Source organism: Diospyros lotus, chromosome 3, assembly GCF_014633365.1.
Source record: "Diospyros lotus cultivar Yz01 chromosome 3, ASM1463336v1, whole genome shotgun sequence".
Classification (NCBI taxonomy): domain Eukaryota; kingdom Viridiplantae; phylum Streptophyta; class Magnoliopsida; order Ericales; family Ebenaceae; genus Diospyros; species Diospyros lotus.
The window spans coordinates 22,518,696-22,590,784 of record NC_068340.1 but is presented as its reverse complement, the minus strand read 5'-3'; the positions used below and the strand labels follow the sequence as shown (position 1 = coordinate 22,590,784).

The 72,089-nt window shown below is 38.9% G+C and overlaps 5 protein-coding genes across 11 annotated transcripts in view; 2 read left to right on the top strand and 3 right to left on the bottom strand.

The window, feature by feature from the left end:
- LOC127797320 (putative phospholipid-transporting ATPase 9) overlaps positions 1-7,309 on the top strand; it is a 9,095-nt gene extending 1,786 nt beyond the window's left edge. For all 4 annotated transcript variants that reach the window (XM_052330126.1, XM_052330125.1, XM_052330123.1 and 1 more), the window contains 10 exons: positions 48-1,399; positions 2,007-2,117; positions 2,237-2,513; positions 2,618-2,706; positions 2,798-2,906; positions 4,856-5,065; positions 5,173-5,298; positions 5,409-5,507; positions 5,603-5,794; positions 6,314-7,309. In XM_052330126.1, the coding sequence (XP_052186086.1) occupies positions 48-1,399; positions 2,007-2,117; positions 2,237-2,513; positions 2,618-2,706; positions 2,798-2,906; positions 4,856-5,065; positions 5,173-5,298; positions 5,409-5,507; positions 5,603-5,794; positions 6,314-6,919 (3,171 nt within the window). In that variant the 3' untranslated portion in view covers positions 6,920-7,309. The remainder of the gene's footprint in view (positions 1-47; positions 1,400-2,006; positions 2,118-2,236; positions 2,514-2,617; positions 2,707-2,797; positions 2,907-4,855; positions 5,066-5,172; positions 5,299-5,408; positions 5,508-5,602; positions 5,795-6,313) is intronic.
- Positions 7,310-7,572: 263 nt separating this feature from the next.
- LOC127797322 (uncharacterized) lies at positions 7,573-8,219 on the bottom strand. The gene has a single exon (XM_052330127.1). The coding sequence runs from the start codon at positions 8,044-8,046 to the stop codon at positions 7,636-7,638; it is 411 nt and encodes a 136-aa protein (XP_052186087.1). The 5' UTR covers positions 8,047-8,219; the 3' UTR covers positions 7,573-7,635.
- A 9,371-nt stretch (positions 8,220-17,590) lies between these two features.
- LOC127797038 (uncharacterized) lies at positions 17,591-35,980 on the bottom strand. 3 transcript variants are annotated; one of them, XM_052329513.1, is made up of 8 exons: positions 35,560-35,972; positions 33,336-33,460; positions 30,574-30,611; positions 29,694-29,804; positions 29,519-29,598; positions 28,251-28,287; positions 18,619-18,660; positions 17,591-18,493 (listed from the first exon to the last, which is right to left on the bottom strand). In XM_052329513.1, exons 1-8 carry the CDS (start codon positions 35,866-35,868, stop codon positions 18,408-18,410), a joined length of 828 nt encoding a protein of 275 aa, XP_052185473.1. In that variant the 5' UTR covers positions 35,869-35,972; the 3' UTR covers positions 17,591-18,407. The 3 variants fall into 3 exon arrangements, with proteins under 3 accessions (XP_052185473.1, XP_052185474.1, XP_052185472.1); XM_052329514.1 differs by lacking the exons at positions 17,591-18,493; positions 18,619-18,660 and adding an exon at positions 18,677-18,876 and having other exon boundaries at positions 35,560-35,977; XM_052329512.1 differs by lacking the exons at positions 17,591-18,493; positions 18,619-18,660 and adding an exon at positions 19,469-20,011 and having other exon boundaries at positions 35,560-35,980.
- A 6,283-nt stretch (positions 35,981-42,263) lies between these two features.
- On the bottom strand, positions 42,264-49,297 carry LOC127797414 (uncharacterized). 2 transcript variants are annotated; one of them, XM_052330290.1, is made up of 3 exons: positions 47,292-49,297; positions 44,586-46,178; positions 42,264-44,409 (listed from the first exon to the last, which is right to left on the bottom strand). In XM_052330290.1, the coding sequence occupies exon 1, from the start codon at positions 49,055-49,057 to the stop codon at positions 47,582-47,584; it is 1,476 nt and encodes a 491-aa protein (XP_052186250.1). In that variant the 5' UTR covers positions 49,058-49,297; the 3' UTR covers positions 42,264-44,409; positions 44,586-46,178; positions 47,292-47,581. The 2 variants fall into 2 exon arrangements, with proteins under 2 accessions (XP_052186250.1, XP_052186249.1); XM_052330289.1 differs by having other exon boundaries at positions 44,586-49,297.
- On the top strand, positions 44,786-46,045 carry LOC127797415 (uncharacterized). Its single transcript, XM_052330291.1, has one exon. The coding sequence runs from the start codon at positions 44,786-44,788 to the stop codon at positions 46,043-46,045; it is 1,260 nt and encodes a 419-aa protein (XP_052186251.1).
- Positions 49,298-72,089: the final 22,792 nt, after the last annotated feature.

Genomic DNA, 72,089 nt, shown 5'->3' with positions numbered 1-72,089 from the left:
TATTTTTTTGTTCTTCACATAATTTAGTCTAGCAAACATTTTTTCAGGATAATGAGGTGAACAATAGAAAAGTTAAAGTACATTGCGGTGATGGAGTTTTTAAGCATACTGAGTGGAGGAATCTCAGAGTTGGAGATATCGTGAAGGTTGAGAAGGATGAGTTCTTCCCCGCAGATCTTCTGTTGCTTTCATCCAGCTATGAAGATGCAATCTCTTATGTTGAAACCATGAACCTTGATGGGGAGACAAACTTGAAACTAAAACAAGCATTAGAGGTAACTTCCTTCTTACAAGAGGACTCTAACTTTCAGGATTTCAAGGCACTTGTTAAATGTGAAGATCCAAATGCAAATTTATACTCTTTTGTTGGAAGTATGGACTTTGAGGAGCAACAGTATCCTCTTAATCCTCAACAACTTCTCCTTAGAGATTCTAAACTCCGCAATACTGACTATGTATATGGAGCTGTTATTTTCACTGGTCATGATACAAAGGTTATCCAAAACTCTACTGATCCACCTTCAAAGAGAAGCAAAATTGAGAGGAAAATGGATAAAATTATCTACTTCTTGTTCTGTGTGTTATTTACAATAGGTTTTGTTGGATCAGTTTATTTTGGTGTCACAACTCATGATGACCTAGAAAATGGAACTATGAAAAGGTGGTATCTAAGGCCGGATGATTCTACAATTTTCTTTGATCCTAAAAGAGCTCCAGCTGCTGCAATTTATCATTTTCTGACTGCTGTGATGTTGTATAGTTACTTGATTCCAATCTCCTTGTATGTGTCGATAGAGATTGTCAAAGTTCTTCAGAGCATGTTTATCAATCAAGATATAAATATGTATTATGAAGATGCTGACAAACCAGCACATGCCCGTACCTCAAATTTAAACGAGGAGCTTGGCCAAGTTGACACAATACTTTCTGATAAGACTGGAACATTGACTTGCAATTCTATGGAATTTGTGAAATGCTCTGTGGCTGGGACAGCTTATGGCCATGGTGTTACTGAAGTTGAGAAGGCTATGGCTAGAAGAAAAGGATTTTTATTGGCTAATGAAATGGTAAATGGCAAGGACTATGCTAAGGTTTCTTCTGGTAAAAAATCACCCGTTAAAGGCTTCAATTTTGAAGAGAGGAGAATCATGAATGGGAATTGGGTTAATGAAGAGCGTGCAGACGTCATTCAGAAATTTCTTCAGTTACTGGCAATTTGTCATACAGCCATACCCGAAGAGGATGAAAATATGGGGAAGATCTCATATGAAGCTGAGTCACCAGATGAGGCAGCTTTTGTGATTGCAGCTAGAGAGCTTGGCTTTGAATTCTATAAAAGGACACAAACAAGTGTCTCGTTGCGCGAGTTGGATCCCTTCTCTGGCCAAAAAGTTGAGAGGTTGGTTTCTCTAAAAACACATTTACAAGTTAATTTTGATCATGCTATTTATGTTGCTGAAATGATCTATCCTAAAATCTATTGGCTGCTCCCTGATTCATATTGAGTTGTCTTAACACTTCTATAAGATACAAATTATATAATTATATCCCCCTGTTGTGGCAAAGACAGAATTTTACTCTTTTTTTTGGGGGGGGGGGGGGGGGGGGGGGGTTGTGTGGGGTGATCAAAGTGTTAGCATGAACTGCTAAAGGCTCCACATAAACTTGTCAATTACATATGAAGAGGAATACAATTTTTATCTTTAACCTGCTTCCAACGAACTACAAGTGGTGTTACAACATGCTATCACTTTCATTTCAAAATATGAGTTTTCTGAGAAGTTCCAACGTGGTGTAAGTAGAGTACAATTCTATGCCTGACTGGGGATGTCCCAATTCCTGATTATATCTGGTGGTATGGATGGTCATCATCTCATGAATTAAATTAATAGATTCATTGTTACATACTAAAAATACTGCCTTTGTGGTTTAATGTGCTGCATTTGTTTGGTTTCCTTCAGCCAATGACTTGAATTACACATGACATGAGTGCTCCCTTCTTGCAGGTTGTATAAACTTTTAAATGTTCTAGAATTTAACAGCTCAAGAAAACGGATGGCTGTGATAGTAAAAGATGAAGAAGGAAAGCTGTTTTTATTTTGTAAAGGTGCTGACAGGTTCGTAAATTTATAATCATTTTAGTATCAAATTCATGATAATTTTACTATTTTGGAAACTGTTCTAAACCACTGTGACTTTCTTTTCTTTTTTTTGGTTTATGTTATTTTCCATGCAGTGTCATGTTTGAAAGGCTTGCCAAAAATGGAAGAGAGTTTGAAGAGCAAACCAGGAACCATGTGAATGAATATGCTGAGGCAGGTTTGAGGACCTTAATACTTGCTTATCGTGAACTTGGTGAAGAAGAGTACATAGATTTCAATAAAAAGCATGCAGAGGCCAAGAATTCAGTCAGTGCAGATCGAGAGGAACTGCTTGATCTAGCGGCAGAGATGATTGAGAAAGATTTGATTCTTCTTGGTGCAACAGCCGTTGAAGACAAACTCCAAAATGGGGTAGGGTGAAATTTTTTTGTCCTAAAGAGTCAGAATAAGAATGACATTAAATGTAGGTATTCAAGTTATAACTGAATAATCGTTTGTTCTTATTATCATGCTAGGTTCCTGAGTGCATTAATAAGCTTTCCCAAGCAGGAATAAAAATATGGGTTTTGACTGGAGATAAGATGGAGACTGCCATCAACATTGGGTATGATTATTTGTTATGAATTCAAAATATTACTTCTGTCAAGTGGGGGTAGTTGTACAGACATTTCTGACCAACACATTTAAATCTACAGTTTCGCTTGTAGTTTGCTTAGACAAGGAATGAAGCAGATAATAATAAACTTGGATATGCCAGAAATCAAAACACTAGAGAAAATGGGAGAAAAGGATGCCATTGCCAAGGTACTTGTCTTTCTCTTTGGATTTTGATTTTGATTTTGAATTTGAATTTGTTCAAAAATATTAAACTTTAAGCCATGATTACTTTAATTAGAAAATCAAGTCTAGAAAACCTATGAGAGCCATATAATATGCTTGAAAAATAAAATGATGGTGTAGCCAAGGCTGATGCTGGCCGGCCCTGGCCTTGGCCTGGGCTATACTGGCACGACCCATGGTGGTCAGGCTGTGCCTACGTATAAAGACAAAACAGATGTTCAAAATTATTAATCACAGAGGGATAAGTTAACGAGTCATGTTATGAAACTTTAAGAGGGTGATTGAACAAAAATGTACAAGAGAAACCAATGTATCTGAAAAATTGAGAATCAATTTGCTTTTGCATCTGGTAGATTAGCAATGGAAGTTATTCTAAGATAAACAAAAAGATATCATATATATATATATATATATATATATGATGCATGTTATAGTGAGACTTGAAGGAGAGAATGAGAGAGGTTATTAAGGATGTTACTCAGAATTAAGAAGAATGGTTAAGATGGAGAAGTGTTTTTATTGTTTTATGCAATTGTAAAATCCCTTCAAAATTAAAAGGGAAGTGTTATTAGACAAATATAAGACCTTTCTATGTACGGCATGGAATGTTCAAAATATAAGCAAAATTAGGATTAGTGTTATAATAGATGTACAACCATTGAAGAATAGACAAAATTAAGAGTAAGGTTATTCGTAATAAAGTTAAAATAGCTCCTATTGAGGGTAATTGCATAAAACATGAAAAGAAGACCAAAAGATTCTTTTGAGAAGGGTAGATAAAATGGGAGAAGTTAATAGCAAAGGGGTTGAGAAAGATAATGAAAACCTTGGGGGAAAATTGTTAGGCATGGCTTGATTTATTCTGTTTATTGTTGGGTTTGGTACTTGAAAATGATTTCCTTTGGAATTTTTCAATTTACTACTGTCAGACATTATTTAACAAAATCTTAAAATGGGAGAGTATAAATTACTATTTATTCCTTGTTTTGAGAAATCATTAGTCCTCTTTTGGGTGTTACTGATTATTTTCAATTTTTTTCTCTTTAATAAAATAAGATCTACATTTAGGGTACATTTTCAACAATGTTGTTAGAATCCTAACTTTATTGATTTTCCTTACGCTATGTTTACAATATTTGATCAAATTTGCTTTCCTGGAACTATCAATTAGAATATAATTTTATGCATCATCCTTTTTAAATTGTCCCAGCTGAACAAAATTCTGAATCTGTCCTTTGGTACTATATGACATACAATTTTCATGCTTGATAGTTGAACAGCAACTCTCTCTCTCCGTCCCCTGATGTTTCTTGGATTGGTCTCAGAGACATTTTAAGCCATTTCTAATTCAGTAACATTTGTTTAGGCACATGTTTGGGAATGTTTTCAGCCTTTATATGCCTATGTTGGTCAAGGATTATTAGGAACTAAGTTTGTCCTGTTAGGTGATCGTGCCTCCTCTGAGATTTCATCTTCTCCTAGTTACTCTAAGCTGAGCTGTCTTGCTCCTTCTTGATATAATCAGTAGACTATTTTGAATAGGAAAGAAACCATCTAGCTGTCTCTGCTTGCATCATTTTGGGCATTATATAGGTCGTAGTGGAGATGCCTACTGCTTTTGTGTGCTTTGCCCAGGAGCTGAAGGATTGCCGAATGTGATGGTGCATAGACACTAGCATTTTTTTTCACTATACGAACATTGTCTAACTTGAGTAGAAGTTTGATTGGAAGCTTTTTGACTCATTAACATTCCAAAAAATATGGCTGGGTGCTGTGGGAAAAAGTTGAATGAGCATTGACAGTGTGCTCTATTCTTAGACTTGGATTAACTTATTCTCTTTCAATTACTGACACGTAACCATCAATATATGATTATCCTTATTATGTATTGATGGAATGAGTTTGTGTTCCAGGCTTCAAGGGAGAGTGTTCTACACCAGATAAGTGAAGGGAAGGCTCAGCTTTCTGCATCAAGCGAAAACTCTGAAGCCTTTGCTTTGATTATTGATGGAAAGTCACTTGCATATGCTCTTGAGGATGGCATGAAGAAAATATTTTTAGAACTTGCCATTGGCTGTGCATCTGTTATTTGCTGCCGTTCTTCACCAAAACAGAAGGCACTGGTGAGTTCTTCAGTTCCCTGCCCCTTTTCTCATAGTTTATCCTTCTTGATTTCTATGATTGAAGAGGAATAGTTTATCCTAAAAAAGTGTCTACCTGAATAACACAGGTCACTAAGCTTGTTAAAATTGGAACTGGAAAGACGACATTAGCAATCGGTGATGGAGCTAATGATGTAGGAATGCTTCAAGAAGCTGATATCGGTGTTGGAATCAGTGGTGTTGAGGGAATGCAGGTGCCTAGCTGAATATGTTTATATTTATTTTCTGACTATAAAAATTCTTACTGTTCTCGTTTCATTTGGTCTTCTTTCTTCTGAATGTTTATCTGTTTCAAAAATGTCAGGCGGTCATGTCCAGTGATATTGCAATTGCTCAGTTCAGATTTTTGGAGCGCTTGCTACTAGTGCATGGACATTGGTGCTATAGAAGGATCTCCACAATGGTAATAAGTTCATTTATACTTGAATTCAAATATTTCGATTTTTCTTCTTGCGATTGATGTCAATGGTCACAACTGACTGTGTTTCCTTCTGGCAGATATGCTACTTCTTCTATAAGAATCTTGCTTTTGGTATCACTGTTTTCCTATACGAGGCACATGCATCTTTCTCGGGAAAACCTGTATACAATGATTGGTTTTTGTCGCTATACAATATGTTCTTCACATCACTTCCTGTTGTTGCTTTGGGTGTTTTTGACCAGGACGCACCAGCACAGTTTTGTCTCAAGGTATGGCTATTTTTCCATTGTAGTATATTTTCTACAAGTATGTTGCTATCATTGTGGTTCTTGATGGAGATATCTCTGAATTGGCCTCCCACAATGGAAAAGAAGAAAAATGAAAGATCCAGTAACGGTAAATGCAATGTCTTGATTTTATAGATGTTTAATGACTACACAAGAAACAGCTGTGAAAGATGAAGTTGCTCTAAAATAAGAAATATTTTGACACAATGTTTCTCTGCCTGAGTAGTATGTAATTGATAACAAATACTGCTACTGCTGGGATTGGATCCAAGATGTTCTTGCCCCCTTTGTGGAGCAGGATTTGGCTATAATCTTTGTGAGTGAGTTGTTTTACATGAGTAGCCTACTGCAAAGACTTAAAAAAGGAATTCAAAACATTGCCTCGAGCCTTTTTCTTTTCTTAGTAGTGATAACAGTTAAAAGTTTCTTCTAGTTATATGATGGTATTGGATGCTAGTGTACAAGTCCTTTTCGTTTATTCCTCGCTTGTTCATTTGGCAGTTCCCGCTATTATACCAAGAAGGTGTGCAAAATGTCCTCTTCAGCTGGCGCCGTATACTAGGCTGGATGTTCAATGGGGTTTGCAGCGCCGTCATTATCTTCTTCTTCTGCACACAAGCATTAGATCTCCAGGCCTTTAACAGTGATGGAAAAGCTGCAGGGCTCGAAATCGTTGGGACAACCATGTATACGTGTGTTGTCTGGGTTGTGAACTGCCAGATGGCCCTAGCTGTTAGGTACTTGACCTTGATACAACATCTTGTCATCTGGGGTGGAATTACATTTTGGTATCTCTTTGCTTTGGTCTATGGATCCATGCCCCCCTCAATTTCCACCACTGCTTACAAAGTCTTCATCGAGTGCCTGGCCCCCGCTCCCTTGTTCTGGTTTGTCACATTCTTCGTTGTGGTCTCAGCCCTGATACCCTACTTCTCATACTCGGCAATTCAGATGCGGTTTTTCCCATCGTACCATGAAATCCTTCAGTGGATAAGGCTGGAGGACCAAGCCAATGACCCTGAATACCGGGCTTCTCATACTCTGGGTTACCCAGCAAGTCTGGCTCTGGTAGAAAGAAGCAATGGCATCAGAGATGGGTTTTCTTAATCATAAATCTACATTATGGTTTTCTCGGATTGTTGGTTCTTCATTATGTTTATGTTTAGTCAGAAATCTGCATCGGATTGTTGGTTCTTCGTTGTGGAGTTGGCATATCTCGGATCGGCGGTTGCTTCAGTCTCATGAGAAAAATACACATCCATCATGTACAGAGCCATACTTTCAGCTGTACCATATTTTGGATAGGATGAAGATACCCCAGAAGCTTTGTAAATTTTGATTATTCATAAACTCATAATTCTATCCTTTAGTGTTTTTTACAATTCTGGGGACTTACCCCGTGTAACATGAGAAATTCTTTATAGTTATAAAACCACTGCTGCTTCTTTTCACGATAAAGATAATAGAATCGAATCCAGATCCTCCCAGATTCTATTACTTTCTCTCTCTCTCTCTCTCCCTCCCTCTAAAAATCATGATCAAGAATCACTGCATTGAACCTAATGAATCAAGTATCACTGGCTATGTATGTGTAAATTACAACCAGGTAAGCAAAGAATTATATAAAAGGATGGATTATTATTGATTCATTGAGAAGAAAAGACTGCCCAAAGAGACTACTAACTATAAAAAATAACAATACCACATGATTCTGATAATATTTATTTTGAATGAAAATTTTGTTCGAGTATTATTCTCAATACCATAAACAACAGATAACATTAGATTAAGGGAAAAACTTTTGTAATCCAATATCATTAGGACTAACAGAGCTGAACCATTTCAATCAAATGGTAATTAATAGCACTTTGTGGTGAACTCTCCAATTCTTCTCCACACCAAAAGCTTCCAAATGCAAACCGACCCTTCTGAGACAACTCCTCCAACACCTTCTCAACTTCCTCCATACAACAGCACCCACCACAACCCTGCCATTCATTTACATCAAATCCCTCTTCTTCTTGATACTCGTCTCCATATTCATCCATCTTTTTTTCTATGGTCACCTTTCTTCTCCTCCTGCAAAGTTTCTTCTTAGCATACCGGCTCGTCTTCCGGGCCAGCTTGGAAGGAAGCTTGAGCAAGATGATAATGATCTGCAGGACCAGGCATTGGCAGCAACAGGAGATGACAATACAGTCCGCAGCAAGCATGTTGGGGTCCTCCATGACCATGGATTTTGAGAGACGGAAGAGTTAGGGAGGAGGAGGAGGAGAAGGAGATTGGAAGAAGTCATTTCTTGTGAAGGAATCAGTTCCTTCTCCTCCTCAGAGGGTATTATGAGATTCGAAGCAATGGGAAGAAGAAGTTAAGAGGCTTGACTTCAAGATAATGCACAGCCTCACATCCATATTTATTTGGCTTCTAAAAGGATATTTGACGTGGGAGAATGTTGGGTTGGGTTCCAAGCAATCAAAAAGCTATCATCATTGGATTTTGATAACTTGCACTCCACATTTCAGCAAATACATGGTAGACTTCATGGTAACTTGAGAGTTGGTTCTTTGCTGGCATGGAGCTTGTCTTTTAAAAAAAGATATTCACTATCGTCAAACTCTATTATTTTTTATGGGGGGATGGATAATAAAATGCATGAGATAGAAGCAAGAAAAAAATATATCTTTGCACGAGACTCTTTAGTCCATGATGATTAAGATTTTTCTTTTTTTATGCAATCTTACTTTTTTTAAATAATTTGGTATCTAATCTATAAGATTGATCACTTAGGTCTTTGTCTTTCTTCTGGACAGCAGATCAAGCCTTTTCTTAGCTTCTCTTTGCATTGGAGCACCTACCAAGTAGGCCCCATTGCTTGCCAACCCCTACCGATTGCTTGCTAAGTTTCTCCACAACAAACAAATTTTAATTATTGTATTTCAACAATAACAATTTGATATCGTCTGTAAGAATATAATAAGAAGTTTCAAAGATGGTAACGACGAAATCCACTCATGCTGGGATAGTTGCATAGCAAGCCACTCTTCTCGAAGAAAATCTCTCGATTATTTCTCTAGCATAGCTTGCCATGGCACGACCTCAAGGGTCTCATAGGCAAGGAGTCAGAGGCCAACCTACAACACCAACACTCTCCTAAGGGCCCCCAAAAGGTGTTACTCCTGAGCAAACCCCAATGCCCAACCTCCATTGAATGTAGTCCTCTAGTTGTTCCATTGTTCCCAGGAGAAATGTTAGAACGCAAATAGGAGCTCCGGGACCTTCAGGGGAAAAAGATCCTTAGATTGTCTATCTTGTGAAACATCAGTAGCTTGAGAGAAAGTATGAAGAGTTAAGGAAAAGCCATGAGGAAAATGTTAAAACCTTGAGATGTCTCAAGGATCCATTACACATCATTCTGCCCACTGTTGAACAGCCTACCTTAGCAAGGCACTTGGCCTCAATAAGGGTTCAAATTGATCCACCTCCCAAGCAAGACCATGCATTATCCATGCCCTCACAAGGATAACCCCCCAACAATACTACACTTGAGGAATTGTACATTAAGAGGTGCAGATATACCGGTAAGGGAATATCTCGAGAAGGGATCTCTGAAAGGACCACTCCTGCTAAAGGTGCTTGGAACCCCCCATGGGATCCTTGCAGGAGCTTGCCGGGGCTACACCCTAAGTTCCTTTGGGGTATGAGGTCAAGAGGTTTGTGGAGGAAATGTTTGAACAAAAGAAGGCTATGAAGACCTATAGTGAAATGCATTGCTAAAGAATCCCCCTTTTTGCCGAGATACTGAAGTGACCTGTTCCTTCAGGGTTTAAGCTTTTGAAGTTACCCAATTATTCTGGAAAGGGGAACCCGTATTACCATGTGCAACAATACGAGTCCTTTGCTCTGCTCCACGAATAGGATGACACTACCATGTGCCAAGCCTTCCCCCTAACTTTGGCTGAGCATGCCCACACTTGGTATAATGAACCCTTGCACGGGCCCATTTCCTTGTACAAACAATTACAATAAGAGTTTCTTACTGCCTTTGCAGTTAATGATCCCGAAAAAAAGATTCAACATATTTGCTCAACATTTATCAGAAATTGGGAGAATTGCTCAAGCAATACATTGATTGCTTTAAGAACGCCACCTTAAAGGTTCATGACTTACAAGTTGGGATGACAGTTGTAGCATTCCTCCAAGGCACAACCTTTGCACCACTTAGGGAATTCCTTGCCTTTGACCAGCCAACATCACTAGTTGAGTTGCTTGCTCGGCTAATAAGTTTGTTGTTCAAATGGAAATCCTCAATACTTTGACATACAACAGGACAGGGATAAAAGAGAGATATAGAAATCGGTCGATGAAAAGTCCAAAAAGAGCGAGATAAAAATCCCTAGGCTTGATGATTTATTCAAAACCAAATTTCATAAACAATCGCCTTTCCCGGACTCCTAATCCATTGTTCCCTCTCTAGAAGGACACACTGGCATGATTAATTTTCCTTTTCCCCCTAACAAGTGGTAGGATAAAGACTTGAAGCTTTTCTATAAATTTCAACAATTTTTGGGTCACTCAACAGAGCAATGCTATGAGTTGGACAAGTACCTCTAGCTTCTTAATTAGGGAAGGAAATTTGGACCAACTCATGTCAAATATCCCTCAACAGCAGAGATGAGGTCCATGCCAAAATAACCAATAGTAAGGATCGCCCCTTAAGGTCAACCGCATATATCAGGGGAGGAAAAATCTTGGTAATAACAATGGAAACAATGGAAATCAACAACAAGAAGGCCAATTGCAATAACATGGTGGATAAACATTGGGAGGTCCCATTGACAACAAGCCCATGCAGGAGCATATTCGTGTAATTTCTGGAGGTGAGACCCTAGCTGACGATTCTCTGTCAACAAGGAAAGTATACACTTGCTAGGCCATTCATGTGAACTCAGGGGCTCATGTCACACCTTATGAGGAGTCTATTACCTTCACTCATGCCAATAAAGGGAATGTCTTAATGCCTCACGACGACCTATTGGTCACTCATTTGTGATTATCAAACACCCTATAGACCATATCCTTGTGGATAGCGGCAGTTCCATCAACTTGATTTATTAGAATTGCTGTGAGAAAATGCATATTGCTAACAAATGACTGAGAACGATTTTCTCTCCTATATACAGCTTTATAAGCGAGCAGGTACCTATTCGAAGCTCCATACAACTCCTTATAATTTTGGGCACTCATCCCTAGAGTGTTAAGGGACAGGTTAATTTTATGATAATAAGGACATTGTTCGCGGCATATAGCGTCATCCTCGGGAGATCACTTATCAATAACATGAGGGTGGTCATCCACCCTAGCTACTTCTTGATGAAGTGTCCAATCCCTGGTAGTGTGGGTTAAGTTCGAGAAACTAGAAAAAGGCTTATGTCTGCTATATATCATCTACCAAGAGCCGAAAAGGTAAAGAAATGGCTACAACTACCGAAACCCTTTCCATATCTGAGCAAGCCATGGCTAAACCACAACCAATTGAAGTCCTTGAAACAATCAAGCTGCACAAAGATAACGAGGATAAGTTTGTTTACATGGGAAGCCAATTGTTGCCTCAGGAAAAGTAGGAAATCGTGCAGTGCTTGCATTCCAACATTGATATCTTCACATGGATGCCTGCTGACATGCCTAACATTGACCCTTAAGTAATCTCCTATCTGTTAGTAATGTGCCCTAATTCTAAATTTAGATGACGTTTAGTGTGTGTGTATTGAAATACTATGATGTATCTTTGTATATCTTTATAAAAGATAACTTTTTCATCATTCATTACTCTCCAGTTTGTTGTATGGATGAATCCTTGGATTTTCTATTTGAGAGTTGGATTCTTAAGGTGCTAAGAATATTGTGAGATTCTCTGATGACAATATTTCTTAATATTCTTGGTCCTTAGATTAATTGAATGAAAACTCAGATTAATCAATTATGAACTGGCACGAATTACTATCTTGATTAATATGAGATACTAATGGTTAAGGGAGGCGGGTCACATACCATATAACATGTGATGTTACTAGTAAACTCATGGGTGATTGTTAGAGAACAACACATTGAATGTGATACTGATGACTGATCATATGGCATTATGGATAATGATCGTGTCATCGAGTTGCGATTGTGTAACTGATTCTTAGACTTAAACTGACACGATTTTCTTGTGTATTGGTGTGCGGGATTTGCTAATGCGCCGAACCATCCAATTGCGAGATGGGGACATTCATCTATGTGATTCTGTATTGCTGGTGCATGGAGGAAGGTGCTCAGGGATTAAATCTATCACCCTCATTTCTGTGAAATGAACATCCTATGTGGTCCATTGTTAGTGGGACGAAAAAGTCCTTGGTCAAGGCAATATAATTTGTTGAGCCAAGTTGCTCGTATTAATTAAGTTTTTGATGATTAACAAAAATATTTTTATGATATAAATGTATTTCTTTCTCATATAAAAAATAAATTTATTTTGAATTAAAAGTGGGTACAAAGAGTAAATTTATTTTGAATTAAAGGTGGATTGTCTTTAGACATGTTTTCTACTTTTAATCATTTATGTCTCAAAAGTTTATGTTTGAATTTTTATTTATTAATAAAAACTTTCATTATTTATGCAAAAAATATATTTATTTTGAATTAAAGGAGAATTACTTTTAGACATGTTTTCTTTTTCTCATACAAAAAGTAAATTTATATTGAATTAAAAGAGAATTAGTTTTAAATATGTTTTCTCTTACTCGTGCAAAAAGTAAATTTATTTTGAATTAAAGGAGATTATTTTTAGACATGTTTTCTTGTTTTAATCATTTATGTCTCAAAAACTTATATTTGAATTTTTAAATCTTGATTTCTTATGCAAAAAGTAAATTTATTTTGAATTAAAGGTGAAACATGTTTTCTTAATGTTTGATAAAGTTTAAACATTATTTGAATTTCAAATTTCATATTAATCATTTCTTTAGTGGCTAAAATGCTTATAAATACCCCCCAAACTTATTTTTTGAATATCCATTACACATATTGCACATCCAAAACTCCCATAAGCTCTCAAGCTAATTTTCAAGCATTCCAAGACTCTTAAAGATTTATTGTTCATCCACCGAAGAGCCACAAGGTAAGAGGAGAAAAGTTTTTCAAATCTTCTACGATAAATTCAAATTTCTCCATTTGAGGTCACAAATTTATTTATTTATTTAAATATTATTGCCTTGTATAATTTTTTTAATTGTTTATTTGTGTTCAAGTGTGAACAAATTATTTGTAAATATTTAAATTATTATTAAGAATTGTATAAGTTTCCTAGATCCGTTAAAATCTAGGTGAATCTAGTTTCCAAGGTAAGTTAGGGAGAAAACCTTGGTGTAGTGATTGTCTACAACTCATTGTAATATAAGCATGTATATAGTTTCCAATGTGAGCTAGTGTGGAAACCTTGGTAATTTTGATTTAGTGGAACTCCAAGAGTGGTTAGACCTTGAGATAATGGACTAGGTGTATGTGAAGACACCGAACCACTATAAATTGTCTTGTGCCTCATTGTATTTATTTTTGTTATATCTTGTGACTTACATTTATTATTAATCTCAAATATAATTTATTATATTTATCAAATATATATTTTGTAATAAAATCATTAATCAAGAATATTTATTAAAATTGAGAAAAATAGTAATAACTCAATTCACCCCCCTCTTGAGTGGTCATACCCTAAGGGACCAACATAATTAATTAGGAAAGTGTTTCTTAAGGTGTTATCTAATCACGCTGATAAGATTTGACACATAGTTACTGAATTTGTGAGTTTATCGTACTATGACTTTCACTCGGCCAGAACGTTGAGTGATGAAAGAATTGTATTACACGATAATCGTCAACTATAATAGACTCACTTAAAGTTTGACTTCAATGCCTTCTATATTGTGCTGGGTCATTGCTAGGCGCTTCCCAGGACCTTTTAGAATGTCACAAGAATATGGAGAGATTCTTGTGATGGGTTGAGGTGATTCATCCAGCATCAAAAAGGGTTTTGGCGTTATCTAATATCTATTAGGTAGTGAACTTAGAAAGTCACACACCATATAGCGTGGCATTTGGTATTGACACTATGCACCCGTTATGTCTCGAATATCATTAATAGTTAATGATGTGTTTTGATATGTCATTAAATGTTAATGACATGATTCGTTAAAAGTTAATGAATCGATTGTGGTTTCTTTGGAAACAACAGTGAAAGTCGACTGTTTCATGTTCAGACAGTTGACTGTCATGACGCCTCAGCCCAAATGGGTTTCCTGCCAAGAGGTAGATCCTTGAGATTCCACGTTTAGTTGGATTCAAAGGCTACAATTTTAGCTGCCATAGCATCTCACTAGCTTGTGAATATGTTAAAGGTTTAGTATGTGTAGACAAGGATACAAACTAAGCTTGGTAAGGAGGAATAAAGTTAGAGGAATGAACATAAGATGCTATTGGATAGGGCTTACCTAAAGATACCATGGGGGAACGAGGCGGTGATGAATCTCGTACTCCTAGAAGCTTGTACTCATAATCGTGGAGATGTAAGGGTGGTTTCTAGGTTTTTTGTGGTTGGTAAGGTGCCTTGGATTGGGAAGACATGGTAGGGAAATTCAAAGTGGCCTTGAGTTCAAGAAAAGATGATGCAAAGGTTTGCTCTGGGTTGGGTGTAGGTGAACAAGGAGCAATTGCGATTGTTTGAGGACCTTGTGTGGATGAATCTAGTTTAAGTGGCGGATTAGCAAGCTGAGAAGAACATGGAGACAAGCTAGGTTCATCTATTACATGATCATTTAAGAAAGGCAATGGGATGACAACGAAAGGCTTGGAGGAATGACTAATGTGTCCTAAAGGAAAAACGGATAAGTGAAAGAAGACATCTCTAGAAATGAATTTTTTTTACGTTTTAAGTTCATGAACTTTATATCCCTTTTGACTTAGCGAATATCCAACAAAGACACAAGCTTTAGACCAAGGACTAGACTTATGATCAGTACATAATGGATTACGAGCATAACACAAACAACCAAAGACTCAAAGATGTGTTGGGTGTTTTAGAAAACAACTTTTCATAGGGACATTATTCGAATAGGTTTGGTGTAGGCATTAAATTGATCAAATAGTCAACCATTAAGATCCATTCACCCCATAATTTTATGGGTAAGTAGGCTTGAAATCGTAAAGGCTATTGCAACTTTTAGTAGATGACAACATTTGCATTCTACAATGTCATTTTGTTGGAGTGTATAAGGATAAGTGGTTTAGTGGAGAATCTCATGTCTGTGAAGAAATGTTCTCATCGTGTCATTTGTTAACTTGGTTCCATTGTCGGTGCAAATGCGTTTAATGGTGCAACGAATTGAGTTTGAATCATGGCATGAAAAGCAATGAAGTGATTGTAAACATTGGATTTATGTTGTAAAAGGTAAATCCACGTGCAATGACTAAAATCATCGACAATGGTAAGGAAGAAATGTACTGCAAAGTGAGATGGTGTATGATAAGGCCCCTAAATATCCATATGAACTAACTCAAATGGTGAATTCATTTTATTACTAGAAATAAAAAATAAAAAAACATCACATGTTTGTTTGGCTCGATGACAAGAATCATACAAAAAATCTAGCAAACAAAAAAAAAAATCTAATAATTTCAAAAATAAAAACAAACAACTAATTAGATAATGACCTAAGCGTTGGTGTCAAATAACATGATATCCGAGTGGTTAAAGTGGCTACAAAAAGAGACTTCAAACTTCAAGAAGTAATATAACACGTCATGAAGTTCATCCTTCCTAATTAGTTTCTTTGAGACTAGATCTTGTAAAACACAATAATTATGAAAGAATTTTACGAAGCAATTAAGTTAATTGATAATAAATTGCACTTGAAGAGGGAACATAAAAGAAATTAGGCAAGTTTAGGCTGTCAGCCAAGGTAATTGATGGGTCCATGTGTTTGTATGGTTAAAACTATTCCATCAAGTAATCAAATAGAAGGCATATCACGGCTAGTTTTCAATCATTAAGAAACGATTCGTTACAAGCAAAATGTTTTGCAAAACCACTACCCAAAATCCAATCATAAGAATCTTTAAAAGCGGATACGTTACCTACGAAGTTCATATTTTATTTACTCAAATTGTTGGTCATTAATTGGATGAATTTTTCGTATTGTTCATCAGTCAATATACAATTACCATTGGCACTTGAACTTCCCAATCACAATATTATTTGCCCAGCTTAGAGATGAGTTTGACCCGCGAACTTCGATGCCTCCTCCTCTGCCTTTGCCCTTGCCTCGGTCACAAGAGGAATTCCATCCGGGTGGATACCCAACAGGCTCACAGCACACCGATCCTGAGTGTGCTTGGCCTTTGAGCAATGATCACATATTGGTCGAGTGGACTGCTTGGTCTCCAACATTTTCTGGGCTTGATTAAGAGGGTGTTTCGACGGCATATGTCGTCGCTTCTTAACCCAATGACTTGTTGGCAGTGATGTTCTGTTGCTTTCTTCTTTGGAAATGACAGCAACCACTTTGTTCACCAAGGGAAAAGGATCCATGTTGAGGATTTGCATCTAGATGACGGAGTAATGATCATTCAAACCCATGAGAAACCTATGTGTTTTGTCACATTCTCACGTAGCAAGATATTCCTTAGCTGCCCCACAGGAACAAGCGGGTGGTGGATCGGATCGATCATACACAAATAACTCATCCCACAACCCCCTTTAACCTAGGATAATAAGCCCCAACTGTGAGCTCCCTTTGATTATTGATCCACATCAAACTTATAAACCATCAAATTAAACCCTAATTTCAAAATTGAAACCCTAATTAGAAACCCCAAATCTAAAACAATGAAGAAGAGGAACCGCAAGAGAAAGAAATCACAAAAAGAAGAAACAATCAGCAAAGGTGAGGTGAGATTGTGGTACAAACAACAGTAATGACTGGAGGCGAATGATAATGGTCGTTCGATGGTAGATCTGAGTTGTCAATCACGATGCTCAACCGTTCGACAATTGAAAGACCGAGGGCAATCAATGGTGGTGATGGTTGTGGCAAGCCTTGAAGAAAAGGGAAGAGAGAAGGAAAAGAAGAGAGAAAGAAGAGAAAAAGTCAAACATGGATGTAAGGAGGATGGAGTGCATTTTTTGCATTTTAAACTCAAAGAGAGTGTTTTGATTAAAAATAGTCAAACATAATTTTGGCGTTTTGAGTTTTGTATATAAATTTTTTATATTTCAACAAATATATTTTTAAAAATAAATAAATAAACACGTTTTTAGTATCTTAAATAATTAAAAATTAAAAATAAATAAAAAATAGAGAACAGGAGCTAAGTATTTGATGAGACAATTCCTCAATTTAGGAAACTAAATATGTGATATGTCAATACTTTTACATAATCTATCTTTGCAGGCTATTTCCAAGATGAGATAAATCTTATTTTCAACACTTGGATCAAATTCATTGTGAGGAATAAGATCACCAGTAAGAACAAGGAGAGACCCCCCCCCCAAAGGGATTATTATGTCACAAAAGCACGAAGTTACCGAAGTAAACATTGATAAACAGTGGGTTCTAAGTAGGAAGCAAAGAGGCAATAGAAAGAGAATTAGCAGACTTTGGGCAGTTCAATCAACTCCAATTTTGTTTGGGGTTTTAAATTTCTTTTAACAGTAAAAAGGTTTAAGTAAAAAAAAAAAAAAGAGGAAACAAAATGTATGTATACCTTCCTTTCCTTAAAGCATTCAATTTACAAGTTCATTTTCCATCATCTCTACTTTTCCTTCACAAATCACGGTGCCAAACACAGCATAAGGGCAGATTTCTAGATTTGGGGTTGGTTATTCCTAAAACCATTGCGGAATCAGAAGATTCTCTTAGAACTCATTCCTTTTTATCTTTACCCCTATGATTGCCACGCAATCTCTCTCTTCCTCCTCTTCCAAACATATTACTGGAATATCAACTGCAAAATCAAGAACTCAAAAAGTGAATATTCAAATTACTAATGGCAGAAAAAGCCCTTGAAGCAGTGGCACTGGCTGGCCTTGACAGTGCTTTCATCAAGAACCCAGCCAATAGCACCATTGAAATATAATTTTTCATGATCCCCATTTGCCATTTTACCTCCAAAAACTTCATGAACCATGCTACTATAAGCCATCAAGGGGGGGTAATAGATTACTCTTATCATATCATACGCCAAGGCTACGGTGACATTACAGCGTCTGCCAAGTTTTAAACATTGGAAAATCATTGGATAACATGTTAGCACCAAGGGATATATTAATATTTCTGCTGGAGGTGGAAGGGCTCAAGAGATGAATTCTAGTCATGACTGCTACCAAAAACAAATTTCCTTATACTTCCATAATTATGGACTGCAACCCGGTGACCAAGGAAAGACGTGACCGGGGTAAGAGAGCTTATGAACAATTTCTGATTCAAAAAGAATTGGCTACGACCAACCAAGAAATGCGCGAGTACTGAAAGCCCAAGTACTTTTAACTGGAACTATAGTATCAATTAAGCCTGTTTGCCAACCTTGAATTTCTCCTAGCAATGACCTCAGCCGCCCATCTCTTCCCTATTTCAGTTTGAAATTTCCCTGCACAACATGGGAAAACAGCATGAATTAAGTAGGAGGTAAATATGCTAGCTCAGAACACATCAGCAGTTTTTGGTTATTCACTGGTTGTACAAGAAAAAGAAATAGAAAAATAATAAGTTTACCGGCTGTCGAGAGGTAGAACTCATCCAGCACTTTCTCGTGCTCTGTTATCTCATCACAACATAAAACAAAGGCAATTAGACAATCTACAAGTGTAAATTCTGATAGTCAACAGAAAAAACGTAACATCCACTAACCAGCAACTTTTGCTCAGAAGAATGGTGTTAATAAAGTAATAGAAAATACCGCTGTGGCAGTTTTTAAACTAAAGAAGCCGCCTTGGTTTCAGCTTTATAGCAACAACCCCTAAGGCAGTTTCTCTGTAAAAGAAACCAAGTTTCAGCCAAGGCAATTTTTCCTTTAATAGGAAAAGCAGTTTCTCCTTTAAAAAAAAAAAACTGCTTTTGTGGTTTGCCCTTTCATGGGAATTTTCCCATGAAAACGAGAATGAGAAACTGCTTCTGGCAGTTTACCATTTAATGAGAAACCACTGAAAGCGATATTCCATTAAAAGGAAAAACCAATTTTGCAGTTCCTCCTTTGAAGAAACTTGTTGGTTTCTAAGTATTGCAACCATGATTCTTGGAGAGATAGTAGAGGTAATGTAACAGGGAGTTTTAGTGTGAGAATTAATTATGTGAGGATTTTAGTTTGTGAAATTTTTTTGTAAATGGTTTCAAATTTAGAAAAAAAAAAAAAAAAAAACTCCCTATGGTAGTTCATTTTTTGCAACATCCACTCCATTATAGTTTTTGGCATAAATATTGTCAATTAAAACTCGGGTTAGATTAACCAGACCAGTGGTTCTTCTTCTTCTTTTGGCCTAGCTTTAACCCAAGCATAGTTCTGAAAGGCGCGAGGCACAAAAGGTCCTAGAGCCTGAGGCGCGAGGCGCACCTTTTAAGAAAAAAACTCAAAATCTTGTAAAATCATAAACAACTATCAAATTATCATTAATAACACATTCATATCATTCATGATTCATTATCTTCAAATTCTATAAACTAACAACATCAAAGTTAATTCATTCATCATGCAAATTCTAAACTAGAAACATCATCAAAGTTCAAACTTAAAGTCTCAAACTCAAACAAGTACCAATTATAATGCAAAGTTCTGAACAAACACATAAACACTACAAGTCCACAATCAATATAAAGAAGTTTTTTAATCAATCATCATCAAGGAGATCATCAACATCAAGGTTAATATCTTCATCATCCCCTTCAATCACCCCTTCATCTTCTTCTTCATCTCTCAAGTCTTCATCATCTTCGGTCCCTGCCTCACTTTCCTCCTCCTCTTCAATCTCTTAAGTTACTCGCCGCTTTGAAGTCGAAGCCGAAGTTGATCCCGATTGTGATCGAGTTTGTTTAGTTCTAAATTGATAATTAGGCTCTCCAACTCCTGCAGCCGCAACAACATTACTCCATGTCAACCCATCCCCAACGTCATCTGGAAAAACAGTTTCATCATCTTTATCATTCTCCTCATCAAGTTTTCCAATCAACCATTCATTGCTTTCATCAATGTGGGTCAATATGATAGGGTCAACGGTATCACGCATTTGATACCGACGCCTCAATGCTCTATTATATTTCACAAACACCAAGTCGTTTAAACGAAATTGATCAAGCATGTTTCTCCGTTTAGTATGAAGCTGCAACAATTTATGCAAAAACATACTAAGAATAAGCTACATGAAATAAACCAACTACTAATAAAAATTGTAAGCGTTATATGTACAATGCACTTACATTTTCAAACACACTCCAATTACGTTCACACCCAGATGAACTACAAGTCAAGCTAAGAATTTTAATTGCAAATTTTTGCAACGTGAGTGTTAACATTCCATATGAAGCCCACCATTCAGCTGTCCAATAAAATTCATGGGTTAGTTATTATCTATTATCTAGAATGATTATATATATAATGTAATATATATATATGTGTGTACCTAGTGATTTCTCAGCTCTCTTTCTAATGGTCATATAATTTCCAAAGAACCCATCTGCATTATTATACATCGAAAGCTCAGCATCAATTTGGTCTTGAACCTTTACATCTGGATTTAACTTTCTAATGCATTTATATAAGCCAATCATGATCTTTGGATCTATACGTTCAGCCTTGTAGAAATATTCTGGGTTCAAGTACCAACTAGCTGCGTGCAAGGGGCGATGAAGCTGAACATCCCATCGATCAATGATTTGAAAAATGGGTGCATACTTCTTTTCACCCCCCCATTAAAAGAGTTAGCAATCGCTTCTTTGGCCCTATCCATGGCCTCATATATGTATCCCATAGCAGGCTTCTTCTCACCATCCACTAAGCGCAATACACGCACCAATGGACCAGCCACCTTTAAAGCATATATAACATTGTTCCAAAATGAAGGCATCAAAATCACTTCTACAACCTTTTTAACCCCCGCTTCTTTTACCCACTTGCTTGTCATCCACTCCTCGAAGGTAAACATTCTTCTAAGGTTGCTTTTTAGACTATGCATCCTGCCCAAAGTGATAAAGGCAGTTGCAAACCGTGTTTTTGCAGGCCTCAACAACTCTTTCTTATCAGTAAACCTTCTAAGCATGTTTACTAGACCCGAACGAGTATAGATATAGCTATTCACCATAAAAGCTCTCTCAAATGTCTTCTTCATATTAGGCAACTTGAAAATATCTTCCAACATTAAATCCAAGCAGTGCGCTGCACATGGTGTCCAAAACAACGTAAGATATTTTGCCTCTAAAAATCTTCCTGTTATTATTTGGAGTGAAATTAACAAGATATTAGTAAATAATAAATATCTAATGAATATTCAAATTGTTCTATTTATAAACATAATACAAATTACAAAAATGAATTTCATACCTGCTAAAACATTGTTTGAAGCACTATCGGTGACCACTTGCACCAATTTCTTACTCCAATCTTTTCCACACATTTACTTAATAATTGAAACATCTTTTCCCCAGTCTTTGAATAGCTAGAACCATCAACAGACTCCAAAAATATGCTTCCTTTAGGAGAATTGACTAAAAAGTTAATCAATGTCATTTCCCTCTTGTCTTTCCAGTCATCTGACAAAATGGAACATCCATATTTGGCCCACACCTCTTCATGATCTTTCATCATTTCACGAGTGGCTTCCACCTCTTGTTTGAGAAGGGGAACCCTGACTTCATGGTAACTAGGCGGCTTCACACCCGAACCATATTGACCAACTGCTTCTATAAATACTTTAAAACTATCATATGTCACTGCATTGAATGGAATGCCTGCATCATACATCCATCGTGCAAAGCTTCTACAAACTTGAGCTCTTAACTCTTTTTATGCAAAATCATGCTCACCCAACCTTGTTTGCTTTCCTTTACCCTTACTTTTCAACACATTAACTTCTGGGTCTTTAAGAAAAACATCAAGTGGACCCTTTTGTGTTGGCCCTTTAACACTACCAGTACCGCTTCCACTTCCGACAGATACATTGGGTCTTTTTCTACTTTGAGGCAGCGGCTCATCATCATCATCGTCATCATCATACCCTTCACCAAATTGAAGATCATCATCTAACGATGCTATATTTCGCTCATCCCTGTTATTTTTCTTCTTTTGCATGTACTCTCCAATCTTTTCTTTTACTAATGGAGACATTTTGGACAAGCTTTAGTATTCCTAAAACCGCCCACAAGATGTTTCGCCCGAAATATATCACATTTTGTTACTTTACGACAAAATTTACATGTGGTGGTATTTCTATCATTAGGATCAGCTTCAAAATAATTTCATGCCGGGTCCGTTTTGGAAGTGGTTGACGACATTTATTGGGTTGTTGCAACATAGTTCCAACTTCCACAAAATTCTCCTAATGATAGAAATAAACTATAAAGACTTAAACAGAGATCAGCAACCTAGCTGCCAGTAAGAGAAATTAGGCAAGAATGCAAGAAATAAACAAATAAAAAACAAGTAAAGAACTTACAAGATAAGAGAAGACCGTGGGCAGCCTTAACAGCTTGAACTTGAAGAGCAGATGAGAAGAGAGGCGAGGAAGAGAGGAGAAGACCGTGGGCAGAGGAGAATAGAGGAAGAGGGCGCGGCTGGAGAGGAAATTAACAAGATAGGAGGTGGGCGTGGCTGGATAGGAGAGGAAGAGAGGAGGCAAGCGCGGCTGGAGAGAAAGGAAGAGGAAGATCAAGCCGAACTGGCGAGGAGAGAAAGAAAGGAGGGGGTCGTCGCTGGAAAGGAAGAGAGGAGGGGGTCACGACTGAAGAGGAGAGGAAGAAGAAGATCGGGCCGAGCTGGAGAGGAAGAGAGGAGGGGGTCGCGGCTGGAGAGGAGAGGAAGAAGAAGATCGGGCGAGTTGGAGAGGAAGAGATGAGGGGGTCGCAGTTGGAGAGGAGAGGAAGAAGAAGATCGGGAGAGTTGGAGAGGAGAGGAAGAGAGGAGGCAGGCGCGGTTGGGGCTAGAGAGGAAGAAGAAGATCGGGTGAGTAGTGAGCTGGAGAGGAGAGGCTAGAGAGGAGGCAAGGGCGGTTGGATGCTAGAGTCGGGAGGAGTGAAGAGCGATTGGGCTGCAAGTTCTAATTAAAAGACCTAAGTTTCATTAATGCCCTAGCGCCTAGGTGCGCAAGGCGAGGGCCTCGCCTTGGCCCAGGCGAGGCGCCAAACTGGCGCCTTAAGGTGCCTTGAGCCTAGGTGCCTTGCACCTAGGCGCGCCTTTGATAACTATGAACCCAAGTAGGTTTTGTTGAGCCAATTTACTCCATTTAACCTCTAATTAAGTTTTGATGATTAACAAAAACGATATTTTAAATAATATATAAATATAAATTGTAACCCCTAATTATTTTTTATTAAATTATAAAATATTTTTCCATAATATATTTGTTATCAAAAGTGTTGTTCTCCATTGAAATTATTTTTCTAGTAAATATAAAATTTATGAAGTTAGATTTTTCAAAACCTGGACCAAGAGTCAACTCCCAATTTTGGAAAGTCCACTGTGGCAACACCAGAGTTAACCTAGTCGACAGCATGTTATGCAGAGTCAATCTGGCCGAGAGCTATTCTTGGACAGTGGACTCCAATTCAAATGACAGTCGACTCCTACTTTAGGACAATCAAGTGCCCGAGCCTGAGCCCAACAGTCAAATTTTTTAACGTTAGGCAAGTCATCCAGCCATGCCTTTATATGTGTGGTGCTCGAATTGAAGAAGAACTGTTGCTTTCCTAAATATCTTAAGCAACTTCTAGCTCTCTCAAAGTTCTCAAAGCTTCATTAATTATCCAACAAAGAGCCTCAAGGCAAGTGAAGAAAAGCTTCTCAAGTCTACTCCAAATTTATCCATCACTAAGGTTATTGTTTTTTTAAGTATTTCATTCAGTGTTCTAAAACGTGCTAGGCACTAATCGAGCGTCAGACTAGAGCCTAGTGCCTAGGCAGGGCCTAAGCAGACTGCTATTTTTTTTTTTAATGTAATTTCATGTTATTTTTAGATAAATCAAAGTTAAAAAGACAAATAAAACTTATATATATATATATAAATAGATATGTTATATAAACAAAAACTTATATATATAAATTGGGTGATCACTAGGACGAAGGAAGAGCAGCGAGAGAGACGATTGGCGACGGCGACCAAGGGAAATCGAGGCCAAGGGAGACAATTGGAGCGATGGCAAAGGGAAATCAAGAAATCAAGGGCCAAGAAAGACGACTGGTGGCGACAAGAGAGAGCTTTTGAAGAGGTGATTGGCGGTGGCAACGAGAGAGAGAGAGAGAGAGAGAGAGAAATTGGCCTAGGCATCGCCTGGGCCACCTAGGCGCCAGTCGCCGACTGGTTAATTGGATCAGCGTCTAGGGAGGCTGATTAGCCTATATTTGCGGCGGCTAGGGGTCCGCCTAATGCCTTGCCAGCACCTAGGCCGATTTTTAGAACATTGATTTCATTGCCTTATATTATTGGTTTGATTTGTAGATTTATTGATGTCCAAGTGTGGACAAGTGTTGTATCTATTTAAACTTGCTGTGGATTGTGTTGATTGCCTAGAACCCTTAAAACCTAGGTGTGTGTATCTGGTTTCCAATGTGAGCTAATGTGGAAACCTTGGTGTAGTTCTTGGATTTAGTGGAACTCCAAGGGTGGTTAGACCTTGGAAGAGCAAAATAGGTGTGTGGGATACACCGAACCACTATATATTGTGCATTGTCTATTGTTTGTTTTGTGTGGATATGGTAGGATAAAAGCAAAACTATGTCATTTAAACCACATTGCACTAACGTTGCCTGTGTTAAAAACTAATGGAGGGGTGTCCAAGCAAAATAGGTAAACCAAGTAGACCTCAGGAATAAAAATAAATCACGAGGAGTCTTCATACAAATGGCTCAAAAAATAGGGGTCTTGGGGGCAATTTACCCATTTTCAAAAGATGAACTTCATAATTTTGATTTTTTGGCATGGTGATGTCAAAATCAATGCATGTAACTAGGTTGGTTGCATGGCTTGTGATATACTAATCTCTCATATCCATAGTACCATTGGACTTTTTTTTTTTTTTGGGGGGGGGGGGGGGAAGTATTTTAGAACTTCAAAGGTCAAAGTTGATGAACAAAGTACTGGAGGTGTCCATGTGTTTCAAAGATTGGTTGGATGCAGAACACAACAATGAATACATTGATCAAGCAGATGAATCATGTACTTCATAGAGCAAAAATACTAGGTCCACAACCATGGGATACACAGACCCACGAGAAGAGGCATGTACATAGCAAGTGTGAGAATCTAGTCTACAATTCTATAATTCAGGCTTCAAATTATATAAAAAAGGGCCTAGCAGGTGACCTGCAAACTGGCCCTTGGGCTGTGCTGGGCTGAGCCCCCCCAAGGGGTCAACAAAGCTTGGCTTGGCCCACACATTGCAGGGGGGCAGTTGGAGGTGTGGATCTAATTCAATTTATGACACCTATGCAGAACTAGTATGGGGGTCTAGCAAAGAAAATATTTGGGATGAGAATCACAAGAAACAGACAAGAAGGAACACTAAAGTTATCTCAAGAAAAGTACATAGAGAAGGTGTTGAGCAGGTTCAGTCTTCAAGATACAAAGATCAGAAGCACTCCCTTAGGAAGTCACTTCAATCTCTCTAAGCAGTCATCAAAGACAGATGAGTAGTGGGAATACATGTCCAGAGTACCATATGCATTGGAAGCTTAATGTACGTGTTGGATCTCGTGAGGATTATCAAAAGAAGATTGGAAGATTTGCTGCTTATTATTTTAGAAGTCTCTATAACCGGATTAGGATACCTTCCTAATCCGGTCTTAGGAAAGTTTCCTAAATATTGTACATATGTATCTTTCCTTTCCTAGGTACTATTTGTTTCCTTTGTTGTATGATTTCTCCTCTATAAGAGGACTGCCGTGTACATATGTTCATTAATCAAGAAAGTATTCAGTTTTCACAGTATGCTATGGTGTGTACCAGGCCCGACATAGCACATACAGGGAGAGTTGTAAGCAGATACATGTCAACCCAAGAAGGGAGCATTGGGAAGCTATAAAGTGGCTCTTACAATATCTGAAAGGCACTTCAGGTATGGCACTTTTTTTCAAGAAGAGCAGGTGTTACCTTACAAGGATTTTTTGATGCAGATTTGGCTGGTGATTTGGATAGTTGGAAAAGTACTACTAGCTATGTCTTTACCTTGGGTGGTACTGCTATTAGTTGGATGTCTTGACTTCAGAAAAGTGTTGCCCTCTCAACCACCAAAGCAAAAATATATGGCAATCTTAGAAGCTAGCAAAGAGATGATTTGGTTGAAGAATTTTCTAAAAGAATTGCACAAGAAACAGGACAACAGTGCACTTTTCGGTGACAGTCAAAGTGCTATTCATCTTGCCAAAAATTCAGCATTTCATGCAAGAACAAAGCATATTCAACTGAGATATCATCATATTTGTGGGCGGATAGATGATGGGATATTGTCATTGAAGAAGATTCTCGGATCAAAGAACCTAGTAGACATGTTGACCAAGGTTGTTGCCACTGATAAGCTGAGCCTATGCATTACCTCAATTGTGCTCCATGGTTAGTGATGAGGAGGTGCCACACTAGGAGCATTTGAGTTACAAGGAAGAAGCAAAGTTACAAGAGCTTGCTGCTGTTTAAAGATCAATCTCCAAGTGAGAGATTGTTGGAGATGTGGAGCCTGATTCAGCTTGTGACACCTAGTGCAGCCATGGACGTAAACATTCTTTGTCGAATCACGTAAATTTTGTCTTTGGGGTGTGTGCAATTTTGTTCCAGTTTTTTCCCTGCTTGATTCATTCCCTAACAGGGGCTCATTTGACGCCTCTAGCAAAGAGTGCAAGAGAATTTGAGCTAATTTGTTCTACTAGGGGAATAACCCACATGTTGTAGCAATCAACAGCATTATCTTAGTGAACTATTTTGTTAGCTAAAATTAGTAACATCGCACAAACATGTGGGAAACAGTCAAAGGTTGAAAATATCAGGAAAATTAAATTGAAGTCTTCATAAATGTTTATCCAAGATTAATAATTAATTAAGTGAATATTTTCTGAGATCTATGCATTTTCTTACTTAAATTTAATAAAAAGCAATTTGGAAGCAGATTCAACAAGCATTAGATTCAAATAAAATATATTTAATTATATGAAGCAAAATTAATATAGTTTTAAATATGTATGATGTTCTAACCAAACGATATCAAAATTACATAGATCACATTAGCTGCCATATCAATTATGAAGGCATGCTGAAGTGTCCAAATGTGTGGGAGGTCCTTATTGCACACATCATATTGCTGTGCTGACAGCACCAGGCAACAAGATGGTCAAAAGCAGCACACATGTGCTAAACTGCTCACATAAGCCTCAAAACAATTTCTACAGTTCAGTGGCCAATTTAAATCCAAGCAGTTGGTGATAGGATGCTTGCAAAGGCCTTGTGCACGGACTTAGTGCAGAAAGACCTTGCCAGAATAAATTAATGGGAAGGACTATGAATATTGAGCGGGTACACAATTTGACACATGTAATGGGGCTTCAGAATTTATCCAGTTCCACAAATTTAGAAACAGTTTATGAAGACATTCTTGGTACTCCATTGTAATAAAAACAGTTGAAAGGGAAAAAACAAAGAGAAACTTTAGCTGGGAAAGTCATATTCAAAGAATACTTACAAAAAAATCAAATTCAAATAAATCAACTATCCCCAATGAGCAACTTAATAATTATGACAGATATTTCTATAGAAAAATTAAGTGAGAACAGAGCTGATGAAACAAGAAATGCATTATTACTCAAACCACAACAACAAAACAATTACACATCAAGTCACATATCATTACTACATTACTGTTGAGAATATTATAATTATCTTTTAACATGTTATGAGGTCTTAGTATTTCTATTACAGTTTGTATTGATCTTTATCCACTCCTCAATATTGATTTTATTTTGGAGATTGACCTAAAAAAAGTTCCTATCTCTAGTCAAATATCATTAAACCAAATGAATTAAAATATTGGATGACGTTTAAATAATAAAGTGCTTAATTATTATGATAGGAACCATGAAAAAGAACATATTTGAACACAGATATCACAGGAACTACTTCTATACTAGTCCATTTACACAATCATATCCCAGACCAAAAACATACCCACTTCATATTCCAGTGCTTGCAGAATCATTTCGACCTGGAGAAGTATGAAAATAGGTTAGACAGCTTGTGGTACCTTCATCAAGAGAGAAGAGAGCTTACAAATTTTGTAACCTGTAGACATAAAACCATCCTATACTGACAAGGCACATGTAAACAGAAGTATATTACGGGTAATGAGGCTATACTAGCTTAAATAAAAAGGCTATAATGTCTGATAGTTAAGTTAATACATAAATAAAATGTGAGTTTATGGGACAATTGAAAGAATTGTCAGAAAAATCCAGAATAAATATTAAAAATAGTATTCCTAAAAATTATGAATTTAACGCAAACCGTTTGAGGTGGAAATTACCAAAAATATGAATACTTGGATATTTATAGAAATTAGGGAAAATGCCCAAAAATATGGAAAATGAGGTTTAAAATTTGGAAAAATGCTAGAAAATTCCCCCCCCCCCCCCCCAAAAAAAAAAAAGAGAGAGAGAGAGAATAAAAATCACTTCAGACCTACTCAATTTTCCACATTCATGATTTTTATTCAACTTACAATCCACATACTCAATTCTCAACCGACTCAATTTTTTACCTTTAGATTCTACAGTGTTCCTCCATAATTCAAGTTTATCATTCACATTTTTTGTTTTTTTTTTTATTTATCAAGACAATATCATCTGTAAATAACATACACCAATGCACTTCTCCCTAGATGTGTTTTGTGAGTTCATCCATAACAAGAGCAAAGAGGTAAGGGCTTAATGCACATCTGGGATATAATCCTATTGTAATTAAAAAGGCCTCAATATCTCAACAAGTCCTAAAACATGTTCCTATTTAATAATACATGTCCTTAATAACTTGTATATAAGCAATTTGAACTCTTTTTTTCTCCAACCCTTTCCACAAGACTTCTCTAGGTACTCTGTCATAGGAATACAGAAAACTCCTTATAGAGCACATCAATCGTCACAGCAGGAACTTATTTTCAACAAGATTTTTTCCAAAAAAAAAAAAAATGCTTGAAGCTAGAAACATAATACCTCCATAGACTTTCATTTAATCTTAGCAAAAAAAGCAACAAAGGGGTTAAATCCAACAGAGACTCGATTGGGATTTCAGTGCATAATCAGATGTAATATGTGCATAAAATCATTACAAAAATTAGAGAGAATAATATGAGGTATTATTTAATGAATGTCCAGAAATATAAAGCCTAATTTAATATACAAAAATATTCGTAATATGAAATGGAGTAAGCATTTACATACTTTGTCAAAATCTTTCACAATATTAGCCTCGATGGAGGAATTATTTTCATACTCTTCCCATAGTTCTTTAATTTCTTCAGCTGAGAAAAAGAAGGAAAAAAGTTGTTAAACTATAATCACATTAATGCAAGAAATAGAATTATTCAGACACTCCAAGAACAAAGGTAGAATGTACCCCTCGGCCCTCCACCTAGAACTTTGCACATTTCATTTAAAGCTGTCTTCTCCCGTCTGCTCTTTTCTTCTTTGGGAATACCGTCTGACGGTGTTATATCTCCAACAAGTGCTACAAAAATTCAACATCGTTCTTGAACTTTAAACTCCAATCAAGATAAAATTTAAGCACTTGTTTTTCAGAATAACATAGTGCAAGCCCTCAACAACTCGAAAGATACATAAAAGCTGAACTAGATAATGATATGAACCAATATGCAGCAAAATATTCAATAAACCAAATAATCTTAAGTGTTTCATTTAAATTTTTGTGCAGAGGATTGAAAGAAAAAGTGAAAGATAATCAAGCACATATCAGGAGTTTTCTTATCACACTTGCCAGATTTATAGTAAAAATATATAGAAATAAAATGAATGAGAAAAAGAAATTACAAGCACTGCTTGGCAGGTTGTTATGGTATTCACTCTTAAGACAGAAGAAGCATCAAATTTTTTAAGTTTAACAAGAATTTATATCCTTCCACTCAAAACAGTTCAAACAATTCATTAGTTCCAAAATATCCAGCAGCTTAACACTACTACAAGATACACTAGGATCATCCCAACTGAAACTTTTGTGTAAAACGATGCAGAACCTAAATCCATTAAAATTTTAACACATGATATGAAACTAATGCTATTGTATATTTAACATGTAATATGCTATGGTACAACTGTCAGAAACTTGAGCTTAATTCACCAGTTTAAAAATGGCACTTGGATATTATATTCAAATTTAATGAAGTAATAAGATATAACAAGTAATTTAATGAATTTTGCCTTGCATAACAAACTTCAACTAATGATTTCTTGAGCATCAAGTAGTAGATTCAAAGATATACCTTCTGCAATGTCATGCACAATTGCTATCTTGATACACCTGTTCAAAGTAGAAAAGAAACCAAAAGTTTCTGTCGGTGTAACTTGAAAAGCACTTGAATTACCAAAAAAAAAAAAAAAATTACAAATATCATATAAGGCAAAAGAAATTAGTGAACGATTTATTTGTTTATTTTTCTTTTCGACGAGTATTATAGAGAAGAATCGCAATAAGAGGCTGAACCATGTAAAAGCAAAAGCAAAGCAACAAAAAGCCAAGATATATCCCCAGGAATGTATAAATCATCAAAAAACTGCACAAAAATAAAGGATAAACAAGGTATCTTTTTTCAATCACAAAAATAGAAACATGAGAATGGCTCTGCTCAAACAAACAAAAAGAAACAAATAATATAGAAAGCTCAACACCTTTGAAAGCCCGCCTATTCCTCTAATGCTGTAAGCACACACATGCAGAAAATGGAATCACTAGCCAAGTGTGTCCTGTCCTCTTGCTAGAACATGAGGTAAGCATAAAACAAAGAATTAAAGCGGCATCACTGCTCAAGAACAAAATATAGAAAAGCAGGTTTTGTAATCCATCACATTGAAAATGCAAGTGATTCAGATGCAGTAATCTCCTTCCACACACAACATAATCTATCACAATGTGCCCTCTGCTATGCTCATTACCACAAGTAGGACCCAACCTTCTTTGCAATATATCTTTACCTAAAACACTAGTTACAATATATCTTCTCCTACACAAGTTATCACAAGCTATAATAGAACTGAGCTAAGAAGCACCAATACAGATAAGATATGGGAACATATAGAGACATGGACATGGGGTACAATGAATTGAAAAAGAATTAGGATAAAAATATAGCAGGGATATGAGACAAAAGATAATAGTTGACATATTTGCTCAGTCATATTTATGAACGTAATAACCAACATACTTGAAATATTGAAAGATCATTCCAATATGAAGAAATAATTCATTTTATATCATGATAGCATACAAAACCATTAAAAAAACACAAATTCAACATGAAGATACTGTTAAATCCATAATAATGATAACAAGATAATTGTTTAACATACAAGAATGAGTCTATTAGAGTTACTTTGTCAAAGTTGAAATTAAGCTTAATAGTGTATTTTGATCTTTAGCAAAAAATTATTCTATTTATTGATCTACCCCCCCAAAAGGTTCTAAAAGCTCAACCAAAAGCTCCTTCATGTCCTTAGGCTAAAAGTTGTGTGTTCAATTCAAGGACATAGGTGTTCAACACATGTCCTAGACATGTCCAACGACGAAAGTGACAAAAAAAAAAAAAAATGCAACAAATGCCATTTGGCATGTCTGACATCCATGTCTAATAGCGCTGGACATGGGGTATGGCACCCAAAATGAAGTGTCCGCTTCACAAGACATAAGAGGAACAGTAGAAGACCACTCAAAGAGTTGCGCTCCACATCTGCATTATCCAACCTGCAATATAATAAAACCTGGAAACACATCCCAAACCTACATAACCCCCCCCCCCCCTCCCAACACAAAAGACTAGCCAACAAACTACCACATACATAAAAGTGCGTTGATGAAAAGCTGAAGTTTCTTAATCCCCAACCCACCCCAGAAAAGGGAAAACAGGCTGTAGCCCAGCCCACTAGATGATACTCAACTCATCTTCAGTGGCCTTCCCAGAAAATCTCTTTGGAGGTGCTCATGCCTAATAGCCACTAGCTAGAGCTCTTTGATAAGAGCACTGTTAACAAGATGTGAGCCAGTGACCCTTAGAGAGTATTATTTGCTCTTCCAATAGGACAACTTCTTGTCAAACCTCTCTACTACAACATTCCAAAGCACCTTGTTTTTGAAAGTGGATGGTTAGAATAACCCAAGTAGGAAGCAAGCCCCACTGAAGTAGCTAAAAACTCAATATTGACTACCACTCCTGAAATCATATTGCTTTTGGACAAAATCAACATAGCCCAGAATCAGAGCGCACAGAATAATGGCAGAGACACAGGAGGCAATGCAACTAGGCACTCCAGGAGTTCTAGGTCAGGCATGCCAGTCCAGATAATAGTAGGTTAGTCATACACCAATCATTTTTCTTTGCTATCAGCTATCAAGACATTTGTTACAAGATATATTTTTGGCTATTTAAAACAGTCTCATGTACTAACCCAAGAATCAAATAATGATATTTAGAACTTAACAAAGATTTTATATTGATCAGTTTACATACAACAAAACAGGTGCCTTGTCATTTGAGTTCCTTCTATCATCAATGTTAAAAAGGAAGGAGCTGCAATATGAAACAACACAAAGTAGGAGCAAACCCAGTCCCTCTCCATTTTGTTTATGTCTTGTTCTTTCCCTATCCTCTTTTATGGCAAGGAATATTGTTCTGGCGGAACCACTCACAAAATCTTCTTAGTGTATACTCTTTGTTCTTTTTATTTTTATATATTCTTACCCATTTCATTTGGACAAATGAGATAACAAGTTAACTGCCCCAACCAGGCCATCCCTTAATCTACTCCTCTGGAAGTATGGCAGGAGATACCTCAAGTTAGCAAATAGCAGTAGTAAGAAATTAACATTCCTAGAGACAGTTAAAGAACACATGATTCCAGTTCAATCGAATCTAAGATTATCGGAACACTTAAAACTTTCTTAATTTGATGGCTGATTAATGTATAAGTAACTAAATAAGAACTTTATGAAAAGAATAAAGACCACAACTCTTCATCAATTTAGCAAGATAACCTTTCCCTATTCACACCGGGAAGGTCAGCAGCAATCAAAGCCATCAATGCCATTTGATACATGTGATCAGCAATCGACTCAGGACCCTTTATCCCATGATTGATCCATCCCTTCCGCTTTGTGGTCTACAAAAGGATGGGAGGGGGTGGGGGGGATAGGAGATTAGATAATGCTATAAAAGAAACAATTGAATCTTCAGAACAATAACTGCTTCATAAGAAAATTATGGTGCTATTGGCCACTCAAGGTGAAAAAGAGAAATATGACTCAAAAGATAATGTGGAACGCTTATGAAGAAAATATTAATCCAAATAAGCAACTGAATTCAAATCCTCAATCACCCCATTCACAGTGTGTTTTTTCCCCCAACACATAATCAAATATGATTACATGGATGAAACATCTTCACTAGATAAAGTCTTATGCTTGTAACCATCAAATGCAAAATAAGGTATTGATTTCCTTGTACTTACATCTGGTCTTACATGCATAATATCCACCTTCCACACTATCATGACTGAAATTTCCAAGATATTCTAGTGTTGGTTCACACTTTCTTCATTAAGATTTTTGTCCAATAGAAGTCATAATATAAGTAGCTTTTTCTCTTTTCTTTTGCCTTTTTCTTTTTATATTTGGATCTCTCCAATTCACATGTCTCTAATTATCCAAAAGTGAGATAAGGTATTACAAATTTTATAAACAAATAAGAAGTGTAAGGAATTTTGAATTAGAATGTTTAATTTAGGACTTAGAGTTGATTTTGAAGTGGTTAAATTCATGGTACAAATTTTCAAAAATATCAGCTACAAGCAAACTTACAACAAAAAATATCCAACTCAACATACCATATATATGTCTTCACCACAACTTTTCACTGAATATCCAATTATGCTAATTCTTTTACTGATGAAAAAAGATTCAAAATCTCCAAATTGTGTTTCAAAATAATTTTCAACTTTCAAATTCAAATAATACAAGGGATGGGAGTGAAGTTGAAGATATTGCTACTCTGCTGAGCCATTCGGACAAATTTAGACCTGCTCACATCAACCCCCATTTGAGTGCCCTACTAGCCAATCAAATAGCTCAGACATCAAAAGTTGTTTTAAATTTTCTTGGGGTGTTCCAGTGGCAGGCTGTAAATGAATACAAACTTCTCTGTTTTGTTTAGAAAGGTGTTAAACAACAATAGCAACAACATATGAATTTATCAAGTCTTAATCTCACTATGCAGGCCAGCTACATAGTGACAAAAAGTTTTTTAAACAAATTTTTCCTTCATTTCATTTTCATCCACTCTCCTCACATGAGCATCTATTGACCTTCTCACATAACTAAATCATATTACTTATGCCTCTTACATCTTATCTTCAATAAGGGCCACTTCAACCTGATAATGAAAAACTTGATTTCTAACTCTATATTCTCTTATATGGCTTCACATCCACTATAATATCTTCATCTCCATTACACTCATATTTTGCACATGTTAGGTTTTTCCTACCCAACATTTTGTGCCATAAAAAAGAGCTGGTCATATATCTATCAGATAAATTTTTTGTTTTAGTTTTAGTGGGATATTTCTTTCGCATAAAACACTGGAGGTATGAAGTGAGTAACTTCCTCGATAATCCCCATACCTTTATGGACAATTAATCCAAGATATATAAACATGTGTTTCCAGGAATAATTTGATCTTGAAGTCTCAACATAACTCTACCCACCCTTTTATTTTTACTACAGTTACATTCCATGTGTTTGGATTTCAATCTGCTCAACTTGAAGCCTCTGAATTCTAAAGTGCCCCTCCACCTTTTCCTTTTGCACAAGTAGGTGCTGTTTTGAAACAATCTAGTGGTTTTGTTTCATACCATAACCGCAAGACTATGACGCTTCGTTCCACATATCTTGGAGAAACATACTCAAAGCAAAGGTGAAGTATAGCACTGCAATGGTCAAGGACTCAAAAAGCAAGTAGAATAAATTCCAGGACTCTAAATGACTGACCGAAATTATAACCTAGAGGGTCTTGACTGCCAAAAGCAGCCACGTGTTTACAAAAACTATCGTGTCCTCGAAAGGGATAAATCCTCCCCATTCATAAATAAAAATTATCAGGAAATCACTTTCAAGGAAATGATCGGGCACGCAAGATCGAAACAGCAGTCCGAATCAAGAAAAACCCACGAGATAAAACCAATTTGAGAAATTTAAACAAGACCTTAAGACGATGGCACAAAGTGAGGAAATCTATGGCCGACGAAGACGACGAAGCTCCCGTCCCGCCATCCGAAAGGGCGGCCGTCTTGGGGACTGATTCAGGCTCCAAACCGTCAACCCTAGGGACCGCCGAGAAGTTGCCGGAGTGCGAACCGGCGCTTTGGGCCCGAACACGGACGAGAGTCGGAGCGGAAGGGTCGGTGGGGATGGGAAGGTTCAGAGAGGGTCGGTGGGGGCGGTGGGGGAGAGAACGGTTCAGAGAGAGGGAACAGTGAGAGGAGGAAGAGAGGGAAGAGGGATTTGCTGCCATTGTTGTGGAGGGAACAGTGGGAGATCTATTTGATTTGGGAACACTTCCCGGCTTTTGAAGCCAATGGCAGACTGGCAGTGGGTTGCGTTTCTACCTTCTGGGCCGGGCAGGGCAGCGGGCAGCAACGGAAAGGCCTTTGCTTTTTCGCGACTTCTTCCGGATCTTACAAAGGCGGAGAGGAAACGGTAATACTGCTCTTTTTTTTTTTAATTCCCAAAATAATTGATAATTTGGTAAAAAAAAAATGTTACCGATTTATTATAAATATATTGGATAAATTATATTGCTAATAAACTTCTTAATAAATTAATTTTTATATTTTAATTTTTCCTCAAATTCTATTAATAAAAATTAACTCAATATATATTAATATAAATAATAAAATTACTTGACGTCAACATTAATATAAATCTTATTTATATAATAATTTTTTTTAAAATAAATATCTAAAGGGTAGATTATAGAAATTTTATAAGTAAAGAAGACCAAAAATAAGAGTAATAAATAAAAAAGAAAAAATAAAAAGACATTGCAGATGCAGAGGGTATCAATGGAAGTCATTCATTCTTGAAAGTAAATACCAACAAACTGGTGCCGAATTTTAAAGAATTTTTAAAGTAATTTTCTTAATGAGGATTGTTCTTCTCCATTGAATCTGTTGATGTTAGAGAGTCGTCATGTTGTTCGTATCGGGTAAATGTTATATTGTTTGATGCAAATAACATAATAATATTTTATTTTTAATAGTATTTAGTTTTTATTAATAAACATTGTCATATTGATATTGATGTGAAGAAGAGAGTGACAATAAAATGAAAGTTTGATAGTTTTTTAGTTATCAAATGATATTTTCCAGTTTTTAGTAAAAAAATTTACATAATATGATCATAAAAGCTTCTTGATATTCAAACTGCAAATCCAAGCACGTGAATAGTGGTTGAATCTCACCCACACACAGGTAGGTGATGACCATCAGCTTTTTAAGTGGAAAATTAATAATAATCTAATTTTCCCAGTTCCCAAACACTCGCTCCTACTATTCCCATTTGCTTCTCGTTCCCCACGGAAGGCACTTTGTGCCCTTTTCTTGACCAACTGGGCTGCTCATGCGGGCCCATTTGCTCCTCCTGTTCTGTGCTTGAACTAACCCATTCGATCTCTCCAGCTTAAAACCTCTCAGCTATCACATATATATAGCACCACCCAACCATTCTCCACTGGTCATCATCGTCCCCGATCTCGGCAAGCTTCTCGTCCACTCTATTCCTCAATCCCTGTACTTTGCTTGTTTTCACTTCTGGGCCACCACCCACGCACCTCTCACTTCCTCCCATTTCGTCCCCTCATAGCAGTCACTATACTCGCCCCAATTTTCACTTCCTCCCCACCACCACCATAACTGCTGAACCAAACCGTCCCATCAACCACACCGCCTGCTTGGCAGCCACAAACACGCTTTCATTCTGGACTGTCACATCCATGGATACAACCCTTCCTAACTCACACTGATGATTTTCAGAGCCAAATATCTGCTCCAAGGTCATCTCGTAGAACATAGACTTCTTCATCTAATCTTTGAGCTTTCTATCTCTGATGATCATGAAGGTACTGTTAGTGTTAGTGTTAGTGTGCTTAGAGCATTTCTAATGTATAACATCAAATTTAACACCATTTTGGTGTTAAATAGTAATTTACACCAAATTTTTGTTCACTCTAAGAACACCAAATTGGTGCAAAAAGCATCTTTAAAGAATATTTCATAAATAATTATTTAATTAATAATAATTTATTTATTTAACTTAAAATATTATTATTAAAATAATTAGTCATATTTTATAAAAAAATTAATAATTACTCTCATTTTTTAAATTTTTTTTACAAAATATGTTATTAATCTAATTAATTTTCCAATTAATTTTTTAATTAATTATTTTCACCCAACTTTCATCAAACTAATCGTTTATCCACCTAATTATTTATCTATCCCACTTTTTCAACTAATATTTTAAATCAAACTAACTATTTTTCCCATTAATGTTTTTTTCACTTAATATTTCAACTAATTTTCTCACTTTCTTTTATCCACATTTTTTTTTCACTTATTTCACAACTAACTCTGTCCGAGAAATGAATTTGTGAAAAAGAGCATGTGAACAATAATTTCAAGGAGTAAGCGGATCATCAAATTCATTTGTCAAGTATTTTGGTGTTTATGAAGGAAATGGAGATAATTTTCTTAATTTTTAAATGATAGTTTAGAATTAAGAATAGAAAGCATTTTATTTTTAAGCCATGTTATTGTTGTTTTTTTATTTTTAATTTTTTTCTATTTTCATCATGTATTTTTAATTTAAGTTAATAAAAATATTATTGCTTTTTATTATATTATTGAATCTTTGCATTAAAAATATTATCTTTCTATCAAGTAATTATTGAAATAAAAATTTTTCATATACATGAACAAAGTTAGTTCATTTTATATTAACATGGTATTTGTAATATATATAAAATATTTAAATTATATTCAATATTATACTTATTTTATAGATCTTAATAAAATATTTTTATTGGTATATATTTTTTTATAATAATTTAATTTATAATTATAATTATTAATCAAAATATACAAATATAATAAAAATAATAAAAGATATAAAGGGAATAATTTGTTTTGAAATTATAGCAAGTGGGGAAAAATTGAAAATAAAACTAAAAGGCAATAACACCAAATTGGTGTATTCATTGGAGTGTATTTTGACTCCAAATAGGCTCCCGATTTGGTATTCCTTTGGAGGTGCTTTAATATTATATTTGGATGACATTTAGTATGTATTTTAGAGACTAATGATGTATTCTTGTAAATTTGTAAATGGTCATATCTTTATTTATAATTCTTATTTTATATATGAATAAGTCTTTAGATATTCTAATAAAGATCTTATTCTTAAGTTATTAAAAATGTGTGACAAAGATTTTTGATGTAAGATTTCTTAAAATGTTTCCCGATCCTTAGATTTCTTATAATGAAAATATGATTAATATATAATAAATTGGCATACAAGCTATTACTATTGATTAGTATGAGATGTTAATAATAATGGATGGTGAGTCATATGACATATTATATGAAATGCAAATAGTAGACATGTAAGTATGTAAAATTAACAAATCAAATGTTACTAGTTTTCGATTGTGTAACTAGTCCACAAACCAAAGGCAACACAATTGTCTTGTGCATTAGTATCGAAGATTTGTCATTAAGCGGAACCATCCAGAGTGAGATGTGAGAATGTTCACTATGTGATCTCTATGTAGTAGTGTATGGAGGCGGGTGATTGCTGATTGGATCCATTGACCTCCAGCATGAGACGAACATCCTATGTAATTGTAGTTGATTTGTGATTGTATGAATATGTGGCTAGGATATGCATGATTGAAAAGGAGTTTCCGATTTTAGAAGGAGTTTCAATATGTCATTTCTATCACTTCACACTAGATCTTGGCATAAATACCAAGTTCTATAAGTTTAATTAGCCCATGCCTCTCACTTGGTCAAGATGTTAGTTAGTGGAATAATTATAGTACATAATAATCAAAAGCCCAAATAAGTTTAGAGGAAATATTCACTACATTGCCATTAGGATCGTTCTAAATCTATGTTAGAGGACATTCAAGATTTTTTAAAGTGCTTTGGGTTAATGGATAAATCCTCATAGTAGATCAAAGTGTTTGATCAATGTCAAAGAGTTTAATGTGTCTAGATTGCTATATAGCCATGAATCTAGAATATCACGTGCATACTGAGCATGAGTGTTGGATTAGTGATATATCACTATTAATATATTCTTCATCATTAAAGAGTTAATGATGATAAATGTTATTAAGAGTTAACAACGGGATCAATGAACTGTTAAAAGTTAACAATGGGAAGCCATTAAGAATTAATAGGTATCGTTAAGAGTTAATGGGCATGTCGTTAAAAGTTAACGGGAGATCTTGATTCCATTAAGAGTTAATGAAATGACTATTATGAATTAATAGCATGCCTTGATACAATAAACTAAAAGTTAGAATAGAGGAAACAAAATAGTAAATCATTTCCCTTGAATGGTAGATAGTTTGTCTCAAAATAAGCTAAAAACGGTTGACTAATTGCTACCAATGGTCGACAGTCTTGTGAACAGGTTTTCACCCACATGCTCTGTTGTATCTGTAATGATGTGTTTTGCAAATGTTTTAGATGAAGGAGAGGGGCAGGAGATTATAGAGAAGAGAAGATAAGAGAGATTGTTTGAGTGCTTGGAAGCAATTGGTTGAAACTTTCTTCTTCATCTTTTGCATGTCACATTTTTTTTTTCTATTCTATCTTTTTTTTGTTTCTTATTTGTCCTTTAGTCGTGAGATGACCATTGTCATCCACAAGTAATGTCGACCGAAGATGTAGGTTATGCCTAGAGCCTCCAAAAAGAGAGATCTAAAATTATTAATTATGAGCATTAATTAAAATTTATTTTTTTTATATTTTGAGATGCAATATCACCAATTCTATTTTATGATAGTTTTTTATTTGAATTTGTGCTTTGTTTATTTTGTTGCTCCATTTGGATGAGAAGACACTAAAGGGAATTACATGTACAGTGGTATGGGTAAATTTTTTTTTTTTTTTTACTGTGTATCAAATACACATAGTGAAATATAATATACACGTCTTACACTAATTTGGGTATTTAAGTAATACACATATTCAATAATTGAATATAAATAAATGCATATTTGTTGCTCAACGTAAGGATGAAGTGTAGAAATGGTTTTTGTATTAAGATTAAATCTACCTCAAGATGTGATAGTTCTAATTGATTCATAAATAGTATACTAAATGGTATCGTTTTGGTCATCTTTTTTCGTATCAGACACAAAAATTTTACATAACGTGTATTAAAATTATAATTTTTACGTATATAATTTCTAATAACCTAATATTTTTGGAGAAAACAGAGAATTAGAGAAATAAGGAGCAGCTCCCCCCCCCCCCCCCCCCCCCCCTCCCAATGCAGTGGAATAATGCGGATGCTTCATGGGGGAAAACCTCGAATTGTTGGTGTGTTGGGGTACAGCGGCCTTGTATGTGCATTTGGGCTACATGTACAGCATACTGCCATGGTCTTCCTCCTTTGAACTAACATGTGCTTTCCTAACCAATTTATTCTTTGAAGGAAACGACTTAAGAAAGTGATTAATAGCCTAGAAATTATACTTTGTAAGTATTCGCCACCACATATCTACACTGCAAGTGAAGTTCATGAGTTCAGTGATTAATGCATATACACGTACGTACCCTTTGTTTGAGCCGCGGCCCTTGATGACAAAACAGGGATATTGGAAGGCAAGGGCTCGCTTGTTTATAACGAGAATATATACAAGGGAGGGACTTCATCGTCATCGGATCCATAGCCAACGGTCAGCTTCTTGTTGATCTGCGGGAAAGGAAGCGCTCTCAGGCCGGGATCCTTGCGCAATCCGAAGCAAGTCGCAGTCTCCGATTCTTCGTCCTGGAGCACCAGGTAACCGGAATTAGGGCCCTCGAGCGGCTGAAATAGGGTTTAAGGATTCCTCAGGCACTGAGAAAGAGTCCTCGTCACAAACATCTCTCTGATCCGAAGCCCTTTCATCAATCTCTGCTCTTCCTTCTGAGTTCCTGACGAATTCTATCTTCTTCTTCTTCTTCTTCTTCTTCTTCTTCGTTTTGAGTTCAAATAGACGAATTGCTGCAGAATATGCGACGACTGATTCCGGTTTGACTCTCTGCGAATTCGGCGCATTCCAACGACGGTGATGCAGCGTTGGAACATGGCACAGCTCAGAAATGAATTGAAGGCTGAACTTGGCACAGCTCAGAAGTCAGAAGATGATGCTATATATCTATGATTGGGCTTGTCCGTCATCACACCTGGGTGGGTTGGGCCCAATATCAAAAGCCCAAGTCCGATAGCACCTGGGAGCAAGTAGCTTTTTTTTTTTTTTTTTGGAAGAAGAAGAAGAAGGTGGTAAAGACTAAAGAGCCCATTTATTTTTCTCTTCTGTTTTTTACAATAATAATAATAATAATAATAATAATAAACTAGTGGAGTGGAGAATATTTACATTCTACACCCTTGAAGGTGAAGACTAAAAAAGAAACAAGTTTGGGTTGTATAATTATCAACTAATAAATGGGTGGTTGGTATAAAAGTTGGGGGCTGACTTCAAATTGAAAGCATGCATGCCCCTTGACACGCTTTTTTCTTGGTGTGTTGTTGGGGACAAAAAATTGGAATTGAGTGAGTGTTGGTGGGAGAGAGCATCATAATAATTAGTAATGAATTCAAATTGAACTCTCTCCCCCTCCCAAATCAAACTTTCTTTTGTTCTTAAGAAGAAGATCATAACAACCTCAGCATTGCCATTGACCACCAACACCAATGGGATGGGAGACAACTACAAGGCGCCTCCAATTATCATCCTTAATCAAATCTTTCTCCTCCTCCTCCTCCTACTACTACTACTTTGAATATCACTAATTCCTCCTAATAATTAACAATGTTTTGTTTTGTTTTGTTTTTTTCTTTCTCAATTGGGTAAATAGCTTTAAAACATTCTCTCTCTCTCTCTCTCTCTCTAATTTATTTATATAAAAAAAAAACATTTCAAATTTATCAATTTGTCTCTTAAATTCTATATTTAATTCATTAAATAAAAAAATAATTATGATAACATACCTAAACCCCAAAAAGAGAGAGAGAGAGAAAGAGAGAGAAAACATACCTTGATTTTGAGTGTCCAAAAAAATACCCAAATTAACAAAAAAATAAAAGGGTAAAAATTATTTGAAAACAATTATTAGTGCAATCAAAACATAATAACTTGGTGTGTAAAACAACAAATATGGGTTGATTGAATCACATAATTATTATTCCCAAGGCAAATTGAAGGACAAAATCAAGTGAAGTGAGGAAACACAATGATAATGATGCCAATTGCCAACCAAATCGTTAAATTAAGCAACCCCCCCTCTACTACAATATTACTATTACTATTACTACTATTATTATTTCAACAATGGTTTGGTGCCTTGCCTAATGCCTACCATTTTTAATGATGCATAATGCATTTGGGATGGGGGGTGGGCGTGCCGCCTCCCCCATCATGCATGTCTCATGCCATGCCAGACACGCTATACATATATGTATATCCCAATCCCATGCCTACCTAACATACCTGATGGCCCCCTCCCCTTTTTTGTTATCTCCATTCTTTATTTTATTAGATATTTGTGCAGGTGTTTTTTTGAAAATGGAATAAGCAAGCAGCCCCTGTTTGAAGTGTGGACCACCAGTTGGGCTGGGGGATAAAATCCCCCAATCCCCTGGTTTTATTATGAGAGTGAAGGGAAGAGGGATCCCTCCGTGTTTCACTATGACACGTAAAAGGGTGGGTTTTTCCACACACACACTAACCTCAGTAGTTGAGAGTCAAATAACATGACAATTTTTTTGACATTTTACTTGCTTAGTGTTGTCACCATCCCTTCTTCCTATTCCATGTAGATATAGATGTGCGCCTGGCCCCGTATTATTATTATTATTATTATTATTAATTGTGTACCATAATGTATAACTAATAACTACTTTAAAAAAAGAATTAAAACTTGGGTGATTGTTATTTACATATGTATTAGCTCAGATTACAAATATACCAACTAAAAGTTTACTACAAAAAATTTATTTATAATAATAATAATAATGGTTAGGGATTCTACTCATGAAACAAAAAAAGAAAAAAGAAAAAAAAGGGCACAAACAGGGGACTGGGGAGGGGGGGAGGCAACGCACTAAGGGACGTATGATTGTGTGATGACATGCCTAACCATCATGGTAGTGGTGGGAAGAAGCAGAAGCCTACACACATAACATAATAATTATAACTTTGGTTCTAAATGCACGGCAGCAAGATCCGTGGGGACACGTGGCCATCATCCACAGCCGAACCCCACATCAATAAAGCAAAACCAAAAGCACAAGATCCTCCCCCCTCCCCTCTGCACATGATGATGATCATCAGTTTTCACTTCACAGGCTTGCCTTTTCCCCGCCTGCGTACAACCAAGAAAAGCGGGGGAGGGTGGAAGAAGGAAAAAGGAAGAAAGAAAGAAAGGGGGATTAGATTAGATTAGATTAGATTAGATTGGATTAGCGTCAAGAGAGGGGAGGGGAGGGACAAAGGAGATCTTGAAAAGGAGTTTATGGGACAGACAGATTGATGGATTGATGGGGATGCCACCGACTGATGGGGAGACTTTTTTGGGTGGTTGCAGGATACTGTGGTGTGTCTTGTTGCATGATAGCAACAGTGCCATTGAAATTGAATGTACCTTGCTTTGCTTCGTTCTCCTCTGTTTTAAATACTGCATTTACTTTTGCTTGCCCACTTCTTGTTTGTGGAAATGCCAATGTGAATTGTTCTGTACATTTTGCCATCACCTTTCCCTTGCAATGACACTGTTCCCTGCAAAGGGAAAACGTAAAGGTGACGCCTCTTTCTTGCTCTAAAAAGCCCTACCAGTATCAGTGTGCTAGACTTAATCCTTAAATCTCTATTTCTCAGACACCCCCCCCCCCCCCCCCCCCCCCCTCCAATTCTCTCTCTCTCTCTCTCTCTCTCTCTCTCTGATATTCTTAAACCTAGAAAAGTTTGACAGAACACTTGATTTGATCTGCTGAAAGGCCATTTCCGACCCTATTCCCAAGTTGCATCAACACTTTCCTACCACCCACTTCTCATCTTGCCATAAATTCCAGAGCAGCAGGACTTGTTGAGATCGCCCGGTCCATCCAAGATTCAGGCTTTCTGAAGGTAGGAAAGCTTCCATAGCTAGAGAGCAATGAGGGAGAGAGGCAAGGCTGTGGAAACATACAGCGCCAGCAGCAACTTCTCAGACTACAATTACTCTGCAGCATCAGAATTTCCATGCAAGAAGCACCCATCTTCTTCATCTGTAGGGATCTGTGCTTACTGCCTCAAAGACAGGCTGGTGAAGCTTGTTTGCTCAGATTGTGGAGAGCAGCGCCTCTCTTCTTGCTCTTGCTCTGAGGTCTCTTCCTATAGAAACTCCTCTGCTGCTGAGATTGGAAGTGTTGGGAGAATGTCATTCCTCATAGAAAATGAAAGAAGTGATCAAACCAAGCAGCATCATCAGCATCAGCAGCCCAGTTCAAAGCCGAGAAATGGGGAGGGATCTGAAGATTTTGTGCTGCTAAAGAGGAGCAGCAGCAGCTGTATTGCAGGTGTCAAGAGGAGTGGGCTATGGAGGATTGTGAGGCTGTTTAGGAAGAAGAGAGAAAAGGGTTGTGAGAGAACAAGTGTTGGAGCGATGGATGACAAATGTGAGATGTGGGTTTTTGATTACATGGGTGGCGTGTCAAGATCCAGGTCTCTCTGCAGCTTCAGGGGTGGAAGCTTTCATGACCCAGAAGATAGCAGTGATTTTGCATTTTCAAGTGCTAAAGTTTCTGATGTTAATGGAGGCCCTCTGTTTGATTCTGCCAGAGTAAGTGGCTTCAGTGAAACAGAGCCAAGAAAGAGTGGATTCAGAGCCGAAAAGGGCGGTCTTCTGGAGCCTGAAACTGGTTTGTATGCTAGAGATAGGACTGTTTTTCCAGTGAAAGAAAGTTCAGATTCCGCCAGAGTAAGTGGCTTCAGTGAATCAGAACCCAGAAAAAGTGGATTTAAAGCTGATCCTGAAACGGCTTTCTATCCCAGAGACAGGGGTGTTTTCCCAGTTAAAGAAAGTGACTTCAGCAGGATGGATGAATCAGGCTTCATTGACTTGAAACTGGATTTATCATCAGAGTCAAAACCAGACGTTTCTGTTCTGAAATCCACTGATCACCCAGTTCCAGTCCCAGAAGTGGGTAGCTTGAAAAGTGGGAGTTTTCTGGGAAACCATGAATCTAGAGGTTCTAATGGGAGTCCCATGGGGGATGCCATGTTCAGAAAAGGGGGTTCTTGTCGTATCACTGTGAATGAAAGAGGAATCAAGAGGGACAAGAAAGGCCACAAGGTTTGGAGATGGATCTTTAGGCACCATCCTAGTGGAAGAAGTGCCACTAAGAATGATGAAAATAATGTTTTGAAGTCTTGATTTTGGTTGTTCTGAGCAGAGCTTCATTGAAACAATTATGTTGTCTCTGCTCAGAGATTCAGTGTTCATCACGCTGTTTTAGTCCCTTGTGTATGCCATCTTCACCAATTAGCTCTTATTTTTGTTTTCCTCCCTGTCATTTGCTACAACTAAATAAAAGAGTTGAGATTTATAGCTAATATATTATTAACATTAGCAATATCATTAATATTTTATTAGTAGTATTTAATTATATAACAAGAATACTATAATAGCTTTGCTAAAAAAAAGAATACTATATAATTATTAATATGCAGTATTATAGTAGTATCTCTATAAACAGGATAATCAAATAAGCAAATACCTGTGCTATTAGGACTCAGAAGGTAACAATTTATGTTTTTCAAAGATTATGAAATTTCAACTTTTTTCTTATTGTTAACAATGTGAATCAATATGGGTTTCATTACATTAAATCATATTTTTCTCTGTTATATAAAATATTTTAGTTTATTTAAAAACAATAAATGTTTCGTTTTGGTTAAAAATATTAGAATGTCCTCTTAAGAATGCTACAGCCAAATGGCCCAAATCTATCCCATCTTATAAAGCTGTATAAGAAAATTATACTGAATTTTGTTCTATATAAAAAAAAAAAAAAAAATTATATTTTTGTGTAACAAATTTTATGTATTCAAGATTTAACAAAGTTCTATAAGCTTTTGTACAAGAAAATTTTGGGAAAAAATTCTACTAAGCAAAACTATTATAATATATATACACACACACACATTGAATTCTTTGACTACAACTTTTGAGGAAAATATGTAAAAAATTTTACACAAAACTTTAATAGACAATTTTATTGATAACAGTTGTTTTGTCATGTTGTCTTTGTGGGTCAACTCAGTCAACATATGAGGACTCTGCATCCCTTGATAGGAGAGTATGTCATAGAGCATGTATTGATTTGATTCTACATAAAATGAAAAGTTTTCAAAATCTTTTGAAAACGAAAATGAGCAATCAAATGCCCCAAGGCTGAGATCAAAGCAAATGAGAACAAACCTAATGTTATGCGTTTGTGGGGATCAGGGATCAAAATATAGACAAATTAAAGAGAGAATCCAATTGAGAGAAATTACGCAAAAAACAGATAAAAAGATTTAGACAACATCAAGTAATAAAATAACATCATCAAACCAAGTTCAACCTCATCTTTTCATTGAGTAGGAAACAAGAATAAATTAGTATGGTTACCACTTACCAGTTTCCATGGCCTTTATCTTCAACTCCAATGATGGTAAAAGAGAAACATACAAAATAAAAATTCATGGTTATGAATAGAATTCTTAGGTCATTTGACAGATGAAAAATCTTCAAGGAAGCAAATGAAAGCAAAATAAGACAAAAGACATAATTACCCATGAAGTGAAACAAGTGCCGTTAGGCAGTAAAGTCTCAAGTATTTGTTATCACCCACGAGAGCAAGAATAATTTCATTACCAAATCAACTTGAATTGACAACAAGAAGCCTTGCTATATCTACAGCATGTCCTAAAGGCGAAATCCTGTCCATCTTCTGAAGCTTCTAATCTCACTTCCTTGAGAAACTGCCATGCCAATTCCCATCTGCCCCCCATTCCCAACTCCTCTGTAATACAACCTCCATTCATCTTCTTCCCCATCCATTTGAACCAGACAAGGAGATCCCACACCTTCATTATCCCATCCATCTTCTTCGGATGGCTTCAAAACCGGCTCGCCCTGAACTCTCTGCCAATTCTTCAAGCCATCGTTCGACACTGCCAACCCAATACTCCTCTCCTCATCTGCAGCCACACCTTCAAAGACCATTAAGTATTTCCCATCTCTTGGGTTCCTCACGACATGGGGATTCGTCGCCCCAAGTTCATCGAAAGCACCATTTCCTCCTCCCCCAATTATCTTCCCCAACTTCAACCATTTAATCCCATCTCTTGACCTTGCAATGCCAATGGCAAATACCCCATTTTCCAGATCAAATGAATGATAGTACATCCTAAGATCACCGCTACCATGAAAAACAACCTGTGGTGAGGCAATGAACATGGAATCCCACTCACCATTCAACCCCACATCAAACAAAGCCCCCGTGTGATGCTCCCCCTCAATTCTAGCCCAATGCCTCCCATCTTGACTCATAGCCAAACCAGGCAATGACTTGAAGACTCTACTGTTTCCATTCCTGCCATGTTCATCACCAGGAATTCGAGCCCTTTCCGGGTTCTGCAATGTGAATTCCACAGAATTCTCCCAAAACTCAACCTTCTCAGAGGTGAAACCGGTATAGTAAAGCCAATACACAGGATTGTTGGCTCTAACCTTTGAACTAGACATGATCACAACGGAATTAGGCCTAATGCTCTCTGTATCAAACGCCCACCAATCCTTACTGCAATTCATCACCAACCCCACATCGTCACTTGACCTAACTCGCCCGCCACCTCTCTCCCAGTGAATGCCATTGCTAGAAACAGCCAAGCCAATGGAATCCGAATTCCCACCCGATCTGCCATGGTACCACATGTACCACCTCTCCTCCTCATCGCCCATGAATCTCTTCACAACTGGAGAGCCAATTTCACGGCTATCCCAGGAATTCTTGGGCCCCATATCAAGCACCAGGCCTCTGGAAATCGACAAATTCGAAGAAGAAGTGGGCTGATTTGAGCTGGGTTTTGTGGATTCTTGGAAATTTGGTCTGGTTTCGAGGGCTGCATCCAAACCTTTACTGTCTGTTGTGTTGTCTTCGTCTGTGTTTGGTTTGGTGGAGCAATGAGTGAGGAAGAGGGCAGTTGCCCTGTTTCTAGGGTTAGGGTTTGAAATTTTGGGGGAATTTAGGAAGGTGTTGGAAGCAGAGAGATCGAGCAGGTTTGGTCTGGTGACTGGCCATGGTGAGGCTATGGAAGTTGAATTGGGTAGTCTTTGTGCGGAGCAAGTTGCTGGGCTAAGCATGGTCATGGTGGTTGCTGCTGCCAATGCAGTGTCCATGGCTGGCCTCTGGATAGGCCTCAGGGGTGAAGAGATCAAATTTGGAAGCTCAATTTGGAAGCTGAATCACCAATCAAACGGTGACACGTTTGCACGGATCTATCAGAGAGAGAGAGAGAGAGAGAGAGAGATTTGAAACTTGTACTCAACAATGGGTGCTTGAGAAGAATTTGAAGGGAAGATGTAAGTTTAAAGGTTGCACATCAGAACAAAGTTCAGGAGGATTCCAAAGAGAAAATTGATCAATTTAGAGCTGGAAGGAGAAGAAAAGTGAAGTAAAATGGTATAAAGATGGCTGAGATGAAGAAATTTGGTAGAAAAATAAGATCCTAACTTGGATTTTGGGAAAAAGAAAAGTGGGATGCCTTCTCTCCCAAGGAAGGAACATAAATTCTTAGTACTTACTTTTGACTTACCAGATTACTTGTTAGTGGCAATTTTTTTAACAATTAAGAGTATTAAAAAAGTAAAATTAATTTATATAACAGTTAAAATTTTAATTATTTAATATAATATAAAAATATTCAAAAATTTAGACAAGTTAAACTCTAAAATTTGTTAAAAGACGTGTTTAAAACTGTTAATTTGGAGTTATAAATATTGTTTAGTTGAATATTTTAAAATTGTTACCATTTTTTAAGTGTTGATTATTTTCTTTGTTATTCATGTTTTTAATCATGGCGTAATCAGAGAATCATGATTTTAGTGAATAGTTATTAATCAAGCTATAAATTGTAATATTTTTGAAGTTAAAAAAATATTCTATTTTTTTTGTCTCAAAATACGTTGTTCTCAATTTCACACACTATAACAATACTTTTTAAAACACAAGAAAACTTTAATTTTATTTTCTTATTCTAAAGATAACTACAACTAGCATCAGAACTCCCTTCTTAAGGAATCTTTGTCAGAGTTTGACTCATAGAAGTCGAAGTTAGTTTCTCCTCAATTGCTCCGCCAGTGTTTGATGGAAACAACTACAAAATTTAGGCAGTACGCATGGAGACATATTTGGATGCTTTGGATCTTTGGAAAGTAGTGGAAGTAGACTATGAAATCCTTGCACATCCAAACAATCCCACCATGGCACAGATCAAAGTGCAGAAGGAGAATAAGACAAAGAAATCAAAGGCAAAGACCTACTTGTTTGTTGTAGTCTTATCCATCATCTTCACTTGTATCATGTCTTTGAAGTCAGCAAAGGAGATATGAAATTATCTCAAGACCAAATACGAAGGAGATGAAAGGATCCAAGGGATGTAAGTGTTGAACCTGGTACGTGACTTTGAGTCACAAAAGATGAAGAAGATTGAATCCATCAAAGAGTATTCTGACAGGTTGCTTAACATTGCAAGCCGAGTCAGACTACTCAGCTTGTCTCTACTAGAATCAATGATTGTTGAAAAAATCCTTGTAACGATGCCTAAAAATTTTGATGCCACAATTACATCCTTAGAAAACATTAAGGATATGTCAAAGATCACTATGGCAGAGTTGTTGAATGCATTACTAACATAAGAGCAAAGAGGATCCATGAGGTAGAAAGATGATGTTGAGGGAGCCTTATCTATCAAGCATCAAGAGAATGCAAGAAACAATAAGAAAAAGAAAGGCAAAAGGAATCAATGCTCAAATGGAGAATTCATGGCCAACAACAACAAGAGTAAAGTTGGAAACAAAAATGGATCTCATCCTCCATGCCAGCATTGTGGTGGAAAATCTCATTCATATTTTAAATACTGGAGAAGACCAGATGCCAAGTGCACCAAATGCAACCAGGAAGGGCATAAAGCAATCTGCAAAAACAAAAATCAATAACTCGAAAAAAAGGCATAGATTGTTGATCAAGAAAAGGAGGATCACCTGTTTGTGGCTACATGTTTCTCTAGCATTGTATCAAGTGAGAGTTGGCTTATTGACAATGGTTGTATTAACCACATGACACATGACAAGGATCTATTCAGGGAACAAAAGAGCACAAACACGTCGAAGGTTCGAATTGGAAATGACGAGTACATAACTTTGGAAGGAAAGGGAACATTTGCAATTTCAAGTACAAAGTTCATTTTTGATGTGTTGTGTCTCTAAAATTGATCAAAACTTGTTAAGTGTTGGAAAACTAATTGAAAAAGGTTATAAAGTTGTGTTCGAAGACAAAAGTTGCTTGATTAAAGATGCAGTTGGCCAAGATATTTTCAAAGTGTTGGTCCCTTAAGATATGGCCACTCAAGAGGGGGGTGAATTAAATGTTTAAATTTTTTCTCTCTTTTAATAAATATTATTGATTAATTATTTTCTCTAATAATATATATAAATTATTTTCTTTTAATTAAATTCTTGTTATTTAATTTTAAAAAAATTAAGATTTTATAACTATGTATATATAAGTTTGAGATTAATAAATTGCAAGCCACATGATATAACAAGAATAAATAAATGAGGCACAATACAATTTATAGTGGTTCGATGTCTCCACACACACCTATTCCATTCTCCTAAGGTGTCAACCACCATTGGGATTCCACTAATCTCACCAATGTTTTCACACTATCTCACCTTGGAAACTAGATACACTTTTAGATTACAATGGGTTCTAGGAAAATCACAAACACCAAGGTTTTCTCTTTAGCTTACCTTGTAAACTAGATTCACCTAAATTTTAACGGTTCTAGGAAACTTATACAATTCACAATAATAATATAAATGTTACAAATAATTTATCCACACTTGGACACAAATAAACAATTAAGAACAAATTATACAATGCAATAATATTTGTAACCTCAAATGGAGAAGTTCGGATTTGTCGTAGAAGACTTGAAAAACTTTTCTTCTCTTGCCTTGTGGCTCTTCGGTGGATGTGCAATAATATTTTGAAAGCCTCGGATTACTTGGATCCTTTGTTTGAGAGCGTTTGAGAACTTTCAGGTGCTTTGGATATGCAATGGAAGTACTTAGATACTTAAAAAATGAGTTTCGGGGATATTTATTGTAATACCCGGGAAATTATTAAGGGTATAAATGGTATTTGATGAAGGGTATAACTGGAATTATCAAAAGAATGAGGCTTTAAGGTACTCTATCGCAGTCTTAAGCGACTAAATCAATTAAAGGGAGTACACCGGACCCTAGATAGCTAAGGAAAATTGCATAGTATCGACAAGTGATTCGAATTATGATTTTTAGTGATGAAAGAAGTAGGATCGAGAATAGTTTTCGGTACAGCTAAAATGCAGCTGCAAATTAGGCTCAGAAACCGAATTGTTATAAGAGACTTTCGGGAAATCAACGGAAGCCTGAGGGGGCTCCGATTTTTCATAAGGAACAACCCTTCAATGGTTTCAGGATGAAACAATAGCCCGGTGAGGACACTAGCTCGAAATCGTCATTATCGAGTAACTTTGGAGTTATTAAATTTGCGTTTTCAGTATTATATAGTTTGAGGATGCAATTGCAATTAGAGATTTACCCAAGTGAAATTAAGGTAGAAATTTAAGGGTTAATGTGTAATTTATTTATACAAATAGAGTAATGTATATAGTTATATATATATATATATACACTCATGTGGGTATGGCTTCTGCGAAGCTTCTGGAAAATGGCCAAGTGAATGGAGTGGTGAGCAACCAGAGGAAGTTTCTTGGAAATTCAAGTGCGTGGTGGCCAAGGCTGCAAGAGTCGGTGCATCGACTATAAATAGGGGAGCAAATTGGGAGGTGAATGGAAGGAGAAAAAGAGCAAGTCGAGCAGCTGCCAGTGGCGGAAATGGAAGTTGAAACCGAGGAAGCAAACGGGCCGAGAGCTTGAGGGGGGTGGTCGAGGGCTTGAGGAATCAAGAGGGAATGTTGAAGAGTGATGCTGGTGGCCTGAGGCGAGCAGCAGCCGCTGGAAATTGAGGATGGGCAGCAGTTGTAGTCGCAGCTGGCGGCCATGGTAGCTCGGACCAGAGCGAGCAGCGACGGGGAGGAAGCTGGCCAGTGGTTGCGCGAGGTTAGGGGCGGTCTATGGTGGTTGCGGCGAGCTTTGGAGGCTGTCGGAGTGGCCGCACAACAAGTTGCGGCCATAGCCGCAAGCTTGGCAGCATCCATGGCAGCCAAAACAGCCATAAACAGCTACGATGATGGCTGCTAGAGGGTGAGGCGGTGGTCCGGTGAGGTCGCGAAGGTCGGTAGAGGCCGAGGAGGTTACCGGCGTGGGCCGAAGCAGCCATGGCAGCCGCGAAGCTGCCATTACAGCAGCTCGGAGGCAGCACGCAAAAGCCGCGAGCAGCGAGCAGGGAGATCGGAAGGGCGCTGAGGCTGCCAAAGTCGACGCACGGCGACGTGGGCAGGCCGCGACGACCGATAGGAGGGCCAGGCCAGCCGTGTCAAGCTGGTCGGCGGTGCTGGTGTGCGCTAGTGCGCAGAAGGAAGCATGGAGGAAGAAAAAGCAGGGTAGAAGAAAGAAAGAAGAAGAAAAAAAAGAAAAGAAAAGGAAAATAGAGAAAATGGAGAAAAAAAGAAAGAAAAATAGGAAAAAGTTGGGGAAAATTCTTGGAAAAATCTCAGAAAATTTTGAGGATTAATTTGAGGCTATAGGAGCATGCCAAAGCCAGGAAATTACTTAGGTGCGCATTTCAAGGCTTAGCACGCATTACGAGGCAACAATTGACTTTGCGCATAAGGTGAGTGATTTGACTCTAATTTTACCTTTGTTTTGGATATGTCTTGGTGTGAGTTCAGATGAACGAGTGACACGGTAGGGTACTCGAGACTAGAACTCAGAATGCTATGTTTATGGGTTTTATTCATGTATATATGGCATCATTTACATATTAATCATGTGGTATATTGCATCAACTATTTTTACTTTTAAAAGAGTCGGTGCATGGCGTGTGATTTTCATATCATCAGGGTATTGATTTTCATGTCGTTATTGGGTCCATATGGGACGGGATGGGATCTTCTTGAGAATGGGACAAGGTTAATCCTGGTGAACGAGTGACACGGTAGGGCACTCGAGAGATTAAGTATGTCGCGACAAGGTCAACCCTAACGGTGTGTGGAATGGATTTTTCATGGGAGGTTGAGTATGTCAGAGAAATTTCTCAAGGTAGACATGTTTGCACGTGTCGTTTGTCTATGTATGCCATACTCGTATGTTTTTAATGCATTATGTAAACTATTTCATGCCGTCACTTAGATGTTTTGTCATCTAACCTGGGTTATGCCCCTGAAACGTTCAATGTTTCAGTCAGGGACTGTTGCGAGGACAAGGACATGGCCGGTTGAAGGTCAACGGTGCTTAGATTGATAGTCGTTGTAAACTGTGGGGTTTTGGTATGTATTCCAGCGTATGTATAAATAGTTGTACAATAACATTGTTATCATTTGGCTATCTATAATATGTATTTCGTTATGGAAATGTTATATAAGAATCACGGTGTTTGATGTTAATGTATCTGCTGCATTATGATATCTCTCGTATAGTTGTTAAGATTATTGATCTTGTTAGTTAAATGGACAAGACTGGGGTTTTCGGGATCTTGTGTGTGCATGTGAAGGTTGTTCATGAAGCACCGTGCGTAATGATGTTATTTTAAAAAAAAAAGATTCCCAAAAATACCCTTATAGTGACACGCTCGGTGAGGCGGGATGTTACATTTATAAGCATTTTAGCCACTAAAGAAATGGTTAATATGAAGTTTAAAATTCAAAAAATGTTTAATCTTTCTCAAACAATAAGAAAACATGTTTCACTTTTAATTCAAAATAAATTTACTTTTTGCATGAGAAATCAATATTTGAAAATTCAAATATAATTAAGCTTTTGAGACATAAATAATTAAAACAAGAAAATATGTCTAAAAGCAATCTCCTTTAATTCAAAATAAATTTACTTTTTGTATGAGGAAGAGAAAACATGTCTAAAAATAATTCTTCTTTAATTCAAAATTTAAAAATTCAAATGTTATATGTATTTCCCGCATCACCCCGCATGGGCCAGACTCGGTCCGATAGACCGGCCCAATTACCCAAGGCCAAGAAGGCCCGGACGACCTCGTCAAGGAAGGTCCAGCCTCCATCAAAGATCCGGAACTCGTAAAGCGAGCGTATGGCGAGCTCCCGGTAATCCCCCAACGAGCTCGGAGCAACCGACTAACGAGCTCCTGAAATATCCTCCAGATCGCTGGACCATCCAGGTCGCTCGCCTAAAACCTCCAGCTCGCATGAGCGGCAAAGCTGCTGAGAAGTCAGAGGTAGGGTCCGATCACTTTATCTGTAACAGCCCATGCCCCTCGTAATGAGGATCCCACTCCCGGTCTTGCGAAGGCGGTAAGAACTATTTGTCCCCCGTTATACAAACACTGTATTTTTATATATTATCTAGATTGTAAAAGTCCCTCAAGGAAAATGGAAATAAAGGGGGCCATGAGGAGCAAAGAGGATGGAGAGAAGAGAATAATCAGATACCGCCACTCTGGGAGAATAATCAGATGGCGGCCGTGGACTAGGCATCGTTCTGGCCGAACCACGTAAAAGATTCTGGTGTACACGCTTGGAACTTTGGGGGGGGGGGGTTCCTTCCTTCTCGGTATTTTTTTTGGATTGACTCACCGCGGCCCAAAACGAATCACGGTCGGCCGAAATCAGACGTCGACATTTTGGCGCTAGAGGAAGGGGCCGCTCTGATCAATAGCCATGGCTAGAGGAAGGAATACTAGAAGTTCCGAGGCGGCGGTCGACCCGCCTGAAAATCACCACGACCGACCACGAGACTTACCACCAAATGGAGGACCCATTGCCCCGACAGCCGATACTCCTTTGCCGCCGCCCGCCGGAGACGTTCCCGGCATACCACCACGGATCCCTGTCCAGCCTACTGTCCAAATCACCGGGACAGGGACGATCCGGGACTGGCAACAGCGCCAGGAAGCATTGGAGAATACGGTAATGCAACTCGCTGACGCGGTCAGAATTCTGGCCCAAGCTCAAGCACGGGCTGTCCACGACCCACCGGCGTCGCCTCGCAGGGTCCGCCAACCGCGGGAGGAGAGACACCCACCCGCGGAAGAAGATATCGGGGATAACTACCCGTCCCCAATTCACCGCTCCCCAGTCCGAGAAAGAAGCAGGCGATCGCAAGCCCAGCAATCAGTAGGACCGGACTCAACTGTGGAAGAGCTGTATCAGAGGGTGCGACAGCTGGAGGAAAGACAAGGAGTCCGCAGCCAGAATAATGGCCGTGGGGATAGGACGCCATTCGCCAGAGAAATTGAGCTCGAACCCCTGCCCCGGAGGTTTAAGGTCCCGAGCATGCCACAATATAATGGGGACAGCGACCCCTATGATTACCTGGATGCGTACAACGTGCAAATGGATCTACAGACAACCAGCTCGCTGGCTAAATGTCGCGCCTTCCCAGCAATCTTAGGAGACATCCCCCGAGCTTGGTTCAGGAGCCTTCCGCCTCGTAGCATCAACAGCTGGGAGGAGTGCCAACAGAGGTTCCTTAACCAATACAGGGCTCTAAGGAGGCAGCTCGCGCCACCTTGCCACCTCGCCACCGTATTCCAGAAAGCAAACGAACCATTAAGGGATTACATCGCCAGGTTCAGGCGCGAGGTGAGCAACGTCGAGGATCCCTCGGATGAAAGTATCCTAACGGCGATCTCCGCCGGCCTCCGAAAAGACGGAAAGCTCTACAAGAGCATCTACCGAACCCCGGTCAAAGACCTGGGGGAATTCTATGAACGAGCTTCCAAGGAAATCCGATGGGAAGACGCCTTCGGGACGAAGAAGCCCGTCGGGTCGAGAGAAGAAGTTGGGGGCTCCAGCCAGAATAAGAAAAGGCACAACGGAGACGCCGGAAGAGAAGCTCGGGGGGAGCGCTCGAGCAATGAAGTGTTCAAGCGAGCTCGGAAGGCAGAGGGAGATGAGCGACCTCATAGATCACAGCGCTTTGACAGCTACTGTGCCCTGTCAGACCCCCAAGAAAGGATCTTTGCCATCGAAAGGAACAAAGAGGAATTCGGGAAGCCCAACCCGTTAAGAACCCCAAACAAATTCCGAAACAAAGAAAAATTTTGCGCGTACCACAACGAGGCGGGTCACAACACCTCGGAATGCTGGGCCCTAAGGGACGCCATCGAAGATCTGATAAGAAGAGGTCGCTTGAAAGATTACGTGGTGCGGCCGACTAATCAACCAAGCCAGCCGCCGGTACAGCAGCAGCCTCCCACCGATGACGACCAAGCACAGGCTGTACGAACCATATACACGATCCATGGCGGGCCCCACCTTGCTGGTTCCTCCCACAAATCCCGCGACAAATACATACGAGAGGCCAACCATGTCTTGCTAGCGAGATCGGGCGAACAGCCGGTTCCCGCGAAGCGGCCTAGGGGTAACCCAATCCCAGAGAAGATGTTTTTCTCGGAAGAAGACGCCAGAGACGTCCATTGGCCGCACAACGACGCACTCGTTATACGAGCCCAGGTCGGCAACTCCGAAGTGCGGAGGATAATGGTGGACACGGGCAGCTCGGTAAATGTAATGTACAGAGCATGCTTCGATCAGATGGGTTTGGGACCGGAACAGTTGGGTTCGTCCCCAGAGCCACTTTATGGGTTCACGGGAGACGCAGTGATTCCCGTCGGTCGGATCAGCCTTCCCCTCACCATCGGGGATGCGAACCGCCAGGCCACTACTTTGGCAGAATTCCTCATAATTGACTGCCCCTCAGCATACAACGTCGTACTCGGAAGGCCGGCGATGAACGACCTGGATCTAGTGACCTCAACCAGGTCGCTTACGGTGAAATTCCCGACCCCCGACGGTGTAGGGTGTGTACGAGGCGAGCAGCACCTCGCAAGACGTTGCTATGAGGACGCCCTGAAAATGGGAGCAAAGGGAAAGAAAGTAAATATCATCGCAAAAGTCGGCCCGCGATCAACCGGCCGATGGGAGGACCTGGATCCACGCGAGGTCGACTGCGAAAAGCCCACCGGTCCCATGGAAGAGCTCGAAGATATCTCAATTGGCGAGGCAGACAAGGAAAGGCACCTCAAGCTAGGCAAGAGTCTAGCCCCCGAGGTAAAATCCCAACATACAGACTTCCTTAAAGCTAACCTTGATGTATTCGCATGGAACCACGAAGATATGGTGGGAATCGCCCCAGAAGTCATGTCACACAGGCTCAACGTAGATCCAGGCTACAGGCCAGTGCGCCAGAAGAGGAGGCCAATGACTCCGGAGCGTTATACCGCTCTTAAAGAAGAAGTGGACAAACTCTTGGCGAATAATTTCATCAAGGAAGCCCACTATCCGGTCTGGGTGGCCAACCCGGTCCTAGTAAAAAAGAAAAACGGGAAGTGGAGGACCTGCATCGACTTCACCGACCTGAACAAGGCCTGTCCTAAAGACAGCTTTCCCCTCCCCAGAATCGATCAACTCGTAGATGCAACGGCTAGTCACCGCCTCCTCAGTTTCATGGATGCCTATTCAGGCTACAACCAAATCCCCATGAACCCAACGGACCAAGAGCACACCTCGTTCATAACCGACCGGGGGCTCTATTGTTACAAGGTCATGCCCTTTGGATTGAAGAATGCTGGCGCGACCTACCAGAGGCTGGTCAATACGATGTTCGAAACACTGATCGGAAAAACCATGGAAGTATACGTTGACGACATGCTGGTAAAATTCGAGCAAGTGACGGACCACGTTTCCGATCTAAGAGAAACGTTTGGAGTCCTCAGGAAATATCAGATGAAGCTCAACCCGCTCAAGTGCGCCTTCGGTGTAGCCTCTGGAAAATTTCTTGGGTTTATGGTAAACAACAGAGGCATTGAAGCCAACCCAGACAAAATTAAGGCTCTGCTCGACATGAGGTCGCCTATAAGAAAGAAGGAGGTGCAAAGCCTCAATGGTCAAGTCGCGGCTCTGAGCCGTTTCATTTCAAAGGCAACTGACAAGTGTGCCCCTTTCTTCGAGCTTCTAAAAAAGGAGAAAGACTTCAGATGGACAGAAGAATGCGAGTTCGCATTCCAACAACTAAAGGAGTACATGGGACGGGCCCCGCTGCTCGCCAAACCTAAGGAGGGAGAGAGGTTGACCTTGTACTTAGGAGTATCCCAACAGGCTCTCAGCGCGGCCCTCGTTCGGGGGGAAGAAGGGGTGCAGCACCCCATTTATTACGTCTCCAAAAGCCTAATCGATGCAGAAACAAGGTACGCACCAATCGAAAAATTAGCTTACTGTCTAATAGTGGCGTCGAGGAAGCTGCGACCCTATTTTCAAGCTCATGAGATCGAAGTCCTGACCAAATACCCATTGAAACAAATCCTCCAAAAACCGGATACCTCAGGTCGTTTACTAAAATGGTCTATTGAGCTCGCTCAGTTCGACATAAAGTACAAACCAAGGACGGCGATAAAGGGTCAAGCGTTGGCAGACTTCATTGCCGAGTTTACTGGGCCAATTGACGAAGAGCCGGAAAACCTGAAAGGACCGTCCTGGGAACTATACGTCGATGGATCATCGAACGAACAAGGAGCGGGAGCCGGGGTTATGCTAATAAGCCCCGAAGGTCACAAAATCCTCTGCGCCCTGAGGTTCGGTTTTTTAGCCACCAATAATGAATCCGAGTATGAAGCCTTACTAGCAGGACTCCGCCTGGCAAAGGAAATACGAGCTGAATTCTTGGAGATCTTCAGCGACTCTCAACTAGTTGTCAACCAGGTGCGGGGAGAATACCAGGCCAGAGCGCCAGAGACACGAAGATGGCAGCATACTTACAGAAGGCACGCGAACTTTTAGCCACTTTCGAAAAATATGAAATGCATCAAATCCCCCGTTCCCAGAACTCTCATGCGGACGCTCTGGCTCGCCTAGCAACTGCCCGGGACGCAGAATTCTTGGGGGACATACCTGTCGATTTTTTGGCCACCCCGAGCACAGAACAACGAGATGAAACGCTACTGATCACGGTGCCCCAAAACTCATGGATGACCCCCATCTTGGAATATCTGCAAGACGGGAAACTACCGGAAGACAAGCTGGAAGCACGTCGCCTGCGAGCTCAAGCCGCCCGATATTGCATCTACGATGAAAGACTGTACAAGAGGGGATTCTCAGCCCCACTCCTGAGGTGCATTGACGGCACCGATTGCCAGTCTGTGCTAGAAGAAATTCATGCAGGCCACTGCGGTAATCATGCAGGGGCACTCTCTCTGGCACAAAAGGCCCTCCGACAAGGGTTTTATTGGCCCACCGTGAAGCAAGATGCCATAGAGACGGTCAAGAAATGCGAGAAGTGCCAAAGGTTCGCCAAGGTTCCGCGAGCTCCGCCGGCTTACCTGCAGCAGATGAGCAGCCCTTGGCCCTTTGCCATTTGGGGCATGGATCTAATCGGGCCGCTGCCCACGGCTCGCGGAGGATGCAAACATGCCATAATGGCAGTTGACTACTTCACCAAGTGGGCAGAGGCCAAAGAGCTCGCACAGATCACCAGTGCGAAGACACAAGCTTTTACATGGGATAACATAATCTGCAGATTTGGAGTGCCACAGCAAATAGTGACGGACAACGGAACCCAATTTACCAGCGAGCAATTCATCCAATTCTGCGAGTCAATGGGGATTCAAAAGAGTTTCACCGCCGTTGATCACCCCCAGGCCAACGGGCAGGTCGAAGCAGTCAACAAAATAATCAAGCAGACCCTGAAGACAAAGCTTGAGGCTAGAAAGGGGGCCTGGGTGGATGAACTGCAAACAGTGCTATGGACCTATCGAACAACAGCCCGAAGCAGCACTGGAGAAACCCCATTCTCAATGGCGTATGGGTCGGAGGCTATGATCCCTGCTGAGAATAAAGTGGCCAGCCACCGAAGGGCCACCTTCAGCTCAGATCGCAATAACGAGCTACTGGCGGCTAATCTGGACCTGCTCGAGGAATCAAGAGATGTAGCTCGCGTGAGGATCGCAATTTATCAACAAAGAGTGGCACGATACTATAACAGGACGGTCCGAATCCGACGTTACTGTTAGAAAACATTGATCTGATCATACGCAGCGGAAAATAAAATCTGATTTTATTGGTATCACGTTTTTCAAATCTTACGGTTAAATCGAAGACATAAAACGAAAAGTTACCTCGAAGCGAAATCTGATTTCGTTGCCGATAACCCGCCTGATATCTCCCACGCGTGAGATGCCGAGTCGGTCCACCCGAAATCGTCAAGACTTCAATAGACTTGAGAGAAAAAAGGGACTCGGAAATTTTCTCTAAAATTTCCGTTTTGATTCAACTAATTTGATTGATTGGATTTTGGGTTTAATGTTATATTTATAAACAAGAAACCCTAAAACCCTAAATGTTATTGGGCCGGGCTTTAGGTGCTAGCAAAAGGCCCAAACCAAATTAATAATTAAATAAATAATCATATTACTTATTTAATTATTCTTATTTCTTAAATAATTGCATTTATAATTTAGTAATTCCATAATTACTAAATTTGCCCCCTTTTTCTTTTAAAAACGATTTCTATTGGGTGGGACTTTCTGGGTTCACAATTAAACTGGCAACGAGAATTAATCAATTATTAATTCTCGTAAATCACGAGTGACATCTAGCAATATGTCATGATTACCCAATTTAATGTGAAGCGGGAATGTGAACCTTACATTACGGTGACCTGCAATACAGTCCCTCTATCATACTATATCCCGACGAGATATGAGATCACGGTCAGTAGGTCAAATCTCTCGATCTCGTCGTATGACCAAATCCAATAATCACACTTGACTAATATGACACAACCTCTACGGAATCCAAATTCCGTCGTCATATTACCTCGGCCAAGGATTTATCGTCAAGTGACCACTGGATCGCATAGGATATCTTCCTCGTATATCTCGAGATGATAGATTCCATGTCTGATGCACACATACCTCGTGTGTCACTGAACTAGGCACATAGATACGTACGGTTATCCCTGATTAGGACAATCATATAATATCGCTGATATCCTAATCCACTAACACACAGATATCCATGTCATCTCAGGTCTAAGGACTAATGCAAATCCGTAGTTAATATTAAATCATTGACCCGTGAGATAAAACCCATGTGATTCAATATTAATAGTCCCGTTCAGTGAACTCGTTCCTATAACGAGCACCCACTCGTCTTTCTTCTGTATCTTATACAGAGTGGTACGAGACCCACCAATCTTGTCTTTCGGCATCTTATACCGAACAAGGAGGAAGACGATGTGCCAGCCTTTGCGAGTTACTAATTATCCAAGTTAGAAACTCTATGGCCAGGAACATATTTATAGTATAACGTATTGTGGATTAACCGTCTCGATTATTCTTAACAATTAAGAATGGTATCCACTCCTTATTATACTAAAGGATACTTGTATGTTCAATTTAAATCATATTGCAATTTCAATCAAACATAAAACTTGCCATTAAATAAGGTTTAAAGAATTACAAGATCAAGCCCTATTGTGTCACTAGAACTGGTCTTAAGGGCTTATATCTAACAATCTCCCACTAGCCCTAAGACCATTCTGAATGGTATCTCATACCCCATCTATCTAGATGAGAATCTAGTTGCTTCTGGTTCATGGCCTTGGTCAGCGGATCTGCTGCATTCTCTGATGTATCTACTCTCTGCACATTGACATCTCCTCTCCCAACAATCTCTCGAATGAGATGAAAGCGTCTCTCAATGTGTTTGGACTTTTGGTGAGACCTTGGTTCCTTGGCTTGTGCTATGGCCCCATTGTTGTCGCAAAACAAGGGCACGACAGACTCTATTGAGGGAACCACTCCAAGTTCTGTCACAAACTTCTTGATCCAGACAGCTTCCTTCGCAGCATCGGATGCCGCGATATACTCGGCTTCTGTAGTAGAATCGGCGGTAGTATCTTGTTTGGAACTTTTCCAACTAAATACTCCACCATTGCAAGTAAACACATAGCCTGAGATAGACTTTCTATCATCAATATCTGATTGGAAATCAGAATCTGTATAACCTTCCACTTTAAGTTCTCCCGTTCCATATGTGAGAATCAAATCCTTAGTTCTTCTCAAGTACTTAAGGATGTTCTTAACAGCAATCCAGTGTTGCTCACCTGGATTAGATTGATATCTGCTTGTAACACTTACAGCATGAGCGATATCAGGCCTAGTACATAACATTGCATACATTAGGCTTCCTATTGCCGAAGCATAAGGAATCCTAGACATGCGATCTCTCTCTTCTTGTGTTTTGGGACACATATCTCGAGAGAGGTGGATTCCATGTCTGAAGGGCAACAGGCCTCTCTTGGAATCCTCCATGTTGAACCTCTTCAACACTCTTTCTATGTACTTGGTTTGGGAGAGCCCTATCAATCTCTTGGTTCTATCCCTATAGATCCGAATGCCGAGAATGTAGGCAGCTTCTCCCAAATCTTTCATGGAGAACGTACTTGACAACCATGCTTTTATTTTTGATAGCAATCCTACATCATTCCCAATGAGTAGGATGTCATCAACATATAAGACCAAAAACGCAATCGCGCTCCCACTAACCTTTTTGTATACACAGGGCTCGTCAATGTTTTGAATGAACCCAAACAATTTGACTTCATTATCAAAACGAATGTTCCAACTCCTGGATGCTTGCTTAAGACCATAAATGGATCTCTTAAGCTTGCATACCTTTCCTGTTTGATCCTTGGGTGTGAAGCCTTCAGGTTGTTCCATATAGATATCTTGATCTATATAACCATTTAGAAAAGCTGTCTTCACATCCATTTGCCAAATCTCATAATCATAATGAGCGGCAATGGCTAGTAGAATCCTAATGGATTTAAGCATGACAACTGGAGAAAAGGTTTCCTCATAGTCAACACCTTGCCTTTGACGATAACCTTTTGCCACTAGTCTTGCTTTGTAGGTCTCTACCTTTCCATCCAAACCTATCTTCTTCTTGAAGACCCATTTACATCCAATAGGTACTATACCTCTTGGTGGATCTACAAGAGTCCAGACCTGGTTCGAATACATGGAATCCATTTCAGATTTCATAGCCTCTAGCCATCTTTGTGAGTCGATGTCTGACATCGCCTCTCGGTAAGTGGTAGGGTCATCTGAGTGATCATGGTCTCCTACTAAGAACAACTCTTGTTCACTTAGGAAACCATATCTCTCAGGTGGCCGAGGTATCCTCTCACTCCTCCTATTGGGAGGTGTAAGACTCAGCCTTGTCTCTTCACTTGGTAATTGGTCATCTTGTGGGATAGATTCAGGTTCGGCGAACTCTTCACCAAGTTCTATTTTCCTTTTTGTTCCATCTTCTTGAATAAACTCTTTTTCAAGAAAAATTGCGTTTCTGCTAACAACTACTTGTTGCAACTCAGGAATATAGAATTCATATCCTAAGGTATCCTTAGGGTAACCTATGAAACTACCCTTTAAAGATCGAGTTTCAAGTTTTTCTGATTTAAGCTTTTTCACAAAAGCTGTACATCCCCAAATCTTAACATGTTTAAGACTTGGTTTCCTACCAAACCATATCTCATGTGGTGTTGTAGGAACTGACTTGGAAGGTACTCTATTTAGAAGGTATATTGCAGTAAGAAGGGCATGACCCCATAGGAACAATGGTAAGTCAGAATAACTTAACATGCTTCGGACCATATCTAATAGAGTCCGATTCCTCCTTTCTGAAACCCCGTTCAATTGAGGTGTTCCTGGTGGAGTGCGTTGTGAAATAATACCCGAGACTTTAAGAAAATCTTCAAACTCGTGACTCAGATATTCGCCTCCACGATCTGATCGTAAGGCTTTTATCTTTTTACCAGTTTGATTTTCTACTTCAGCTTTAAAATCTTTAAACATTTCAAAAGATTCAGATTTATGTCTCATAAGATAAACATATCCATATCTAGACATATCATCTGTAAAAGTTATGAAATATTGATAACCCCCTCGGGCCATTACATTAATTGGCCCACATACATCAGAATGTATGAGTCCCAACAATTCTGTAACTCTAACCCCTTGTCCAACAAAGGGTGATTTGGTCATTTTGCCTAGGATACAAGATTCACATGTTGGATAAGGTTCAGAACCCAATGGGCCAAGAAGCCCATCTTTCTCCAACCTAGTGATTCTATCATCCCCTATATGACCTAATCGATGATGCCACAGAATTTTGGGATTTGGGTTATCCCTTTGTCTCTTGTTATTATTCAATACACGCAGATTTTTATCATTATCAACAGTTACATTCAAAATGTATAGACCATTGACAAAATTACCAGAAGCAATCAATTTATTTCCAAAATAAATCTCACAAACATTAATTTTAAAAGAAAATTCATAATTCTCTTTCACTAAAGCAGGAATAGAAATAATGTTCTTAAAAGCTCCAGGTACACATAAACAATTGTTTAAAACTAAACTATGTCCATGCAATAAAGATAAAGTAACAGTGCCAATAGCCGTGGCTGCAACTCTTGCCCCGTTTGCCACCTTCAGCACGATCTCATCATCTGCGAGCCTTCTACTTTGCTCCAGATCCTGTACAGAAGCACAAACATGAGTTGTCGCTCCAGAATCTAGAATCCATAAAGTAGAACAATGAGCAATGGAAAAATACTCGTGAACTATCATCATACCTTCCGCTTCCTTCTTCAAGGAACTGAGGTAGTCTTTGCAGTTCCTCTTCCAGTGCCCGTCCTTGCCACAGTGGAAACATTTTCCTTTGGCAACAGCTTTTCCCTTCTTCTTACTTATTGTCTTGGCCCCCTGTGGTACTTGTGTGGCCTTTTTGTTGCCTTTCCCCTTCCTAGTCTTACTGGAAGAGGTAACAGCCATCACAGTACCCGTTTTCATGTTGTTTTGTGCCGTAATAAGCATGTTCATCAACTCAGCCGGAGTACACTCTATTTTATTCATATAGAAATTCGATATGAAATTTCCATACGAATCTGGCAAAGACTGAAGGATCAAATCAATTTGGAGGTGAGGATTCAACTCATCCCCCAAACCCTTCAACTTCTCTAACAGGGAGATCATTTTGAGAACGTGTTCTCCCACTGATCCTCCCAGAGACATCTTTGCCCTAAATAGTGCCTTAGATATCTCATATCTTGCACTCCGACTTTGTTCACCATACAACTCTTGTAGGCGTGTGATGATAGAGTACGCGTCAGGCATATTCGCATGTTGACGCTGTAATTCACTACTCATTGAAACAAGCATATAACTCCTAGCGGTAAGATCATCATCTCGCCACTTGGTAAGAGTATCTTGCTCCTCTTGAGTAATGTTTTGAGGAACACTTTCCCCTCCATCATCATTAGCAGGCACGGGTACAGGAGCATCCAATACATAAGTAATTTTTTCCAAGTTCAAAATCAGTTTCAAGTTTAAGAGCCAATCATTGAAATTTGGTCCAGTTAATTGGTGCTTGTCAAGATTTCTTGTAAGTGGGTGCAATGAAGCCATTTGATGTATCTGCAGAAAATAAATAGATTATTAGATATCTTGTTTTCCTTAACTATTTGACTTTGGTCTTTAAATCAAACAGTGCCTCCCACTAAGTTTATCAGATTCCTTACTCCCAATGAAAGAAAATGTGAATTCACGTTGGCATGAATTCCAGTGGGTATTTGGATTCTTATTAAACTTATTATTCCTCACATAATAGATTCTTGGAATAATAAATTCAATAAGTGGACAACTCTTGTCCAGTACATCTCATGTACGGCCCAAATATTATTTTGGCTCCCAGTCCAATGTACCTCACATAATAGTTTCTTGGCAATTGAACATGGTTAAATTATACCATCACGCTGACAAGTCTGCACAGTTGAATATCGATCCCCTCACATAATAGGTTCTTGGGTCTCAATATTTGTGCATTCCCGTCTCATCAAATGATAAATAGAAATTAAAAACATTTTAACCAGTGTGCAACCCCTATGTATCCATAGCCGGTCAACACACGAATCAAAATGCCCTAATCTCTACCGTGATGGAGAGCCCCGATTAAATTTCCTTAACTCTTAAGGTCTAATCGGTTACAATTTAATTTTATAAATATGGGAGATTTTCGGTCTAATTTTTAGGTCTCACTTTACACATGCAACGTTTTAATCATCATACATCAACTATGTAAAATAAACATTGCATAATATAGTCGATATAGTCATGGACTCAAACATGCATACTAAGCACGATTCCAGCCATTGGAAACGTGCAGTGCATACGTGGGTGCATAAAAGGAAAACTGCTTATAACTATTACAAGCATAACCCATTTACATAGGGTCTTCGTTTCTTCGATTGTTTCACCCTTGATGACTCCATTCCATGTTGTGCCTCCATTGATTGAATCATCGCTTTTACATTTACTATAAACTACTTTTACAATGGAATAAAAGCGAAAATAAAATTAAATAATTAATTTTACAACCGTTATCCAAAAACGGCAAATATCGGCACGCAGGCCATCAAATAAAATAATCCATACATCCACACAACACATACATCATCTATGTAGTGTCCTAAGTCCATGACCAATACCGATATGCGACAAAGCATTCACAACATGCTATTTAACAATTAAAAGCATATTATAAAATTTATCTGATTGTCGGACATGTGTATAACATTTATACCTTAAGTGCTTTGAAAAATAATAATTTAATTTTTTTTTTAAATTAAATTTGCTGGAAAATATTTAAAATAAATTAAAAAAAAAAAATGGAAAAAGGGGGTGGGGGCGCCGCACACGCGCGTGCAAGCGCGGCCGCGCGCCATGGGCGCACGCGCGTGCCCGCCCGCGCAAGGCACGCGGCCATGCAGGCCGCGTGCACGAGGCCAGTGGCCGGGCCCTTGGCCCGGCCCATGAGCGCGGCCAAGGCCGCGCTCGCGGGCCAGGCCCGCAGCCCAGCTAAGGGGACGCGGGCCCAGCCCACGTCAAGGGGGCACACGCCGCCCTAGGCGGCCGCGGGGCATGCCCGCGTCGTGCACCCCTCGCCACCGCCTTAGGCGGTGGCCCCTCTTCCAGGTGGCTGCCCAGCAGCCACCTCCCACCCCTGCGGCCACCGTCGCCGACAGCGACGGCGGTCGCAGCAGCAGCCATGGCCGCGCTGCCCAGCAGCGCGGCCTTCGGCCATGGGCGCCGCTGGCGGCGCCGATCGCAGCATCTGGCGCCGCCCAGCAGTGCCGACCAGCCTGCCGGCACCGCCCAGCGGTGCCGCGGCCATCAGCGCCGCCCAACGGCGGCGGCGGATCGAATCCGCCGCTTCCCTTTGCTGTTTCCTTCTTTGGTTTTCTGCAAGTATATAATATATATATATATTACATATATACATATATATATATATATAGTTTGACGTCCCAGCAAACATTTTAATAGAACATTTAAATAAAATAATCTTTGTTTTGTTCTTCCAGCAACATATACATATGTATATCTCATATACATAAGTTTATTTTTGATTCAAAACACAAAATAATATCCGACAAACAAATAAATTAAAACCATAAGTTTGGAAAAACGATGGCTCTGATACCACTGTTAGAAAACATTGATCTGATCATACGCAGCGGAAAATAAAATCTGATTTTATTGGTATCACGTTTTTCAAATCTTACGGTTAAATCGAAGACATAAAACGAAAAGTTACCTCGAAGCGAAATCTGATTTCGTTGCCGATAACCCGCCTGATATCTCCCACGCGTGAGATGCCGAGTCGGTCCACCCGAAATCGTCAAGACTTCAATAGACTTGAGAGAAAAAATGGACTCGGAAATTTTCTCTAAAATTTCCGTTTTGATTCAACTAATTTGATTGATTGGATTTTGGGTTTAATGTTATATTTATAAACAAGAAACCCTAAAACCCTAAATGCTATTGGGCCGGGCTTTAGGTGCTAGCAAAAGGCCCAAACCAAATTAATAATTAAATAAATAATCATATTACTTATTTAATTATTCTTATTTCTTAAATAATTGCATTTATAATTTAGTAATTCCATAATTACTAAATTTGCCCCCTTTTTCTTTTAAAAACGATTTCTATTGGGTGGGACTTTCTGGGTTCACAATTAAACTGGCAACGAGAATTAATCAATTATTAATTCTCGTAAATCACGAGTGACATCTAGCAATATGTCATGATTACCCAATTTAATGTGAAGCGGGAATGTGAACCTTACATTACGGTGACCTGCAATACAGTCCCTCTATCATACTATATCCCGACGAGATATGAGATCACGGTCAGTAGGTCAAATCTCTCGATCTCGTCGTATGACCAAATCCAATAATCACACTTGACTAATATGACACAACCTCTACGGAATCCAAATTCCGTCGTCATATTACCTCGGCCAAGGATTTATCGTCAAGTGACCACTGGATCGCATAGGATATCTTCCTCGTATATCTCGAGATGATAGATTCCATGTCTGATGCACACATACCTCGTGTGTCACTGAACTAGGCACATAGATACGTACGGTTATCCCTGATTAGGACAACCATATAATATCGCTGATATCCTAATCCACTAACACACAGATATCCATGTCATCTCAGGTCTAAGGACTAATGCAAATCCGTAGTTAATATTAAATCATTGACCCGTGAGATAAAACCCATGTGATTCAATATTAATAGTCCCGTTCAGTGAACTCGTTCCTATAACGAGCACCCACTCGTCTTTCTTCTGTATCTTATACAGAGTGGTACGAGACCCACCAATCTTGTCTTTCGGCATCTTATACCGAACAAGGAGGAAGACGATGTGCCAGCCTTTGCGAGTTACTAATTATCCAAGTTAGAAACTCTATGGCCAGGAACATATTTATAGTATAACGTATTGTGGATTAACCGTCTCGATTATTCTTAACAATTAAGAATGGTATCCACTCCTTATTATACTAAAGGATACTTGTATGTTCAATTTAAATCATATTGCAATTTCAATCAAACATAAAACTTGCCATTAAATAAGGTTTAAAGAATTACAAGATCAAGCCCTATTGTGTCACTAGAACTGGTCTTAAGGGCTTATATCTAACAGTTACAACGTCGGAGATCCGGTACTACGCCTAGTACTACCAGGAGCACGGGCGGCAAGCGATGGCACCTTAGGGCCTAACTGGGAAGGTCCATTTATCATCAAAGAAAATTTGAATAACGGAGCATATCATCTGGCAAACATGGACGGTTTCCCTCTCCCACGAGCTTGGAACGCAGAACATCTTCGTCCTTACTTCAGATAAATGTAATCGTTCTTGCCTATGCTCCGTCTTTTTCATTACGAATGACTTTCATGATTCTGGTCAGAATTTATGAACTTTCATTACACTTTATTCTTATTGGTATTCGATTGAATGCCCCCGTAACGAGGGGTCGAGAAGCCATGGTTTGCGAGCTGATGCCTAAATAACCTAGCCACGGCGCTACGGTCAACGGCTAACCGAGCAGTTACCTCGGTCCCTCCATCAGGTCGTGGTTTGCGAGCTGAGAACCAGTCATCTTGACTTTATGTCATGGTTCGGAACCTACTGAGTAACCACTTCCACCAGTAACCCCGAGCTTGGGTTCGCTAGCCGAGGTCCTTTTATCTTGGCTTAAAGCCATGGTCTGCGACCTACCTGGGTGTTCCCTCTCAGTTCAAATAAAACTTGTAGAAGCCACTGGGTGTTAGCTGAGGACGTAACGCGACCTACCTGGACACATATCCCGGCCGTACGAGTCAAACGAAATAACAAGCCATGGTGTGTTAGCTGGGGTCACTGTATGACCCGCCTGAACATATAACTTGGTGCTACAGGCTGCGCTTTCACTAACTGGGGTCCTCCTATCTTGGCTTAAAGCCATGGTCTGCGACCTACCTGAGTGTTCGCTCCCAATTTATTGAAAACTTATTAAAGCCTCAACATGCCGGCCGAGGCCATGGCATAAGCTCATACCCTAGCAAACTTTGCGTATTGGGCCCTATCAGCTGAGGTCCGTCTTAACTTGGCTAAAAATAAAGCATTCGCGACCTATCAGGCACACGCCCTATAACGAGCTTCTCAGCCACCGCATGTTAGACAAGATCACAAGGCCGTCCGACTTTACATATATCTCGGGAAGGCTCTCGTTATTTCGTCAAAATATGCCGAACGGGGTTTCCTGGAAATTGCCTAGGTATGAGTGTTCGCGCTGATTATTACAACTATCATCAACGAGCTGGTTAAAGAGCGTTAGTCTACGAGCTGATAAAACTCCGGATCTACCTGGACCTATTTTCGAACAGTTTATTATCAAGTTACATACTCAAAAGTTCCTTATCAGTGGACCTTTCAAAAATACGGGAGCTTTGTTGAAGAAATTTCAAGTTATACCGTGAAGAAGTTACTTTCAAGTCATGATTCAAGAATCGTCATCAGAGATAACTTGAATTCGCGAAGAAATCTGAGGCAACGTGCACAAAATGCCAATTTTTTATTATGAGATGAAGGTCACATTACAAAAAAAAAATAAATAAATAAAATATAAAATATAAAAAAAAAATATACATGTGGGAATCCTAGCTAAGAGGGGCGTTTGGTTCTGCAGAATCAACCTCGACAGGGCGAGCTTCAGTAGGTATGGTCGGCTGGAGATCGACCTCGACAATCCCGGCTGGGAAAACCTCGGCAACCTCCACAGGAGGCTCCTTGGCAGTCTCACCAGGCTGAGCCGCGGCGACCCCGGATAGCTCGGCCCCGACCTGAGGAGCTTGCGCTGCGACGAAAAACGAGTCAAGGGTATTGGCATCATCAGCATCTTCCGCGGCCTCGGCAGCATACCGAGCCACCTCCTCGACAGCCTGCGCACCGAAAAAGGAGAAATCCATCTCAGGATGGTTCACCCAAAGGGTGTACAGAAATGCCGAGCAGGTGTCGGATCTGGTCTCCCTACGAGCCGCGTCCATCCGCTCTCCGACCTCCGCCCTTATATCGTCAATGGTCCTCTTGGCAAGCTCCTCGCATCGGACGGCATG

Excerpts from the sequence above, each read along its gene's own strand:
- LOC127797322 (XM_052330127.1), bottom strand. The coding sequence starts at position 8,046 with ATGGTCATGGAGGACCCCAACATGCTTGCTGCGGACTGTATTGTCATC.
- LOC127797038 (XM_052329512.1), bottom strand. The coding sequence starts at position 35,868 with ATGGCAGCAAATCCCTCTTCCCTCTCTTCCTCCTCTCACTGTTCCCTC. Across the intron at positions 30,612-33,335 it reads CCCGGTGTGAATAGGGAAAG|GTGTATCAAGATAGCAATTG; the intron begins GTTATCTTGCTA and ends TACTTTGAACAG. Across the intron at positions 28,288-29,518 it reads TTGTGAAAGATTTTGACAAA|GTCGAAATGATTCTGCAAGC; the intron begins GTATGTAAATGC and ends ATACTTCTCCAG.
- LOC127797415 (XM_052330291.1), top strand. The coding sequence starts at position 44,786 with ATGAGGGAGAGAGGCAAGGCTGTGGAAACATACAGCGCCAGCAGCAAC.
- LOC127797414 (XM_052330289.1), bottom strand. The coding sequence starts at position 49,057 with ATGGACACTGCATTGGCAGCAGCAACCACCATGACCATGCTTAGCCCA.